Raw genomic sequence first — 72,089 nt, 5'->3', positions numbered from 1 at the left:
AAGAGAACATATTTCGATTTGTAAATAGTCTGTCTTCCAGACATATGGACACTTAATCATAGTCAACCAAAACCGAGTTCCAAGGGCATCTCTCCTGATGGGAAACAGAATCTTGGCTAGCTCAGTACTCCATCCAGAGTTTCTTGGACTCTAAAAATACTATGCCATTTTTATAGCAAATAAGTCTATTACTGAAGTTTGGAAACTTATAATATATCAGTTCTTCTTCAACATACCTGGGCTCTACCATAATAAGACCAATAGTCATAGAAACATGATGAATTGACCTTCATTGTTTTATATGAATCTTAAAATAAATGTTACTTTAGGTATGTAATCTCATATTTCTAAATATCTTATAAGTTTCTTAAGGAAAAACTATTCTTTGTACTATAAGCTAGACTGCTAATAGTTATCAATTAGTGCTTATGATTTCTATATTTTATTTTTTATTATTTTATCCTTTGAGCATATGAAGTGAAGAAGTGAAGTCTTAGTCATTCAGTCATGTCTGACTCTTTGCGACCTCATGCAATATAACTTGTCAAGCTCCTCTGGCCATAGAATTCTCCAGACAAGAATACTAGAGTGGGTTGTCATTTCCTTCTCCAGGGGATTTTCCCAATCCAGGAACCAAACCCAGGTCTCCTGCATTGCAGGCAGATTCTTTACTGTCTGGACCTCCAGGGAAGCAAGTGGACAATATATAATAATTTAATACCATGTAGTGAGTATTAAATATAATAACTGTGCCTAATTTAATTTTCAGAAAAGTCCTTTGATATGCCCATCAGTACCTCAAGTATTTAGATGAAGATACTGTGGTTATAGCAAAGTGATAAGCTCAAGTCCATTCCAAGAGTACTTGGAGGCAAATGAACCTATTCACAAAACAGAAGCAGAATCATAGATGTAGGAAACAAATGTACAGATACCAAGAGGGAAAGGAAGGGGAGGGATAAATTGGGAGATTGGGATTGACGTGCACACTACTATGTATAAAGCTAATAAGGCCCTACTGCACTGAACAGGGAATTAAATTCAGTACTCTGTAATGACCTACATGAGAAAAAAATCTAAGGAAGAGTGGATGTGTGTATATGTATAACTGATTCACTTTGCTGTATAGCAGAAGCTAACACAATATTGTAAATCAACTATACTCCAATAAAAATTAATTTTAAAAAAGAGTACTTGGAAGAATCTTCAAATTAAGGTCTGAATGTAAAGTTCATGTTTGCTATCACTGCACTACTCTGCCACTTTAGTAAATTGTAATGGAGTTCCTTATTAGTTCTTCTAATGTGTATTTTATATTTATTGTCTATAAATATGTACAGTTCATCAATGTATCTGAGGTCAATACAATAAATAAATATTTTTCATTATACTCAAATACTCCATTATTGCACTAAAATGAATAAATGTTTGCTTAGCTTTTCATATTATTTGAGATATCTTTGAACAGAAGTTGTATAAAGATATATGGCGCTTGAAAAATACAGAGAATTGGTGTTATGGGGGGGAAGAACAAGAGTCTTTTTGAAAATCACATGAATTATCAAGTGGTTGTGTCTATTTATCTACCTATTCATTAGTTCTGTGAGCACTGGATTTGCAAAATTTCAAAATTTGAGTTTATAGTTTACAGTCTACACAGCTGTCTTTTTGCTGTGTCCCTACGTAGTAGAAGGGGCAGCATTCTCCAACCCTTTTGTAAGGCACTAGTTACACGCAAGAGCACTTTTCCATCATGACCTAATGAACTTCCAATCTTCTCACTTTGGAGATTAGGTGTCAAACATTTTAATTTTGTGGGACAAAAGTATATTCAGTCTATAGCAATTTGTTAAAAGTTTTATATAAAACAGACAATTTCAAAGTATTTTCTATATACAATTGTCTTCAGATATCACAACAGCCTCTGAAATAAATATTATTATCCCATTTTTACAAAGCTTCCAAATAATTAATTGGCTTAAAACGCTCATCTGATAAGTAATGAAGCCAGATTTCTACCCAGGAAAGAGTATCTGGCAAATCTCTGGTCTCACCACTTGCATGCTAAGTGAATTTTTTCAACTGCTTACGATTTAAGAGTTTGTTTCTTTATGTATTTCATTGGTAAAAGAATAAAAATATGTTTCATAGTATTGTTATAAGGCAGTATATATTTGTAAACTGAAAAGCAGAGCTCTGGGAACAACCGGACATTGAAGGGTGCGCTCATACTGTGATAAGCAGTATGAAGGACTTCGATGATAATGCTTGGTACTGAAGAGAAATGGGATGTGAGATTCTGTAAAGAAATGTACACTGAGGAAGACTTCAAGATTTCATGATGTGTCTTTATCAGAGAGGGTGTGGAAATGCACATAACAGGCAGAAGTCAGAGTGATTAATTGAGAAGAATGCTGGACATACCTGACACTGAATCATGTCATTGAAAGAGTGGGCTGAGGACAGAAGATCTAGACAACCAACATAGAGCTGTGAAGGCCAAATTATATTAAATTTCAAAAGGGTTACTAAGGATTTCCTGGAATTTTTAAATTATTTTAATAAAATTTTATATGGCATTTTATAGATTTATTCATTAGTCCTTATGACAAGAATGAGAGGAAGGTATTGTAAATATCACCATTTTAGAGGAAGGAAACTGAAGCATAGAGAAGATGTGGGACATATATACAATGGAATATTACTGAGCCATAAAAGGGAATGAAACTGGGTCATTTGTAGGGACAAGGATGAACCTAGATAGAGTCTGTCATACAGAGTGAGCAATTTAGAAGGAGGAAAGTAAACATCATATATTAAAGCATGCTGCTGCTGCTAAGTCACTCCAGTCGTGTCCGACTCTGTGCGACCCCATAGACGACAGTCCACCAGGCTCCCCCATCTCTGGGATTCTCCAGGCAAGAACACTGGAGTAGGTTGCCATTTTCTTTTCCAATGCATGAAAGTGAAAAGTGAAAGTGAAGTTCCCCAGTTGAGTTTGACTCTTGGCGACCCCATGGACTGCAGACTACCAGGTTCCTCCATCCATGGGATTTTCCAGGCAAGAGTACCGGAGTGGGATGCCATTGCCTTCTCCATATTAAAGCATACATGTTGACTATAGAAACGTGGTATAGTTAAACTTACTTGCAGGGAAGAGACAGAGAAACAGATGTAGAAAATAGACATGTGGGAGGGAGGGGAGGGGGAGGTGAATTTGCAGATCAGGACTGACATATATATATATTACCATTTATAATATAGATAGCTGGGAAGTTTCAAGATGGTGGAGAGGTAAGACAGGGACATCACTTTCCTCCTCACAATTACATAAAAAATGCATCTGCATGTGTAACAACTCCTGTAGAACTCTTTCTGAACATTGGCAGAAGTCCCCATACTTCCAAAAAAGGCAAGCTAATCTCTACAGAACAAGATAGGGCCAAAGATATAGGAAAATAGAGACAAAGACCTCGGGGCAGGGACCTGTACCCCAGGGAAGAAGCTGAGAAGGAGGAAAAGTTTCTGTAGTCTCGGAAACTCCCTCAGGGGCTGAGGCAAGGGGAAGCTTGGGGACTTCAGAGAGAAATGCAGCAGCAGATGCTTGGAAGGCAAACAGAGAGTTCACCAGAGAATGTTGCACACCAACACTTCCCAGCCCAAAATGCTTGTTTGCATGCTCACCACGGGAGATGTGACTGGGTGCTGAGGCTCAGGATTTGGGGGTAGGCTCCATGAAGTTGGCTGGGGTTGACTGTCATGAAGATATTCTGAAGGGGCTGGGGTGATGCAGCTGAGGGAGTCTAGGGAGCAGCCTGGGCCTGCCAGAGAGGCAAGAGATCGCTGGATCCAGGAGCCTTTCACTCCACAAACTCACATATTGCAGGACCCCACTTTTGCAGGTGCAACAGGTGTGATGAGCTGACTGTGGTCTGTGACGCTAGAGACAGATATGCCAGAGCTGGCACAGGTACCAGAGGCGGGACAATTCATGACTGCAGGTTGCAAACCCAGAGAGGGCAATGTGAACTGCTTGGCTGTCTGCAGGGCTGGTGTTGGTGCCAGAGATGGAGGGCCAGAGGTCACTGGGGTCTCAACATCAGGGGTCGCAGCTGCCACCAAAGTGTGAGCAGGCCCAGGTCACTGCCCACACCTTCCTAGGAGCATGTGCAGCTTGGCTCTGCTGAAGCACCCATGACTAGGGCCCAGCTCCCCTGGGGAAGCACACGACCTGCTTCAGACAGTGGAGCCTCCCCATAGGTCTCAGCAGGCACTCCCTACACCCCCAGACGGCGTATCCCAAACCACTCGCTCTCCCTGGCTTGACTGAGCAGTGAGCCCTAATAAGCTGTTTCTTTCACCCCTTGTGTCTGTGTAGGGAAAGACTCTGGAGGGTGGCCTACAAGCAGAGGCCGAGCCGAAACCAAGCTGAGCTCCACAGACTGTGTGACCAAAGAAGAAAAAGAGAATTCACTCCTGCAACCAAAGGTGAAGCAGACTAAATCCCCATAATTAGCCTGAGACTGTGGACTTTGGAAGCAAGTACACGCTGGTATAAGACCAGATCTGAGTCTCCGCTGACCCCACAGGGCCCACAGCAGGTCCAGAGATCTTCCTAGAAATAGTGGAGGACTTCTTGAGTAGGCAGATTTGCTGGTAATCCCTGTGTGGTGAGGAAAATGGAAGAATCAGGAAGACACTCTTCTTAATACTTCTCTCTCTATATATATAGATAGATAGATAGATAGATATGTCTTTTTATTTTTTCTGTCTTGTTCTTTTAAATAATTCCTTTAATTTTTATTTTTTTCAAATTACTATTTCATATTTTAAAAGGTTTATTTTTAACTATGTTTCTTTTACTCTATTTTTCCTACTTTTATAGTTCTCTTTAGTTATATTGTATTTTTCCCCATGTTTTCAATTTTGTATATTTGCTAGACTAGTTTTTGGAATTTGTTTTCACATATGGGTTTGTTTGTTTCACATATGCCTGTCTCCTGAGAAAACTGTATGCAGGTCAAGAAGCAACAGTTAGAACTGGACATGGAAAAACAGACCGGTACAAAATCAGGAAAGGAATACACCAAGGCTTCATATTGTCACTTTGCTTATTTAACTTATGTAGAGAGTACATCTTCTGAAATGCCAGGCTGGATGAATCACAAGCTGGAATCAAGATTGTTGGGAGAAATATCAATAGCCTCAGATATGCAGATGATACCACTCTAATGGCATAAAGTAAAGAGGAACTAAAGACCCTCTTGAGGAGGGTGAAAAATGGAGTGAAAACATTGGCTTAAAACTCAGCATTCAAAAAATTAAGATCATGACATCCCATCATTTCATGGCAAATAGGTGTGGAAAAACAAGCAGTGACAGATTTTATTTTCTTGCACTCCAAAATCACTGCAGACAGTGACTGCAGCCATGAAATTAAAAGATAATTGCTTCTTGGAAGGAGAGTTATGACAAACATAGACAGGGTATTAAAAAGCAGAGACATCACTTTGCCAACAAAAATCTGTATTGTCAAAGCTATGTTTTCTCTAGTAGTCTTGTACGGATTTGAGGGTTGGACCACAAAGAAGAGAGAGCATCAAAGAACTGATGCTTTCAAATCGTGGTGCTGGAGAAGACTCTGGAGAATAGCCTGGACTGCAAGGAGATCAAATCAGTCAATCCTAAAAGAAATCAACCCTGAATACTTATTGAAGGACTGATGTTAAAGTTGAAGGGCCAATACTATGGTCACTTGATACAAAGATTCAACTCATTAGACATGACCTTGATGCTGGGAAAGATTGAAGGCAAGAGAAGAAGTGGGTGATACAGCATGAGATGGCTGGATGGCATCACTTACTCAATGGGCATGAGTTTGAGCAAACTCTAGGAGATAGTTAAGGACAGGGAAGCCTGGCATGCTCTGTTCATAGGGTTGCAAAGAATTGGACATGACTTAGGGACTGAACAACAACGACATGTGCTGAAGGAACCTCTGTAGCCAGGAAACACAAGAGAAAGAAAAGTCCTGTAAAATAAACCCAAACTATAAAGTAAATGATAATAGGATCATGCATGTCAATAATTAAATGTAAAGGGACTAAATACTCCAAATAAAAGACCCAGACTAGTTGAATGGATACAAAATAAGATCTCTATATATGCTGTCTACAAGAGACCTAGGGACACATACAGAATGAAAGTGAGGGAAGGGATAAGTGCATTTCACATAATGGATATCAAAAGAAAGCAGGAATAATAATACTCAGAGCAGATAAACAATACTCATATCAGATTGAAGAAAAAAGGAGAAAGGAATGATAGAGGATGAGATGGTTGGATGGCATCACCAACTCAATGGACATGAATTTCAGCAAGTTCTGGGAGATGATAAAGGATGAGAGGTCTGACATGCTATAGTCCATGGGATTGCAAAGAGTCAGACACAAATGAGCATCTGAACAACATCATATAGGATAATATACACTTTAAAATAAAGTGTTTCCAAAGACAAGGAAGGACAGTACATAATGATAACAGGATCTATCTGAGAAGATATAACAATTATAAACATATATGCACCTAATATAGGAGCATCTCAACACACAAGGCAAATGCTGACAACTACAAAAGAGGAAAATGTCAGCAACACAATAATAGGGAGGGACTTTAACATTCCACTTATACCAATGGGTAGATCATCCAGACGGAAGATTAATAAGGGAGCACAAATTTTAAATAATATATTGGCCCATATAGATCTAATTGATATCTATAGGATTTTTCACCAAAAAAAAAAAAAAAAAAGAAATCACTTTTTTTTTTTTTTTTTTTTTTTCAAGTACACATGGAACATTTTCCAGGATAGATCACATCTTAGGTCACAAAGCAAGTTTTGATAATTTTTTTTTTAAATGAAATTGTATCAAACATTTTTTTTCTGACTACAATGTTTTAAAATTATATATTACCTATAGAAAAAATAACTGCAAACGCAAGCACATGGCGTCTAAGCAATACTCTTCTGAAGAACCAAGAAGTCACTGAATAAATCAAAGAGGAAATAAAAAATATCTAGAAACAAAAGCCAATAAAACATGACAAGTCAAAACCTATGGGATGCAGCAAAAGCGGTGCTGAGAGAAAAGATTATAGCAATACAAGCAGACCTCAATAAACAAGAAAAACATCAAATTAACAACCTAAACTTATACCTAAAACAACTAGAAAAGGAAGAACAAAAATCTCAAAGTAAGAAAGAAAGAAATAATAAAGTTCAGAGCAGAAATAAGTGAAAAGAAATGAAGGAAACAATAGCAAACATCAATAAAACTCAAAGCTGGTTCTTAGAGAAGGTAAACAAAATTGACATTAGCCAGACTCACTAAGGAAATAAAGGGAGAAGTCTCAAATCAATGAAATTAGAAATGAAAAATAAGACATAACAGGCAATGAAGAAATAACAAGAGATCATAAGAGACTACTAGGAGCAACTATATGCTAATATGATGGAAACTTTGGAAGAAATGGACAAATTCTTAGAAAAGTAAAACCTACCAAGACAGAACCAGGAAGAAACAGAAAGTCTGTTTCTTCGATCACAAGCACTGAAATTGAAACTGTGATAAAAAAAATTTTCTAACAAACAAAAGCCCTGATTCAGATGGCTTCACAGGCAAATTCTACCAAATGTTTACAGAAGAGCTAACACCTCTTAGAGGTGGTCAACTCTTCCAGAAAACTGCAGAGGAAGGAAAAACTCCCTAACTCATTCAAACAGTCCACCATCATCCTGACACCAAGACAGGACAAAGATTCCACAAAAAAAGAAAATTACAGGCCAATATCACTGATAAACAAGGATGCAAAAATCCTCAACAAAATTCTAGCAAACAGGATCCAACAACACTTTAAAACAATCATATATGCTGACCATACAACCTGGATGCAAGAATTATTCTACATATGCAAATAAATAAATGTGATATACTATATTAACAAATTGAAAGATAAAAAACATGTGATTGTTTCAATAGATGAAGGGAAAGCTTTCAACAAAAATCAACATACATTGATGGTAAAAACTCTCCATAAAATAGGCATAGGAGGAAACTACCTCAACAGTATTGTTGTTGTCCTGTTGCTAAGTCACGTTAGACTCTTTGCAGACTCATGGACTGCAGCACACCAGGCTTTCCTGACCTTCACTATCTCCTGGATTTTGTTCAAACTCATGTCCACTCAGTCAGTGATACCATCCAACCATCTCATCCTCTGCCATAAGAAAGGCCATATATAACAAACTACAGTGAACATTATTCTCAAGGGTAGAAATCTGAAAGCATTTCCTCTAAGATCAGGAACAAGACAAGATGTCCATTCTCACCACTATTACTCAACATAGTTTTGGATGTCCTAACCATGGCAATTAGAGAGGAAACAGAAATAAAAGGAATTCAGAATGGAAAAGAAGAATTAAAACTCTCACTGTTTGCAGATGACATAGTATTGTATATAGTAAACCCTAACGATGTCATCAGAAAATTACTAGAGCTAATCAATGAATATAATAAATTTGTAGGATATAAAACTAATACACAGAAATCCCTTGCATTCCTACATATTAACAATGAAAATTCAAAATGAAAAATTAAGGAAATAATACCATACACCATTGCAAAAAAAAAAAAAAAAATGAATAAGATACCTAGAAATGAATCTATCTAGAGACAAAAGGCAAGTGTGCAGGAAACTCTAAGACAATTTCTTTCATCTTTGATTAAAGAAATCAAAGATAACATAAATAGATGAAAAGATATACCATGTTCTTGTGTTGGAAGAATCAATATTGTGAAAATGACTATACTATCCAGATATACCAAAAACTGCACTACTCACATATTCAATGAAATCCCTATAAAACTACCAATAGCATTTTTCACAGAACTAGCACAAAAATTTTCACAATCTGTATCAGTTCAGTTCAGTCACGTCTGACTCCTTGCGACCCCATGAACCACAGCACGCCAGGCCTCCTGGTACATCACCAACTCCCAGAGTCCACCCAAATCCATGTCCATTGAGTCAGTGATGCCATCCAACCATCTCATCCTCTTTCGTCCCCTCTCCTCCTGACCTCAATCTATCCCAGCATCAGGGTCTTTACGAATGAGTCGCTCTTCGTATCAAGTGGCCAAAGTATTGGAGTTTCAGCTTCAGCATCAGTCCTTCCAATGAACACCCAGGACTGGTCTCCTTTAGGATGGACTGGTTGGATCTCCTTGCAGTCCAAGCGACTCTCAAGAGTCCTCTCCAACACCACAGTTCAAAAGCATCAATTCTTTGGTGCTCAGCTTTCTTTATATTCAACTCTCACATCCATACATGACTACTGGAGAAACCTTAGCCTTGACTAGATGGACATTTGTTGACAAAGTAATGCCTCTGCTTTTTAATATGCTGTCTAGATTGGTCATAACTTTCCTTCCCAGGAGTAAGCATCTTTTAACTTCATGGCTGCAAACACTATCTGCAGGGATTTTGGAGCCCAAAACAATAAAGTCAGCCACTGTTTCCATTGTTTCCCCATCTATTTCCCATGAAGTGATGGGACTGGATGCCATGATGTTAGTTTTCTGAATGTTGAGCTTTAAGCCAAATTTTTCACTCTCCTGTTTCACTTTCATCAAGACAATCTGTATGGAAGCACACAAAAAGAAACCCAAATAGCTAAAGGAATCTTGAGAAAGAAAAGTGAAACTAGAGGAATCAACTTTCCTGACTTCAGACTATACTACAAACTTATAGTCATCAAGACAGGATAGTACTGACACAAAAAACAGAAATATAGACTAATGGAATAGGACAGAAAGCCCAGAGATAAATCCATACACCTATGGACACCTTATCTTTGACAAAGGAGGCAAGAATATACAATGGAGAGAAGGTAGCCCCTTCAATAAGTGGTGCAGGGAAAACTGGACAACTATTTGCAAAACAATGAAGTTAAAATACTTCCTATCACCATACACAAAAATAAATTTAAAATGGATTAAAGACTTAAGTGTAAGGCCAGAAATAATAAACCTCTCAGAAGAAAGCATAGGCAGTATATATTCTTTGACATAAATCACAGCAAGACCCTCTTTGACCTACTTCTTAATAGAAATGAAAACAAAAATAAACAAAAGGACCTAAATAAATTTAAAATAATTTGAAAAGCAAAAGAAACATTCAGTTCAGTTCAGTTCAGTCTCTCAAATATGTGCAGTTCTTTGCAACCGCGTGGACTGTAACATGCCAGCTTTTCCTGTCCATCACCAATTCGTGGCAATTACTCAAACTCATGTCCATTGAGTTGGTGATGCCATCCTACTATCTTATCCTCTGTGGTCCCCTACTCCTCCTGTCTTCAATCTGTCACAGCATCAGGTTCTTTTCCAATGAGTCAGTTCTTCTCATCAGCTGGCCCAAGTATTGGAGTTTCAGCTTCAGCATCAGCTCTTCCAGTGAATATTCAAGACAAATTTCCTTTAAGATGGATTGGTTGGATCTCCTTGCAGTCCAAGGACTCTCAAGAGTCTTCTCCAACACCACAGTTCAAAAGCATAAATTTGTCAGCATTCAACTTTCTTTAGGGTCCAACTCTCACTTCCATACATGACCACAGGGAAAAACATAGCTTTAACTAGATGGACCTTTGTTTGCAAAGTAACATCTCTCCTTTTAAATATGCTATCTAAGTTGGTCTTAGCTTTTCTTCCAAGGAACAAGCATCTTTTGATTTCATGGCTGCAGTCATCATCTGCAGTGAATTTGGAGCCCAAGAAAATAAATTCTGTCACTGTTTCCATTGTTTCCCCATCTATTTATGAAGTAATGGAACCAGATGCCATGATTTCTGAAAGTTGAGTTTTAAGCCAGCTTTTTCACTCTTCTCTTTCACTTTCATCAATAGCCTTTTTAGCTCTTCTTTGCTTTTTGCCATAAGGGTGGTGTTATCTGCATATCTGAGGTTATTGATATTTCCCTTGGCAATCTTGATTCCAGTTTGTGTTTCATCCAGTCCAGCATTTCTCATGATGTACTCTGCATATAAGTTAAATCAGCAGGGTGACAATATACAGCCTTTCTGGACAATATACTCCTTTCCAAATTTGGAATCAGACTATTGCTGACTGATTCTAACTGTCAGAATCAGAATTTTAACTGTTAGATTCTGTTAGACAGAATTCTAACTAACTGTCAATTCTAACTGTTGCTTCTTGACCTGCATACAGATTTCTCAGAAGGCAGGTCAGGTGGTCTAGTATTCCCATCTCTTTCAGAATTTTCCACAGTTTGTTGTGATCCACACAGTCAAAGGCTTTGGCATAGTCAACAAAGCATAAGTAGATGTTTTTCTGGAGCTCTCTCTCTCTATTTTGATGATCCAGTGGATGTTGGCAACTTGATTTCTGTTTACTCTGCCTTTCCTAAAACCAGCCTGAACATCTGGAAGTTCATGGTTCAAGTACTGTTGAAGCCTGGCTTGGAGAATTTTGAGCATTAGTTTACTAGCATGTGAGATGAGTGCAATTGTGTGGTAGTGTGAGCATTCTTTGGCATTGCCTTTCTTTGGGGTCAGAATGAAAACTAACCTTTTCCAGTCCCATGGCCACTGCTGAGTTTTCCAAATTTCTGGCATATTGAGTGTAGCACTTTCACAGCATCATCTTTTTGGACTTGAAATAGCTCAACTGGAATTCCATCACCTACACTAGCTTTGTTTGTAGTGATGCTTCCTAAGGCTCACCTGACTTCACATTCCAGGATATTTGGCTCTTGGTGAGTGATCACATCATCATGGTTATATGGGTCATGAAGATCTTTTTTGTACAGTTCTTTTGTGTATTCTTGCCACCTCTTCTTAATATCTTCTGCTTCTGTTAGGTCCATACAATTTCTGTCCTTTATTGTTCCCATCTTTGCATGAAATTTTCCCTTGATATCTCAATTTTCGTGAAGGATCTTTCCCATTCTATTGTTTTCCTCTATTTCTTCGCATTGATCACTGTGGAAGGCTTTCTTTTCTCTCTTTGCTATTCTTTGGAAATCTGCATTCAGATGAGTATATCTTTCCTTTTCTCCTTTGCCTTTCACTTCTCTTCTTTTCTCAGCTATTTGTAAGCCCTCCTCAGACAACCATTTCTGCCTTTTTACATTTCTTTTTCTTGGGGCCATCACAACCTTCTGTAGAATGTCATGAACCTCCGCCCATTGTTCTTCTTGCACCCTATCTATCAGATCTAATCCCTTGAATCTGTCACTTCTGCTGTATAATCATAAGGGATTTGATTTAGGTCATACCTGAATGGTCTAGTGGTTGTCCCTACTTTCTTCAATTTAAGTCTGAATTTGCCAATAAGGAGTTCATGATCTTAGCCTCAGTCAGCTCCTGTTCTTGAAACATTAAACAAGATTAAAACACACCCCTCAGAGTGGGAGAAAATAATTACAAACAAGACAACTGACAAGAGATTAATTGGCAGAATATATAAGCAGCTCATACAGCTCAATATCAGAAAAACAAATAGCTTAATCAAAAAACAGGTAGAAGACCAAAACAGATATTTCTCCAAATACATACAGATGACCCATACACATAGGAAAAGATGCTCAACATCACTAATTATTAGAGAGCTGGAAGTCAAAACTTCAGTGAGGTATCACCTCACCCCACTCAGAATGATCATCATCAAAAAATATACAAAAATAATTACTGGAGAGGGTGTGGAGAAAAGGAAATCTTCTTACACTGTTGGTGTGAAAATAAACTGAAACAGCCATTATGGGAAACAGTATGGAGATTCTGTAAAGATCTAGGAATAAATCTATGATATAACCCAGCAATCCCACTACTTTGGCATATATCCTGAGAAAATCACAATCCTAATACACACATGTAACCCAGTGTTCAATGTAGCGCTATTTACAGTAGCCAGGACATGGAAGCAACCCAGATTTCCGCTGACAGATGAATGGATAAAGAAGTTGTGGTACATATATACAGTGGAATACTACTCAAACCTAAAAAAGAGTAAATCTGAGTCAATTCTAGTGAGGCGGATGAAACTAGAGCCTGCTATACAGAGTAAAATGTCAGAAATAGAAAAACAAGTATTGTATATTAATGCACATGCATAGAATATAGAAAAATAGTATTGATGAAAAACCTATTTGCAGGGAAAGAATGGAGATACAAATGTAATGAACAGACTTGGGGACACAGTGGCTGAAGGAGAGAATGGGACTGATAGAGAAGATAGCATTGGCCTGTGTAGAATTAGACACAGCTGGAGGTGGTGAGACGCTGCCGTGAAACAGGGAACCCAGCCTGGTTCTCCGTGATGACCCAGAGGGGTCGGCTGCGGGGAGCGGAGGGAAGTTCAAGGAGGAGGATATACACGTATGATTATGACTGATTTGCTTTTTTGTTTGGCAGAAAAAATACAACACTGTAAATTAATTTTTCTCCAATGGAAAAAATTAATAAAAAACAAACAAAAAATGGAATAGGTAATGTGAACCTGCTGTATATCACAGGGTGGTCAGCTCGTTGCTCTGGGATGACCCAAAGTGATGGGATGGGGTGTTGGTAGGCTGCTCAACAGGAAAGGGATGTATATATATTAATATCCTTTTAGCTGATCCACGTTGTTGTTCAGCAGAGACTAACACAACATTTTAAAACAATTATACTCCAATTAGGAAAAAGAAAATAAAGCTATCAAACAGAAAAGCACCAGATGCTTATTAAGGACAGCAAGATGGATTTTTACTAGGCTACTGCAATTAGGAAGAGACTCCAGTATAAACTGAGCTCAACTCCAACTAAGATGAAGGATGAATCAGAAATGGGGTATTGGTAAAATGGAAAATTACAGAAGGGAGGTGAGTGGAAAGTTAATTCAATCGTGTAGCAATGTGGATTGGGAAAAAAACACATTTTGCAGTTGGGCAGCATGGCATTATCTTGAGCAAAGGCTCAGAGTGAGGCCTGGGGTCAACTTTAGGGACACTGCCTAGGACAGGTGGAAGCCAAGGGAGTGGTTGGTTAAGTATTTTAGCACAGCCTTCAGGGAAGCGCTTTGTGCCATGCTAGAGGTCACAGCTCAGTGAACCACATCCTCACAGCCAGTACCTGGCAAAACCAGGATTCCAACACCACCATCCTGACTCCTGAGGGAGAACTGCATCTGGGTGTCAGACTTACCACCTGCTAATTTCAATACTTTACATTTATCTCTTTGTGGCATTTAAGGCCCGATTTATGCACATTATGTTTGGAGCCTCTGGTGGTTAAAAAATTTCAGAAAATCTCAGCTGTATCTATATTATGTTTTGGAACTTTGACTAATTTCTGTGGATTTTTGACATGAAATTATTTAAGCCACTAAACATGTTGTCTCATTTATTCTCATGGATCTGTGATGGAAGTGGCTCTTATCTATTTTGTTCTGCACTTCCTCAATTGTTCCTACTGAAAAACATGAATGTGATGAAACTAAATTGTTTAAACTTCTTTACCCTAAAACAAAACAAACTAAAATTCTACAACCAGCAGCAGCCCCAAGACTCAATTCTCCACTGAACTTATTTCTCAGTAATTTTTGAAACGTCTTGACTCAACATTTGGTTTAAAATGATCTTTAATTTGAGCATTTTTCTCTCAGTTCTATCAGATTGCTAGATTGGGCTTTTCCTGATTTCTTGCCACCCACATTCTCAGCGCATGCATTTTGTTTACTAGGAAAAAGCATTGGCATCATATACCTGCCCCCATCCTGAACGTTTTCATGTAAAAGACAGGAAAGCAGTATGAACATAAGGTGGCTGGTGGGGCATGCTTCATGCTCAATGTCTTCCTCAGCCTCGGGATAGCTGCTTCAACTCAACTTACCTCCATCAGAAGCGCTCCACGTGTTTGGTTGAGATTAACTGATAGATGAGTTTTCTGATATGAAGCCTTAATGGCCCCAGCAGAAGCAGTTCTTATTTCTAATAATCAAAAGACACTTAGAAATACTGTGTGATATAGTAACATTTTTTAAAGAAGGTAGAGAATAAATTTAAGAAGGAAGTTTCTAAAAGTGAAATGTATGGCTCCTAAGAATCCACGGAGGTGGGGGCACACAATAAAACACCTACTCCAAAGCCACTTTGAAATATTCTTAGATGAATAATTGAGCAAAATAGAAAAAAATGGAATAAAATGTATGGCTGTTAGCCAGAAATATCCAGTTATGGTTGATCTTTGTCAACAGCCAGTTTAGTAGCTTCAACTTTGCATACCTTTGTCCTCCGCATTTATCATCTACAGGCCAAAGAAAAGGAGGAGGAGTTTTCTGTGCAGAAATTAAACCAAAAGGAAGGGGGGGAAAATCTATATTAAACATTTAAAACACACACACAATCAAAACACTCATGTTTCTGCACTTCACGACATCACCTTAATTTCTATCAGCCAGTGCAGCTGTGTACTTCCAACAGCGCAAAGTCTCATGAAGGGTATATTAATTAAGTCATTATGCTCTGAGAGATAGGTATAATTATGAATCTTTTCACCATACTATTTTGAGTTTCTAAAATTCAAAAAGTTCGACACTGTTTTGTTTTTTTTTTTTTCCAAGGTGACACAGAAGGGGAAAAAAAGCCAACAACAACAAAAAAATCCAGAGGAGAAAATTATCACACTCCCCATTTCAAAAGACTATCCGAGAGCAGTTCCTTCGAAGAGGAATATTGGCCCCTCTCAGCCCTGGTCAGCCCTGTTTGAGAAGTTCCAGCAAGAATCTCCTACATACTGTCAGGGACATGCAGATGTGAAAGGAGATTGCCCTAAAAGAAAGTGGTCAGAAGGCAGGAGAATGTCCCCTTCTAGCTCCAGGTGAGGGTGATGCTGCTTTTTTAAGTTAATTCCCACTGGAGCAGTTGTTTTATAATGCTGTGCTCATTTCTTCTGTACAGCAAAGGGAATCAGTTAGACACACACCTGGATTTCCTCTTTTTCGGATTTCCTTCCAATTTAGATCCCAGTCAATCCCAACCCCTGCCTTCCTCCCTTGGTGTCCATCCATTTGTTCTCTATGTCTGAGCCTCTATTTCTGTTTTCCAAATAAGATCGTGGATGCCATTGTTCTAGATTCCACATCTATGCATTAACATACAATATTAGTTTTTCTCTTTCTGACTGACTTCACTCTGTATGACAGTCTTGAGGTCCATACATTTCTCTACAAATGATCCAATTTTGGCAGAATGCATGCTTCTAGACTGGAAAGGCAGTATTAGAATAAGAGGGTCTGCCATCCTTTCTAATCTCCTTATGAGCAGCACAATAAGTGTTATCTTTAGTATGGCTGCATAGAAAACTCCAGTTACTGAGAACCATATTCTATAAGGTAATCCAAAGAGTTTGTTTGCATTTAAAATCAGAAATATTGAACATCGAGAAAACAGATGGCATTTTTCTTATAGCAGACAATTATTTTCCATAGTTGTATATACATCTAGATTCTTCCAACAAATTAAGAAAAAACAATTTAATATCAGAAAGGGGATATACTAGTTATGGGGGAAACACACTCTTAAAACATCCTATCTAAACCAATTAGTGGATAATGAAAAAGTAACATCTTAATCCTGCTAGAGACAACTTGATGCAATTTCCTTGCATTTGGAAATAAGATCCCCCAGGGATTCATAACCAATTCAGAGGATAGAATCATCTATTTCAAAATTTAAGGACTTCTAAGTTTGGGGTAAGAGGTCTTTAACTCAATTTCAGTTTGATTAACCTCAACATGCATTGCCAGTGCTAGGTCTGTATATCTATGCTTGTATGCAAAATGTCTTTTGCTATAAGCTATCTTTTTTAGTTTTTGTTAACACCTTCCCCTCTCAATAAGAACAGGTTATCTTGAAGCAAATTTAATATCTTTTGAATTTGCCCAAACTCTTCAGGCTGGCATTTGAGGTTTTCCTATCAGCTGACTTCACTATCACTTTCCATCATTATATTCAGTTGTCCCTTAGAAGAAACTCCCTTTGAGTTTGTCAAATGAAATATAACACAGTAGCTAAATTAGGGATTCCAGTTACAACTCTACCTTTGCACAAGTAACTTAACCTCACTTTTTCTTAAATTTCACACCTATAAAATGGGAGTAGAGAACCTACCTCATTGAGTTTAGAAACTTAAGAGGATTAATCCATGCAAAATGTGTACTTCATTGCTTCATAGACAGGAAGCACTCAATCAATTAGCATTAACATTTTAACTACAAAAACATTTTGGGCTTTTTAACTACTACAATTCTACTTCTTGATTCTTCACTTGTATTAGGCTTCCTATCTTTCAAGGAGGAAATAGATTTCCTCTCTTTTGGGAAGACACTCTTGAACTTTGTGGCCCAATCACCTATATTTTATTTTAGAATCAGAAAGCTTAGTAAACACCTTGTTATTCCTTTCTCATAAAAAATAAAAGTAATGAATCTTGCATGACATATATTGATATATGCTACAAGCCACTTTGCAATTCTCTGTAATGACTGTCATGTTCAAGTATTCACACTTTATTTTTTTTCACATAGTGCATCCTTGGGCAATTAAATCCCCTCATTACCTGACTTCCTATGCTGTACTCCACCTGTGCCGTTTCCTGCCTACTATTTATAATTATTTTGTGACCTGACATGTCTACATTTCAATTTGTTCTGTCCTGGACCAAGTGCATACATTTTCCTCTGTACCCCATTTGATGACTTTATTTCTCTTGCTTCTCAAAATGGCCATAAAGACTCAAATTGAAATCACAGCTATTTCTCTGTAGTCAATCACATGCTAAGTCACAGGACACCAGTGTTTTGGGATATGCTTAAAACTTTGACTGTGGTGACTGCCTTTTACCTTTACCAGCAGAGCTTGATGTAAAACCAACTGAAGTGTTCCCTGATTCTCTAACACCCCAGAGACGGGGCAGTGAGAGAGACTGGCAATGGGTATAAATAAAGAAATCCTTGATTGGGCTGAAATCTCTTCTAGAGATTTGTGAGGGAAAGGAAGCTAAAGTCATGGTCCTTTTGTCTGTGGAAATAGTGTGGGAAAAAAGTAAAAGCTTCTTGCAGAGCATGAACAGAGTCTTTTAAGCATTGGGTATCAAAGAATCATGTGCCTTGGCTTCTCCTATCTTACTGATCAAAGAAAGTCATGATAGGCTTGCTAATTTTAAATGCATAAGAAATGCAATCCTGAGACTTCCCTGGTGGTCCAGTGGTTAAGAATCTGCCTGCCAATGCAGGGGACATAAGTTCTATCCCTGGTGTGGGAAGATCTTACATGCTGTGGGACACCTAAGCCGATGTGCCACAACTGCCAAGCACACATATTGCAACTACTGAAGCCTGCACGCCTAGAGCCCTTGTCTGCAACAAGAGAAGCCGTGGCAATGAGAGGCCCACACCTGCAACTAGAGAGTAGCCCCTATTCACTGAAATCGGAGAAAGCCCATGCACAGCAATGAAGACCCAGCACAACCAAAAACAATTAAAAAAAAAAAAAAAAAAAAAGAATTGCAATCCTGCCGTGTGTCTTAAAGGGGAAGATATATAAGTATTTAATATAGTGGCACTAAACATAGCCCTGTGCACATTTTACCACTGACGAAAATCAGTAACAGAATACGACTTAGTACAGAAAATTCTTTGCTAGTGAATTACCTTTTTCTCTGAACTTAATTCCTGCAGTTATACCATTAACTGATCTCAAGCTAAAAGCTTCCTAAATGCGTGCACACACACACACACACACACACACAATCAGATGAAGGCCAGTGGGTCATGCCTATAGTGACAGGTTTCTTTTCCACCCTGCCTTCCTCTTCCCTTTCATATGATGTTTTCCTACTTCCACCTCAAGTTTTCTCTGGAGCAAACAAATAATCACAAAGCATCCAGACAAAGGAGACTTCACAGAAACAATGATGCTTTGCTTGCCCAGCTGTCCTTTCTAAAGCTGTCATTTCCCTGGCATAGTAGACCGACTCATCAGCTGAACGGGACAGTGGGTCCATGGAAGAGAAGGCCGACCAGGGATGTTTATGGAGGGAGGATTTATAAGCTTGACTTGGCAGCAGGACTATAAGATAAAGCTGGCTTAGGTATCTGACACAGGTATTTTATCTTTATTTCTTCTGGTTACCCAGGGACCATAAGAAAAAGACTGGCAAGCAGTCAAGAGATTTTTCTGACAGATGAGAAGACATATGTGAGCACAGAGAGACTGGTTGAAGAATTCTTCACAAGATATTTAATATACTGTGTATCCTTGCACAGAACTCAATGGAGGCTCAGTAATGTTGCTTTGGCTTTTCAAGTAATCTATGCAGGAAATCTCTCTGTTCTTCAGGGAAGCCTTTAGCTTGGGTGAAATACAGCTGCTGTATAGGTGATATTCATATAGGGCATATGCACACACTCTCCACTTAGACCCATTAGTTATTTTTATTATGGAAAAACTATTCAAGGCTATAAGACAAAATGAAAAAAAATATCTTGTTAATACTAAAACGTCCAAGAGAGTACTTAGGGAAATTAAATAGACTGGAAAACATATGCTAGATGTCTTCCAAATTAGAATTTGTAAATAAATGATTCTGGTTTAATCACATGGCAATTTACAGGGGCATTTTTGGTAAAAAATTGATCACATCACAACCTCTGACAAGAATTTAATACAGATCAAGTTATTTTGCTTGCCACTTGAGTAGTTTTAGTGATTTTTTTGGTCATTAATCATTTTAAACACTTGGTTTATTATTTTATTCAAGAATTCTGATTTTTAAATCAATTATATTATGAATTTTGAAATACATCTCAGTGTCTGAAGCCTGAAAATCTGTTACGAGCCTTCAACCCCACTGCTTTCCATGTTCCTGACAGTGTTACACACCCCACTGTTTGGATAGCAAGACAAACTCATACTTTATAAAGATTGTGTCCAGTCTGTGTTACAATGTTGTGAGCTAGTTTGTAGACTTTTTGACTTTGATGAGAGAAGAGGAGTCATAGCTCTGATTCTAGACACTGACACATACAGAGGCAGATAGGAATTCTTTGACCTACAGTTAGATTGTCAGTTACTCCATTCAAGGGAAACCATCAGCGCTCCCTGTGTGTTCTCAAATGGTGATAGACATTTAACTGGGATGGAAGAGGTTGGTGATAGGGAAGTAATATACAGATGTGCTGTGGCAAAAGGCAACTATCCCTCAAAAATTGTTCCTTCTTCTAAGTCAGATCACTATCTTTCCTCCATTGAACTTGCAGCTAGATAGGATGAAGCAACTAGGCTTGGAACAATGAAAAGTGTGTGGAAAAGACATGAGCAACATAGTAATCTCAGACTCTAAAAGAAGCCTCTCCTTGAACTTTGACGTTTTCCCCTCCCATGGTCTGAAGCATAAGTGTTGCAGTAGCACACTTTGAACTGCACAGATAAGAACAACAATCTAGGGGATTTTGCAGTAATAATATGGAAGGAACTTGGGACCCTTAACAAACTTGTGGGGCAAACTGCCCAGCTCTTTCTGATGGACTAGGCAGACATTTCTGAGAAACAAACTTCTATTTTAACTACTTTATTATGGGGCCTTATATCTTTTTTTATTATGTTAATCTTTAAAAAAAATTTTACAGTGGATTCTTACATAATTAATAAAAGTCAGTTGACTCAAGGTATTTACAATTTCCTTCAACCTCATAAGGAGCACTTAGCTTGGGCATCATATAAAGCCACTTGAGGGCATAATTTCTTTTAATATTAAGGAAGATATCCTGGGCATTGCATCTTAGCACCCAGAGGTTGTTTATGGAGCAGGCTTGGCCTCTTCTGTCGATGGAGAAAAAGCAGTTGTGAGTCCTGGGTTTGCTTATACAGAATTTAGTCCAAGTTACACAAATCCAACTTTTCCCTGGCTTGTTTTCCCTTCTGACTCCCTAGAAAAAAGGACTGAATACCTCTTCCTCCTTTCATGTTCTTAATTTGATGAGCGTTAATGGATTTTACAAAAGTGGTATCAAGAACAGAAAAACAGGACCTTTGGTGAGGCTGCCCTTCAAATACAGGTTCTGGGGACAGATGCTGTCAGAACCAGCTGACTGGTATTCTTGACTAACCTATCTTTCAAACTAACTTCCTGAAACAGATTGCACCAAATGTTCTTTCTAATATAGTTGTTGAAACATACCACAAAGATATGATAGTAAATATACTCTTGCCATCAAGAGAAATGTCAACTCGTTTTTTGTCATTATGTAATTCATGATATATATAATAAGTGAGATAAAATTGCATGCAATTTTGTTAAATTGCATCAAAACTGTAATGGACTTTCGTAAACTTTAGTGAGGAAAAAACACACACAGTGCAGGCTACCAAATAATAACAACAGAGAAATAACAGATAGAAAAAAAAAAAAAATAGCCAAAGAAAATGGTTCTTTCTCTCCTTTTGTTTCTTATTTTTCTCAGCCATACATGTAAGCAACAAGTACCCAAATGAGAGCGTGGGTCTCTTAAGTTTTATATATTTTCACACTCACTATTGGAGGTTTTTAACTTTTCTATAGATTCCTTATTATTCATCTACACTTAAATTAAGCCCTGATACCCCTTATGCTCCTCACTCAATATAATATGAATAAAGATACTCAGATAAGTCAGTTTCTGCCATTTCTATAGTACATCACTCATTCGAAGTCCAGATTCCTTTTTCCCCCTCCACAGTTTTATCAGGGTTCATCATTATCTGTGACCATGTTATACTGACTCCAAACTAAAATAAAAGGAAAAACCCATGAGAGTAAAATGTTATTAATTCCTTCCTGTTCAATTTATAACATCATATGGGTTTATCTGCATGTATATGTAAAATATGTATATGTATACACATATGTGTATTCACACGCATATGTACATGCACACACATACATAGATGGCTTGAGTCAAGTGCTTATGTTCTTGAGGATAAAGAACTATGACTAAGATTCAACATGCATGTGCCCATGAGGCAATCTATATAATATAATATATAATTCAATGATAAATTTAATCATTGACATAGACATGCTCCAAACAAGAAGCAGTAAGGAATTAAACTAATACTTTCAGGTTGAGTAGAAATAAAAGGAAGGAAAGGGGGACACAAGGGGGAAAAAAGACAGAATAAATGTGCGCGAAATAGAATATTGAGTTAATCTCCCAACTATGCCCTCTAGTTAGAAATGCGGCATAATGTTAAGTACATATGAAAACTGGACTTTGACATGTAAGAATCTGCGGCCAAAACAGGCATGAAGGTCAGCCCTAAATTCATAGGCTGAATGTCAAGTCGCTGAAGGGTACTCTGTCACTACAACTCCACTGAGGGCAAATTGGCCTCCAGTCATTTATTTTACATAATTAACCATGTGGTCAAAATATAATATTAATCCACACCCATTTTTTTCAACACTTACCAATTATATTATAGAATAAATAGATTCTAGTCTCATTTCTGAATCCTTAAACATATTCATCAAATACATAGACATTTTAAGAATTTTTTTTTTTTTACTTTAACTTACTGATAATTATTCAAGCTTTGATTAGTCTATTGAAAAATCTGAGGAAATTAAGTGTTTAATTATAGGGAATGCCTCAGAAAAATTTAAATATTTTGTATTAATATACACCAAAATATACAGAGAGTTTAGTCATCTATCATTTGTTGGAAATTTAGATTTCTCCCAGTAACACAGACTCTTTCTCTTGGACTTGATACCTTTTAGTAAAACTGCATGCTAACAGGAACACAAAAGTGAGTGAGAAGGCAACACTGAAAAGTCAGATGATATTTTTAAGCCTTCTCTCTGTTTTAATGCCCTCTCCAGATAAAGTTAAAGCTCCTTCCAGCTGTCACATTCATGGATTTATTTAGAACATGGCCTGTGATACAGAATGTTTACTTGCTTATTTCCTAAGCCTCATACATTGAGAGCCCTATGATTAATAATCATAATTTAAAAAGAGGAGTTTCATAAATCACTTTCAGGGCTAGCTTTACCAAAAAAAAAAAAAAAAAAAAAAGCATGGATTCCTGTAGCCCTGACTTTTCCGGCCAAAACATGGAAGGTGTAGATGACAGATGATATGAGCAGGAGGGAAGTGACTAGATCCATGAGTCACAGTCAGAGGGGAACTGCCATGGGGAGTTTCCAAGTCCCATGCAAATGAGATGTGAGTAAGAATTTACCTCCTAAGGTGTTAACCTTCTGGAGATTCAAGGTCTGCCTGTTGTAGTAGCTCCTGCTACCTACTATGATATCTACAAAACTGGCCCTGTAAATGAAATGCTGTCAAAAACGTCACCTTAAAACAAGTTGGCTTCATGATCAGGTGAAGAACAGTGAAAAAATGATCTTAAAGGCTTGGAAAGGTGGCAAACATTTGGATAAGACAACTCCGGGACAGCCATCACGATGAGGTGTATGGTTTTCCCATTCAAGTTTCCCTGTTGCAGCATTAAATTGAAAGAGGGAGGATTGAGTGAGTAGATAGAAAGCAAAGACTAAAGGAGATCCAAAGACTGTGACTAAAAGAACTTTATATACAAGATAGGATTTGAACCAAGAGATGAGAAGTTTATTAGGTAGTAGGAGAAAACACAGTGCTATAATAAATAAATACTGATGCAAGTATATTTTAAAACATCTTTTTAGGCATCTGCAAGCTACCAAAGTTACAGAGGATTTAGAAATAAGGACACCAGGAAAAGGAAACTAACCAATAGTACTTTGTCCCGTTTTTCCTCCTAGAAATCTTTGCAGATTCAGAGGTTCCAGAGGCTCAGAAGGTGACTGCTGCTGCTGCTAAGTCACTTCAGTCATGTCTGACTCTGTGCGCCCCCATAGACGGCAGCCCACCAGGCTCCCCCATCCCTGGGATTCTCCAGGCAAGAACACTGGAGTGGGTTGCCGTTTCCTTCTCCAATGCATGAAAGCGAAAAGTGAAAGTGAGGTCGCTCATTCATGTCCTTAGCGACCCCATGGACTGCAGCCTATGAGGCTCCTCCGTCCATGGGATTTTCCAGGCAGGAGTACTGGAGTGGGGTGCCATTGCCTTCTCCCAGAAGGCTACAGAAAGTGTCATTTAAGAGGCTGAGAAGATGAGAAAAGCTGGCAGCAATGATAAAGGGATGGAGGGGCAAAGAACTGGGATTCAAAGCAGTTGAGGTAGCCAAGACAAGGGGCAGGATACCAGCGAATAGAAGCATGAGGAAGGGAGCTCCATATTTGCATAATGTTTCTTCTTAGGAAGAAGCCAATTTGCAGTAATTGGCCCACCATCTGAAAAGTCAGGAAGGAGGTGGTGACCAGTAGACTAAGCAGCTGACCAGACTGTGGCAGGCTGAAGGAACCGAGGGGTTGTGGCCTGGGGAGACACAATGTAATCTGATCTCTGCCAAGGAAGGCTGGCCTTGGTAAACCACCGTGCAGACTCGAGTCCTACGGAGTGAGCGCTTCTAAATAGCAGCCAAGCTGTCAGCAATAAATATACTGTGAAAATTTTACTTTGAAACGATGTTATTCTCATGAATTTTTAATTTGAGGAGATTTGCAACATTTCAGATCTTGGACATAAATAATACATCAACTTTTATATGGTACCATTTGAAGTCTTCATAACTGAAATTGTCATAACATATGACTTTATTTAATTGATTATTTGTGGTTTATTTTCCTAGCTGTTACTAAATCCCAAGACGAGTGCCAGATAACAGTTTTACAAGGTAACTAAGATACCATTCATTTTCTGTGGAGGTTTATAATCTAGCAAATCTAGTAGACATGGAAGTGATGTGCTAGAATATAAACTCTGATAATCATGGGAAGTCTGTGAAGACACGTAAGGGGATCAATATCTGAAGTGTGTCTGCAAGTCATTGCTACCTTATTCTTCCCTCACAAAGGAAAATAGTAACCTTGAACATCATGCTCCTTAAAGGATTGAATAATCAAATTATTGACATTTATACTTAAAAACTTTTCTGACATACACAAGTATAAGTGGTGCTTTGTTTTATGTCTGGTTTAAATACAGAAAAGTTTGTTCTGCATTTTTTGATAATGGTTTGGAACATAATCTACAATTTTACTCTAAAATAGTAGAAATTTTAAAAAAACTCTCAATTTCTAATACCTGTTGTAAACATTAAGCATGTAGTTTGGCAATGAAAGACTCATAGGCAAAACACTCTCCGACATAAATCACAGCAGGATCCTCTATGACCCACCTCCCAGAATATTGGAAATAAAAGCAAAAATAAACAAATGGGACCTAATGAAACTTAAAAGCTTTTGCACAACAAAGGAAACTATAAGCAAGGTGAAAAGACAGCCCTCACATTGGGAGAAAATAATAGCAAATGAAGCAATAGACAAAGGATTAATCTCAAAAATATACAAGCAACTCCTGAAGCTCAATTCCAGAAAAATAAATGACCCAATCAAAAAATGGGCCAAAGAACTAAACAGACATTTCTCCAAAGAAGACATACAGATGGCTAACAAACACATGAAAAGATGCTCAACATCACTCATTATCAGAGAAATGCAAATCAAAAATGCAAATCAAAATGAGGTACCATTACACGCCAGTCAGGATGGTTGCTATCCAAAAGTCTACAAGCAATAAATGCTGGAGAGGGTGTGGAGAAAAGGGAACCCTCTTACACTTTTGGTGGGAATGCAAACTAATACAGCCGCTATGGAAAACAGTGTGGAGATTTCTTAAAAAACTGGAAATAGAACTGTCATATGACCCAGCAATCCCACTTCTGGGCATACACACTGAGGAAACCAGATCTGAAAGAGACATGTGCACCCCAATGTTCATCACAGCACTGTTTATAATAGCCAGGACATGGAAGCAACCTAGATGCCCATCAGCAGATGAATGGATAAGGAAGCTGTGGTACATATACACCATGGAATATTACTCAGCCATTAAAAAGAATTCATTTGAATCAGTTCTAATGAGATGGATGAAACTGGAGCCCATTATACAGAGTGAAGTAAGCCAGAAAGATAAAGACCATTACAGTATACTAACACATATATATGGAATTTAGAAAGATGGTAATGATAACCCTATATGCAAAACAGAAAAAGAGACACAGATGTACATAAGAGAATTTTGGACTCTGTGGGAGAAGGCGAGGGAGGGATGTTTCGAGAGAACAGCATCGAAACATGTATATTATCTAGGGTGGAACAGATCACCAGCCCAGGCTGGATGCATGAGACAAGTGCTCGGGCCTGGTGCACTGGGAAGACCCAGAGGGATCGGGTAGAGAGGAAGGTGGGAAGGGGGATCGGATGGGAAATACATGTAAATCCATGGCTGATTCATGTCAATGTATGACAAAAACCACTACAATATTGTAAAGTAATTAGCCCCCAACTAATAAAAATAAATGAAAAAAAAAAAAAAAGCTCCAGAATAAATATTAAAAATTATTTATGTGTACATATCTCTGTATATCCACATATACATATGGGCTTCCCAGGTGGCTCAGTGGTAAAGTATCTTCCTGCCACTGCAGGGGACTCAGGCTGGGGAAGATCCCCTGGAGGAAGAAACGGCAACCCACTCCAATATTCTTGCATGAAAAATCCCATGGAAAGAGGAACCGGGCAGACTGCAGTCCAGAGGGCCACAAAGTGTCAGACACAATCAAGTGATGGTGCATGCACACATATACACATATGTCTCTATAAGCAAATATACCATCAGTATGCTTTCTTGTATATAGATATACATATCTAGATCTATATAAAATTGTTTTATATACCTACAATATAGATAATGTTATGTGGATAAAAATATATAATACCTATGTATAATTCTATCTATGTATATATCTAGATATATCAGTATCTATATATATTGCATCATATATTGTCCTCACTTTACAGATCAGAAAATTGAAATGTAAAAGCTAAGTAAGCTTGACAAGGATGTAGAGGCAATAAGGGAAAGAAGCAGAATTCCAAGCCTGGCCCATGTAGCACACACTCCATAATTCAATGACCTACAATAAGCATGTAATAAAAATTTAAGTCTAGGACTTTGGCTTTATTTGCATGTCTCAGCAATGCCTAGCTCAGAATTAGTGCATGCAAACACAGTGTCCAAGTCTTTACCACCCTATGGACTGCAGCCTGTCAGTCTCTGCTGTCTATGGAATTCTCCAGGCAAGAATACTGGAGTGGGTTGTTGTGTCTTCCTCCAGGGAATCTTCCTGACCCAGAGTTTGAACTTGTATCTCCTGCATTGCAGGCTGAATCTATAGCTCTGAACCACTGGGGAAGCCCCTAGCTCAGGATAACCACGTATTCCTATTAATTCTCCAGTTGTTTAAATAATCCACATTTCTTCTGCTCTCACCAATCTGTGGCATAAAGTAAAACTGTAATAGTGTTAACAAATGATAATTAGTCTGGGTTGGTTCTCAGTTACAAAATGGTAGAACCCTCAACCAGCCTGACAGTCCAGTTCCATCAATGGCACAGCTGACTCTTGGGTATTTGTGAGCACCACAAAGGATTCTCCTCTGCTGCTACTAGACACAGCTCTAGGGTCTCTGCCCTAAAGCTTGTCACTGCAACCAACATCCAGGCAGAAGGTCCAGTACCAAATTCCTGCGGTTACTGCCGGCTCCCGGCGTGCACTCTACCCCTGGGATCTCTCAATTTCAGATGTGCCCTGTTACACTGCTGAACGAGGAAAATTCTCTCCATCCCTTTTGGGTAATGACATAGCAAATACTCTCAGTTTCCCACATAGGCACTTTAGTGACAGCTTGCTTAGCATTTTTAGTTTTAATATATGGTCCTATCTTACAGGTACCTGGATGTTAGCCATGGAAACTCATTGTGAAAAACACAATGAATGACTTACACCAGGTTCTGTTTACAATCACTGTACCCTCCCCTCTCTAAGACAGCTAGTATTTGAATTTGCATCACCTATGCATGCCTCCGCCTCTTCTACTTAGGAAGAATTTCTTCCTTCACATTTCTTGAAAAATACAGACTCCCTTCTCCCTGAGAGCTCTTCATATGTATTTTATCCAAAAGTTGGTCCTGGGCTTCATTGTTGTCCCTGGGGTCACCTGTTACATTTATTTTTGTTGAGTGGTTTACAGAGAGTCTAGTTAGAGAAAATTTTCTGTAGACCTCTTGAGCCTATCTTTCCCATAGCAATTCGTCATGCATTGTGGTTCCTTTTATATAGGTAAGATAATGGTGTTATGATAAGGCAGCTTTAAGCCTGCAATTGGGTATCTCCACTGAATTGGATAGGACTTCCCTGGTGGCTCAGACGGTAAAGCGTCTGCCTACAATGCGGGAGACCCCAGTTCAATCCCTGGGTGGGGAAGATCCTCTGGAGAAGGAAATGGCAACCCACTCCAGTACTCTTGCCTGGAAAATCCCATGGGAGAAGCCTGGTAGGCTACAGTCCATGGGGTCGCAAAGAGTCAGACACAACTAAGCGACTTGACGTCACTTCACTCCACTGAATTGGATATTGTAACGACAAACACCTCGGGCAAACAAGACTCTCCTAGAGAAGATGGCAAACTCACCCATTCAGCTCTATAATCCAGTGTCCTTTCAGCTTGTGTTTTCATGCAAATGGATGTAACCAGGGCAAACTCTGCCACCTTGACTGACTACATTTCTAACCTGTTGTCAGAAATGTGGTCTCTGGCTGACTGAACAAGAATGTCCAGTGCTCTGTACCACAGGATGCTGCGCATCTCCATTTGCTTTCCTCCTGTGAGCAGGCATCAGCAGCAACAGTTTGGATGAGGTTGTGGAAAATCTTCCAGCTGGACTTCTTGCTTTTCCTCTCTATTTGAGCCCAGGTAAGTCAGAAAGCATCCCTACAAAGCTGAGACATTAAGTGAAACAAGGAGACAGAGAACAACAAATACTGTAGTTTGACTCATAGGTGGAATCTTATACAAAATAGTCAGGGACCATGCTGTTGGGTAGAGAGTATCTGGTAAAATGTTAAAAAAAAAAAAAAAAAATTCCTTCTATCATATGCATAAGATCTGAGGATCAGATGTAAACCACACAGAGGAAGAAGATGGCAGAGGAGTGGGTGGACGTGGAGTGCATCTCTCTCCACGGATACATCAGGAATACACCTTCAGACACACAAGTGCATGCAGAACACCAGCTGAGTGTGTACAGGAGGACCTGACCAGTGGGAAAGAATCCATAGAACCACGCAAAACTCAGTAGGATGAAGAATGGTGGCATTTTTAGTTTAGTCACTAACTCATGTCCAACTCTTGTGACCCCATGGACTGTAGCTAGCCAGGCTCCTCTGCCCCTGGGATTCTCCAGGAATAATACTGGACTGGGTTACCATTTCCTTCTCCAAGGATGAAGGAACTGGGGGGGGGAATAGGAGTCTTAGTAGAGCTGTCATGCCCTCAGTGGGTGGGGGGAACTGAAGCAGGGGTCCGATCCCCACATCCTGGCAATTGTCTGAATCAGAGGAGAAACATTTAAGGCTGAGAGTGAAACAGATGATCTGTTGCAGACTGAATGGAATGAGAATTAAATAGTCCTTGCTGCAGCCATACATACCCTGGACAGGAACACTGGTCTCCTGGAAGGTGCAGCAGCTGGGAGCTAGAGTTTGGGGATTGTGGAGCAATCCCAGGGTGAGGGATGCTGCTGACCGCAGAGAGGCGGATTGAGGGGATGTGAGGGAGGAGATCGTGGTGGGAAATGCCTGTGGAGGAAAGCCAGGCAGCCATGGGATCAAAGTGATACTGCTGAGTCACGGTAAGGGGTAGAGTCATCACTATAGCCTCTGTCTCCCCACACGCTAGCATCAGTGGCTGAACAATAGAGAGGCTGGCCCATCAAATGCCTGACACGCTGAACTACAGAGTAAGACCCCACCCAGGGCGCGCCTTTAAGTGCCTGATGGAACAATCTACAGAGTAGGACCCCAGGCAAGGGAGCCTTCCAAGTGCCTGAATGGGCGGAGCAGGAGAAAGACTGGCCACAGAGGCCTCTGATTGCCAACTAAAGAGGTTTGGAAATAGACTCTGGTAGGGCCGTAACTCCTGTGGCAGAGGCCGTCCGTGTCCCTGCACCGTAGGCGCCGCCAGGGTCCCCGAAATCCACGCAGCTGCACCATCTTCTTAGTCAACTCTCACCAGGGCAGAGTTGCCACGGGCAAAAAAATATCTTTTGTCTGTGCACGCAGGGATGCTTTGGTCACGTCCGACTCTTTGCGACCTTGTAGACTGTGGTCTGCCAGTCTTCTCTGTCAGGGAGAGGAGGGGTCTCCAGGCAAGAATACTGGAGCGTATTGGCCAATACTGGTTGCCATAGCCTTCTAGAGTTTCTATTTCCTGCTTCCTTAGCCATCAGCTCCCCTGAGCACCTGGAGCATCCAGAACCCCTGCGACCCTAGCAGCTGCACCGCCTCCACACCCGGCACTCACAGGGGCAAACCCCAGTCCTCCAGGGCAGCCTCAGGAGCAACCCCAATGGACGACCCACACACAGAGGTGGAAATAAAACCACAGTTGAAACCCAGGGGCAGTGTGCCCAAGGAACGGGACCCAAAACCTTCCCAGAAGCTGTGCAAGCTGCAGGTTAAATCCACACGATCAACTAGGCAGATGGTGTCTATGGAATCTATAAAAGGCCATTGACAGGGCCCACAAAAGAAAGCGCACTCGTTCTGATAGCCATGGGCAGTGGAGGCGAGGACACACAGGCGTGGGACCAGATGAGACTCTGAGCTGCGCCCACAGCAGGTCCAGAGACCAGCACAGGGTTGGAGGGCATCCTAGGGAGGCGAGCTGGACTGGGACTCCCAGCGAGGAAAGGACTCTGAGAGTAGTGACTCAAGAAAAGCATTTATTATTCTTATGTTTTGAATTGTTCTGTAGATTCTTTTGGATTTTTTTTCCTCCTTCTGCTGTGGTTGTCAATTTAATTGGCACTGTGAAATCCAATTAAGCTTTTGAGCTTTTTAGCTTTTTTTTTTTTTTTTTTCTCAGACACATTTTTTTATTGTTATAAACCTCTGCCTCTATGTTGGGCTTTTGCAGTTCTGTGGCGTTTTCCTTTTTCCTTTCTTCTATTTTTTTTTTCTTTTCTCTTTTTTATAATTTTAATTTTTTTAAACCTATCATATTTTCCTACATTTATTCTTTTATTTGCCTTTCCTATTGTTTTTTCCCCCTTGCAGTTAATCTTTAATGTATATAAATCTTCTTCATCTACCTCTATTTAACTTTACACATCTGTTCTTTCTTTCTTTCCTTTCTTCTAAACATATTTTTTAGTTTTGTTTTCATTGCTTTATTCCCTACTTGACATTTTGCTCTAGTTTTGTTTCCCAGTTTGTGCTTTAATTAGTTTTGTTCTTAACTGGTAAATATATTTTTTGATTTCCTTTGTTTGCTGGGTCAGTCTACTGTACTTTAACTTTGTCAGACTGTTTTTACTTTGCTCATGGGTGTACATGTGTATGTATATGAATATATTCCATTATTTTATTATTTTCCTGGTTTTGTAACTGCCATTTTTCTGGGGTTCATCTTGGTTTCTTGTTTTTGGGTATTTGTTTTAATCTCACTTAATGCCATAACAAACCACTTGTGGAAACTTCATTCCTGACCAGAGCTTAAGTTCTGAGCCTTTGAAGTGGGAGAACTGGCTCTAAGACCCTAGACTACCAGAGAACTAACCCTAGAGAGAATCAAATAGTGAAAACTTACATGTGAAACCCCTTGAATACAAGACCCAGCATCACCCAACCACCAGTAGCACCCCGTGCAGGACGCCCCATCTAAACAACAAACAAAACCAAAATAGGAGCCCAGTCATCAGCAGACAGGATCACCACCTCACTCAGCCTTACCCATCAGAGGAAAAGCAAACAAATAAACAAAAACTCAGCACAAATCCCACCCTATACCACTGGACCAAACTCAGGAAGGTAGAAACCAAAAGGAAGAAAGAATTCAACCTTCTTTAAGGAAAGAATTCAGCTTTCCTTGAAGCCTGGGAAAAGGAGACATCAAACACTGTAACTTAAAAAAAGAAAAGAATGAAAAGGCAGAGACATACTACACAAATGAGGGAATAACCTAGAAACACAAAAGTCCAAGTAAAAGAAGAGGAAATAGGCAAACTACCTGGAAGTTCAGAATAATGATAGTGAGATGATCAAAAACCTTTAAAACAAAATGGAAAAAGGGAAGAGTCAATTAACAAATACCTCGAAGAATTATAGAATAAACATACAAGCAACACAATTACTGAAATTAAAAATGCTCTAGAAGAAATCAATAGCAGAATATCTGAAGCAGAAGAACAAATTAGTGAGCTGGAAGATAAAGTGGTAGAAATAACTTCTGCAGAGCAGAAGAGAATAAAAAGGATGAAAAGAACTGAGGATAGTCTCAGAAACCTCTAAGACAATATCAAACGTGCCAACATTTGAATCATAGGGGCCTCAGAAGAAGAAGAGAAAAAGAAAGGGTGTGAGAAATTTTTTGAAGAGATTATAGTTGAAAATTTCGCCAACATGAAAAAAGAAATATTCAATCAAGTCCAAGAGGCATAAAGAGTCCCATACAGGATAAACCCAAGGAGAAACATGCCAAGACACATATTAATCAAACTAACAAAGACTAAACACAAAGAAAGAATATTGAAAGCAGCAAGGGAGAAGCAACAAGTAACATAGAAGGGAAACCCCATACGCTTAACAGCTGATCTTTCAGCAGAAACCTGCAGGCCAGACGGGAATGGCAGGGTATATTTAAAGTACTGAAAGGGGAAAATCTACAGCCAAGATTACTGTACCTGAGAAGGATCTCATTCAAAATTGATGGAGAAATAAAAAGATTTTCAGACAAGTAAAAGTTAAGAGAATTCAGTACCACCAAACCAGCTTTACAACACATTAAAGGGACTTAAATAGTCAAGAAATACAAGAGAAAAAAGATCTACAAAATCAACCCTAAACAATTAAGAAAATGGCAATAGGAACATATATATCAATAATTACTGTAAATGGATTAAATGTTCCAACCAAAAGACATAGATTGGCTGAATGGATACAAAAATAAGACCCATATCTATACTGTCTATGAGAAACCCACTTCAGACCTAAAGACACATGCAGATTTTAAGTGAGAGGATGGAAAAATACATTCCATGCAAATGGAAAACAAAAGAAAGCTGGAATAGCAATTCTCATATCAGACAAAATAGATAGAGATAGAGACAAGATAGAAAGAGATAAAGAAGGACTCTGCATAATGATCAAGGGATCAATCCAAGAGGAAGCCATAACAGTTGTAAATATCTATGTACTCAACACAGGAGCAACTCAGTACATAAGACAAACACTAACAGACATAAAAGGAGAAATTGACAGTAACACAATAACAGTAGGAGACTTTAACACCCCTCACACCAATGGACAGATCATCAAAACAGAAAATTAATAAGGACTCACAAGTCTTAAATGATACATTAGATGAGATGGATCTCATTGATATTTTCAGGACATCCCATCCAAATGCAGAAGAATACATCTTCTTCTCAAGTGCACATGGAACATTCTCTGGGATAGACCACATTTTTGGGTCACAAATCAAACCTCAGTAAATTTAAGAAAATTGAAATTGTATCAAGCATCTTCTCCAACCACAATACTGAGACTAGATATCAATTACAACAACAACAACAACAACAAAAAAAAAAACTCTAAGAAACAAACATATGGAGATTAAACAACACATTTCTAAATAACCAACAGGTTACTGAAGAACTCAAAAGAGAAATCAAAAAATTTCTAGAAACAAATGACAATGAAAGCATGACAATTCAAAACCTATAGGATGCAGTAAAAGCAGTTCTAAGAGGGAACTTTATAGCAATACAATCCTACCTCAATAAACAAGAAAAACATCAAATAGGCAACATAACTTTACACCTAAAACAACTGGAAAAAGAATAGCAACAACAACAAAAATTAGTGAAGGACAGAAATCATAAAGATCTGAGCAGAAATAAATGAAAACAGAAATTAAAGAAACAGTAGTAAAGATTAATAAAACTGAAAGCTGGCTCTTTGAGAACATAAACAAAATTGACAAACATTTACCCAGACTCATAAAGAAAAAAAGAGAGACAACTCAAATCAACAAAATGAGAAATGAAAAAAGAGAGGTTACAGCAGACAATGTGCAAATACAAAGGATTATAACAACTATATGGCAATAAGATAACCTGGAAGAAATGGACAGATTCTTAGAAAAGTACAATCTCCCAAGAATGAACCAGGAAGAGATAGAAATTATAAACAACCCAATCACAAACACTGAAACTGAAGCTGTGATCAAAAATCTCCCAAAAAACAAAAGCCCAGGACCAGATGGCTTCACAGAAGATTTCTATCAAACATTTAGAGAACAGCAAATGCCTATCCCTCTAAAACCCTTTCAAAAAATTGCAGAGGAAAGAACACTTCCAAACTCATTCAATGAGGCCACCATCACCCTGATATCAAAACCAGATAAAAACAACACAAAAAAAGAAAACTACAGGCCAATATCACTGATGAACATAGATGAAAAAATTCTAAACAAAATTTTAGCAAACAGAATTCGGCAACACATCAAAAAGCTCATACACCTTGATCAAGTTGGGTTTCTTCCAGGGATGCAAGGATTCTTCAATATATGCAAATCAATTAATGTAAAACATCATATTTACAAATTGAAATATAAAAACTATATGATAATCTCAATAGATGCAGAATTAGCCTTTGACAAATTCAGCACCCATATTTGACTACAACTCTTCAAAAAAGGGGCATAGAAGGAACCTACCTCAACATAGGAAAGGCCATATATGATAAGCCTACAGCAAACATTATTCTCGATGATTAAAAACTGAAAGCATTCCCCCTCAGGTCAGGAACAAGACAAGGGTGCCCACTTTCACTACTATTATTCAACATAGTGCTTGAAGTCCTAGCTATGGCAATTGAAGAAGAAAAAGAAATAAAAGGAATCTAGATTGGAAAAGAAGAAATAAGGTTTTCACTGTTTGCAGATGACATACTACTGTACATAGAAAACCCTAAAGATAGTATCAGAAAATTACTAGAGCTAATCAGTGAATTTAGCAAAGTTGCAGGATACAAAGTCAATAGACAGAAATCACTTGCATTTTTATATTCTAACAATGAAAAATCAGAAAGAGAAATTAAGGAATAAATCCCATTCATTGTTTAACAAAAAGATTAAATATCTAGGAATAAACTTACCTAAGGAAACAAAAGACCTGTACACAGAAAATTATAAGACATTAATGAAAGAAATCAAAGACAACATAAACAGATGGAGAGATATTCCATGTTCCTGGGTAGCAAGAATCAATATTGTGAAAATGACTATAGTACCAAGTGCAATCACAGATTCAATGAGATCCCTATCAAATTACCAATGGCATTTTTTACAGAACAAGAATAAAAAATTTCACAATTCATATGGAAACACAAAAGACCCCAAATAGCCAAAGAAGTCTTAAGAAAGAAGAATGGAGCAGGAGGAATCAACTTTCCTGACTTCAGATTATACAACAAAGCTACAGTCATAAAGACAGTATGGTACTGGCATGAAAACAGAAATATAGACCAAAAGAATAAGATAGAACACTCAGAAATAAACCCATGCACCTATGGGTAACTTATTTTTGACAAAGAAGGCAAGAAAATACAATGGGGGCAAAGCCAGCCTCTTCAATAAATGGTGCTGGGACAACTGGATAGCTACATGTAAAAGAATGAAATTAGAACATGTCCTAACACCATTCACAAAGATAAACTCAAATTGGATTAAAGATCTAAATGTAAGGCCAGAAACTATAAACTCTTAGAGGAAAACATAGGCAGAACACTCGATGACATAAATCAAAGCGAGATCCTCTATGACCCACCTCCTAGAGTAATGGAAATAAAAACAAAAGTAAACAAGTAGGACCTGATCAAACTTAAAAACTTCTGAACAGCAAAAGTAACTATAAGCAAGGTGAAAAGACAACCCTCAGAATGGGAGAAAATAATAGCAAATGAAACAACTGGCAAAGGATTAATTTCCAAAATATACAAGCAGCTCATACAACTCAATACAACCTCAAAACAAACAATCCAATAAAAAACTAGGAAAAAGATCTAAGCAGACATTTCTCCAAAGAAGACACACAGATGGTTAGCAAACACATGAAAAGATGATCAACATTGCTCATTATTTGAGAAATACAAATAAAAACTACAATAAGATACCACCTCACACTGGACATGATCCAAAAGTCTACAAACAATAAATGCTGGAGAGGATGTGGAGAAAAGGGAATGCTTATGCACTGTTAGTGGGACTGTAAATAGATACAGCCACTATGGAAGACAGTATGAGGATTCCTTTAAAAACTAGGAATAAAACGACCATATGACATAACAATCCCACTCATAGGCATATATCCTGAGGAAACCAAAATTGAGAAAGACCCATGTATCCCATTGTTCATTGCAGCACTATTTACAATAGTTAGAACATGGGAACAACCTAGATATGCCCATCGACAGATGAATGGATAAAGAAGTTGTGGTACATAAATGCAATGGAATATTACTCAGTCATAAAATGGAACATATTTGAGTCAGTTCTGATGAGGTGGATGAACCTAAAATCTATTATACAGAATGAAGTAAGTCAGAAAGAGAAAGATAAATATCGTATTCTGATGCATATATATATGGAATTGAGAAAAAGGATACTGAAGAATTTACGTACATGCCAGCAATGGAGAAACAGACAAACATAATTGACTTTGGGCATGCGGAGAAGGTAAGAGAGGGTGAGATTTATGGAATAACATGGAGTTATTTATTTATGGAATAATTTATGGAGTAACATGGAAGCTTACATTACCATATGTAAAATAGCCAACGGGAATTTGCTGTGTGTCTCAGGAAACTCAAACACGGGCTCTATCTGTATCAATCTAGAGGGGTGGGGTGGGAAGGGAGATGGGAGGGGAGGGTCAAACGGGAGAGGATATATGTATACCTATGGCTGATTCATGTTGAGGTTTGACAGAAAACAAAATTCTATAAAGCAATTATCCTTCAATAAAAATTAAATTAATTAAAAAAACTGTAAACCACATATATTGTTTTGTTTTACACATACATGTTTTACATATTTGTGCATTGTTTTACACATATACATGATGATAGTTGATAACACTGTATTGTGTAATAAAAATTTGCTATGAGTAGAAATTAAATTACAGAAGTCCTTTTACAATGTATGTGTATAAAATAACAGAATGTCAGATTTAAATACCTTACAATTTTATATGTTAAATATCTCACAATTTTATACATACTTCAATACAACTGATTTTTTTTAAAGAAATCTTGCTTATAGAGAGATGCCAGTTCTCATTTGTTAGGTTTAACTGAATGATAAAATCCAGGACTGATCAGTAAGCTAAGGGCATTCTCTGGCCATCATAACCATGATTTGATATTTAGATGAACAGTTAAATCCTTTAGACAAGAGAAAAAAAAAAGGATAAACAGCAACTAGTCTTTCCAATGATTATTTTTACTCACTGAATCATCTACCACCTTACTTGAGCACATGTGTTGGTTAACTGCTTATCCCCATCTACTGGGTGAAATCAGTTGGCAAAAGGAAAAAAAGAAATTAGTTAATGACATATAAAATTGTTAAAGAGAGAATGGAATGGATTTTTTTCCATTCTTATTGACAATTGACAAGAGATTATGGAAACTTGGAGAAGGAAATGGCAACCCACTCAAGTATTCTTGCCTGGAAAATCCCATGGATGGAGGAGCCTGGTAGGCTATAGTCCATGGGGTCACAAAGAGTTGGACATGACTGAGCAACTTCACTTTCTTTCTACAGAAACTTGGAGAATAGAGAATTAGACCTCATAAAATGATTAGCTGTCAATCATTTCATTTTCTAGATACGCCATAGTGGATCTAAGAGAGAAACTGACTAATCCATGAACATGGGTAAGAATTGATAAGGATATGATATGTGTGCATGCCTCTGTGTTTGTAGTGTATTTACTTCAGTGTTGACTGAAGAAAATATGAATGGGAATGAGTGACCTTAGAGTTTATATCTACTCTTACGAGTCAAAGGAATTATTTAGAATATTATGAAGGAGTTATCTTTTTTAAAAGCAGCTAATGTGTCTTTTGAAGCACTGTGACTGCAGATAGTGGAGAGTTGCATCTCCTATTTGCAATAATAGCAGGGAAAGTGATGCTATTCATCATAGATATTTCAGGAGACATGAAAAAGTGCTGACTGCAGCCAAATGGAACCAGGAGATAAAGGACTGCAGTGCAGCATGGGAAAGTTTTCCCAGGAAAAACTAATGGGTCCCCAAAGGGCTATTTGATCCTCAATATCAAGCATGATTTGAGAAAAAATGAAAGCAAATAGATGTGAATGCGGGCAAAAGTTAATCAAAACAACTCTACTCAATGGCCAAAGGTATAGACGAAAGAGCAAGGAAATATGTAGAATTAAAACGTGGATATTACAAAAGAGAGAATTAAGTCTCTTTCAATGGAGGATTTTAGCCTCTCTACATTTGCAAATCTTGCCCTGCCCTTAAAGACTTCCTCATACTCCACTTTTCCCAGGAAGCATTTCAAGAAAATTCAAACCCATTTTAACTCAGCCTGTGTTGCCCAGGTCACTCATATTAATCCCGTGTCTGTGTATCCTAATGATAGAGTGAAGACTGTCATTAAAGAAGAGAAAAGTAGCTCATACTGAATTCACAAGACCTCATATCTCCTCTCACATAAATGGTAACTGCCTTTTTCCAGTTGTTCAGGACATAAAAATTGATGTCATCCTTGACTCTCCTTTTTTATTTTTAATAGCACTTACTTTTTAGAGTGTTTTAATTTACAAAAATGTGAAGATGGTACAGAAAGTATTCATACACTCTGCACTCAGTTTTCCCTATTACTAACATCTTAATTTAATATGGTAAATTTGTGACAATCCATGAACCAATATTAATGTTTTTATTATTTCAAGTCCACACTTTAATCAATTTTCTTCAGCTATTAACTAGTGCCCTTTTCTCTGTTACAGGATCTACCCAGAATATCACTTTGCACTCCCTTCTCATGTCTCCTTAGACTCATCAGCTGTACCTCCTTCTCAGACTCGCTTTGTTTTTTATGACTTTGACACTTTTGAGAAGCCAGGGTCAGGGTATTCTGTAGTATGTCCCACTATTATAAGTTTTCTGATGTGTTTTTTTTTTTTTTTTTTCCTGATTACACGGTCTGTATTGATTTTGGGAAAGAAGACACGGAGGTGAGCTGTTTTCATCACCATCACCTTGACTCTCCTTTTTGTCTCACAGAGCACAGCCAACCCACCAGAAATCCCGTTGGTTTTTTCACTGGTATATTTCCAGACTCTAATCAATCCACAACACCCCACAACTACCCTGGTCCATGTTGTCATCATCTTTCTCTTGGATGATTTTAGTAGCTTTTTAATGATCTTTTCTTTCACTTCTCTACTCACAAAGAAGCCAGAGTGAATTTTTTTTTTTTTTTTTCAATGCAAGTTAAGTCATTTCACTCCTCAACTCAAAGTCTCCAGTGAATTCCTATTTCACTCAAGAGAAAGGTCCTAAATTCTTTACAGTGGCCTGTGGGGCCCTACATGGCCTCACATTTGCCATGTCTCAGACCCCATCTGCACGAGGTTTATGCTCACAATCCAGTTTTCTTTTCTCATTCACTTTTGTGTGGCTAATCTTGGTTCCCTGTTAAAAAGGGTTTAGAGGTATCTCTTCTTGTCATTTCCCAAGGGCATAACGGAATTCCAGTGAGATAAAGACTACAATATCACTGTTCCTGGGCTTCCCTTGTAGCTCAGTTGGTAAAGAATCTGCCTGCAGTACAGGAGACCCGGGTTTGATCCCTGGGTTGGAAGATCCCCTGGAGAAGGAAATGGCAACCCACTCCAGTATCCTTGCCTCGAAAATCTCAAGGACAGAGAAGCCTGGTGGTCTGCAGTCCATGGGGTCACAAAGAGTTGGGCATGACTGAGTGACTAACACTTAACACACTATATGCTTTACTGGGACATCTCACCTGCTGAGGTTAGAATAATATATAACAACTGCAAACCATGAAGCTAATCAGATTCCAAACTTGGTTTGAGTCCTGTATACCATATGAATAATTTTTATAATCCATGTTTACTTATCAAGATCCCATGAAAATTATTCACTATAAAGACTTTCAGGACAACTCTATCATCTAGGGCAAATAAGAATAATAGTTATCATTTTTTACACTAACCATGAGCCAGACACCGTGCTAACCCCTTTATATGCATTCCATTTACTCAAAGACATTCCAGTGCTTTTCCATCACAGGTACTATTAAATAGGCTCAGTCCTAATGGACACAGTTTACATGAGCCGGCCCCTCTTTTTCTCTCCAGCACTCCTTCTTTCCATTTTTCTTCATGTTCTCTGTGTTTCAGCTGCCCTGGCATTTTTTTTCCATCTCACCACATTTGCTACACTCTACCTGGAAAGTTCTTCCTTAGGACTTGACGTTAGTTGTATTATCACACCCATCAGTCACCTTCTCAGGCTTTGCTTGTCCACCTGGAGCATGAACTCTCATATTCTCTAGATCATCTGGTGATAAGGTAGTAGGGGGAGAGTCACAATTTTACATTGCTCTCTTTTAACTTCACGCTCCTTCACATGGCGATCACTGCCTCGTCAATACCTTATCTCTTCATTGGCCACCTTTGTTCTATTTTGTTTTATGTTATTACTCTCCCCCGAGCCAGGATTTCTGACCGTGGGGTTTCTCCTGCCCTTGATGTCTCTCTAGAATACTTGTGTTTTCTTCAGCACCATAAATGACTTGCTTCAATTATGAACTCACAAGAAAACCTCCTATTTGGAAATGACCTTTCACTCTTAAGATCTATGTTGTTTACTGTCTACAGTTACCTTATGGGGCCTTTTCAGAACTATGTTACTCAGTAAATCTGTGCATAGTGACTATACCACCTTGCCAGAAGAGATGATTCTTGATAAAAGAGACTATGTTTTATGTACACTGGTAACTGTCTCTGTGCTCAAAAATTATTCTAAATGTAATGATTATTCAGTTATATTGCTTTAATTAGAGGCTTTATGTAATGATATGAATACACACACATATATATACATATATATATACACATACACACACACACACACACACACACATATATATATATATATATATGAATTAGTCTTTCAGTCATGTCTGACTCTTTGAGACCCCTGGACTATGGACTGCTATGGACTGTAACTTACCAGGCTCCTCTGTCCATGGGATTCTCCAGGCAAGAATACTGGAGTGGGTTGCCATTCCCTTCTCCAGGGGTATATATATATATACATATATGTGTGTATATATATAATGTGAAAAAAGTATAGATTGATGAGCATAATGTTAAAAATGTGACTTAAAAGGAGGTTAAGACATATTAGTATTTGCATAGATATATTTGCATAAAATCTCTAAATGGACACATATGAATACAAAAGTATGATTACCTGTTTGGGCTGGGAAAGATCTGCTCACATAGGAATAACAGAGGGAGACTTTTTTTAAACTATGATAATATAATATCTATTCAAATGAATAAATAGGGAATTCCCTGGTGGTCTAGTGGTTAGGACTCAATGCTTCCACTGCAGTGGTCTGAGGTTCAGTTTTTAGCTGGTGAATTAATATTCCCTAAGCCATGCAGCACAACCAAAAAAGGATAAAAAGAGCAAATAAAAGAAGCAGTAAACTGCAAGGAGATCCAACCAGTCCATCCTAAAGGAGATCAGTCCTCGGTGTTCATTGGAAGGACTGATGCTAAAGCTGAAACTCCAATACTTTGGCCACCTGATGTGAAGAGCTGACTCACTGGAAAAGACCCTGATGCTGGGAAAGATAGAAGGCAGGAGGAGAAGGGGATGACAGAGATGACAACCATGAGATGGTCGGATGGCATCACCGACTCAATGGACATGAATTTGAGTAAACTCCAGAAGCTGGTGATGGACAGGGAGGCCTGGCGAGCTGTGGTTCATAGGGTTGCAAAGAGTCAGACATGACTGAGCGACTGAACTGAACTGAACTGAAATATAAATATATAGAAATATATCTGGTATAAATTGCCTTGCTTACTCTCGTAAATCAGGCATGTAGATGATAAAAAAAAAGTCTAAGTTTGCACACATTTTTATAGTCAGATCTTTTTTTAAAGTGTGTAATACTTTTGCCATTAATATGTCCAATTTTTAAAATGTATAGAAGTCCAACATTTATAAATGACCAGACTAAAAAGCTGAATGTGAACAATTTTGAACATTATCTAACTTCAAGGGAAAAATCATTCTATTGAGGCCTGATTGATTTCTAGCCTATATACGTGTGACTAGTTGATAATTTTTCTGTGTCTAAACTTCCATTTATCATCCTGTTTTTTTTTGTTTGTTTGTTTGCTTCAAGGTATCAGTTGCCCACCATTGCTGTAACAATTTATCACAAATTTAATGACTGAAAATAGCATCCTTTTACGTATCCCAGTTACATAGATTCTAAGTCCATATACAGCCCAGTTTGACTGCCTCTTTCTTTTTTTTTTTTTTTTTATTATTATTATTATTTTTTTCCAGTAGGTTTTGTCATACATTGATATGAATCAGCCATGGATTTACATGTATTCCCAATCCCGATCCCCCCTCCCACCTCCCTCTCCACCCGATTCCTCTGGGTCTTCCCAGTGCACCAGGCCGGAGCACTTGTCTCATGCATCCCACCTGGGCTGGTGATCTGTTTCACCATAGATAGCATACATGCTGTTCTTTTGAAATATCCCACCCTCACATTCTCCCACAGAGTTCAAAAGTCTGTTCTGTATTTCTGTGTCTCTTTTTCTGTTCTGCATATAGGGTTATCGTTATCACCTTTCTAAATTCCATATACATGTGTCAGTATGCTGTAATGTTCTTTATCTTTCTGGCTTACTTCACTCTGTATAATGGGCTCCAGCTTCATCCATCTCATTAGGACTGGTTCAAATGAATTCTTTTTAATGGCTGAGTAATATTCCATGGTGTATATGTACCACAGCTTCCTTATCCATTCATCTGCTGATGGGCATCTAGGTTGCTTCCATGTCCTGGCTGTTATAAACAGTGCTGCGATGAACATTGGGGTGCCTCTTTCATACAGAACATCACAGGCCAAAATCACGGTGTAGGCAGCACTGCATTCCTTACTACAGACCATGGGAGAGAGTCCACTTCTAGATTCATGCAGGTTGTTGGCAGAATTCAGTCTGCTTTGCCAAACTGGCTGTCACCTGGGCATCACAATCAACTTCTAGAAGCCACCCAGTTTCCTTGGCTTGTGGCCCCAACAACACTGGTGGAATATTTCTCCCCCACTTTTTCCCCTTCATCTGTGTGACTGCAGACTGAGAAACTTCTCTGCTTTTAAGGACTCATGCGATTTTATTGTACCTACCTAAATAATTCAAGATAATCTTCCCATCTCAAAGTCTGTAACCTTAATCACATCTACAAAGTCCCTATTGCTATGTGACCTAACATATTGACAGGTTCTGGGAATCAGGTGGGCATTTTCAGGGGTGGCACTAATCTTCCTGCTGCATGTCCATAAGGTTGACGCTCCTGTGATGATCAGGCAACTCAGTGCATCTGAGTAGTCCAAGAAAATGGATTTCACCTGGAATATGAAATGTACAGAACTCAGTAAAGTACTGTATGTAAAAGACAATTTAAAAATGGGGCAAAGATAACTGTAAATATTGATCTTTGGTTTTCTAAGCTGTTTCCTCCAGATTTGTTATTATGTGCAATAATTCTAGAGCATTAATTAAGCAATCAATATTATAATACCACCTCTGCCACTGAATAGCTATGACTTTAATTCAATTTCCTGAGCCATGGTTATTTTAATTTTTATTTGTTCTGAAAAAAATGTAGATAGTCTGATGATTAGTTGAAAAATCAGACAAAATTAAAGAATTCATACTTGTTCTTATAAGTGTCTCATTTGGGGATCTGCTTTACATAATGTTATTCTATTGTCTGCCTCTCAGAGCTGTATTCCATTGCAAATGCAAGAGTTGAGTCATTTTCTAAAATTTTGTCTAATTATGTAAATCCCTTTTAAATTTTAGACTCATAACAGCACGTCCAATACTTCTCAATTTGTTATCATCAGTAAATTGCTAGATGCATTGTTTTCTTCCACTTTCAGATCATTAAGATGTTTCTGGTGAGTAAACATCACCCATCCCTACTCACCTCATTAAGAACCTTCTGAAACGAGAGCCTTCGGGTCATTTATCAGGTCTGATTGGCCTAAGTCTCTCAGCTCACTTACATATGAGAGCCTCATCAAATCTGACTGCAATCAGAGCTGTAGGTCAGACTCTGAGATGTTGTAGCAGACCATCACAGGCATTCAGAAGAACTACAGTGAAATCAGTGCCTTCTAAGCAAAATTAGATCTGCTGATGAGAACTTTGCCCATAACTAACTCTATAGTCCACAGAACAGTGAGTTGGAGGTAGGAATGGAAAAAGAGAGAGTGGTCGTGTTTGAGAAATACTTAAGAATAACATGGTATGACTGTGTAATGGCTGTAAGAAATGAAACATGATCAAATTATAACTATACTGTGTGGATTGTGATACCACACCCTTTGAGCATATAGAAGAATAATAGGTCATGTGTGTGTGTGTGTGTGTGTGTGTGTGCATATGAGTCTCTGGGTGTATGTATGTGTGTATGTGTGTGTGTGGTGGTAGCTGTGATAGTAGTGAGATGTAGTAACAGAATTATTTTTATAAAATGTGTTTTATATGTCTCAGGAACATCTAAATATAGATATCTAGCAGTCTTGTCAATACATGTGTTTGATATCCAGAAGAGTAGTCAGAGCTTAGAGAACGGAGCAATCACAGTTCAGGTGTACAAAACAGAGTTGGAGTAGCCTTGAAGATCTGGCCTCAGAAATGTCCTTATACCATGGAGAACTGGCATTTTCTGTGAACTATACCAAACCCAAGGGTCAGTTCAGTTCAGTCACTCAGTTGTGTCAAACTATTTGCAACCCCAGGGACTGCAGCATGCCAGGCCTCCCTGTCCATCATCAACTCCGGGAGTTCACTCAGCCTCATGTCCATTGAGTCAGTGATGCCATCCAACCGTCTCATCCTCTCTTGTCCCTTTCTCATCCTGCCTTCAATCTTTCCCAGCATCAGGGTCTTTTCCAACGAGTCAGCTCTTTGCATCAGGTGGCCAAAGTATTGGAGTTTCAGCTTCAACATCAGTTCTTCCAATGAACATTCAGGACTGATTTTCTTTAGGATGGATTGGTTGGATCTCCTGGCAGTCCAAGGGACTCTCAAGAGTTTTCTCCAATGACACAGTTCAAAAGAATCAATTCTTCAGCACTCAGCTTTCTTCATAGTCCAATTCTCACATCCATACATAACTACTGGAAAAACCAGTTTTGACTCGATGGACCTCTGTGGGCAAAGTAATGGCTCTGCTTTTTAATATGCTGTCTAGGTTGGTCATAACCTTTCTTCCAAGGAGCAAACGTCTTTTTATTTCATGGCGGCATTCACCATCTGCAGTGATTTTTGAGACCCCCAAAAAAAGTCTGTCACTGATTCCATTGTTTCCCCCTCTATTTCCCATGAAGTGATGGGACCAGATGTCATGATCTTAGTCTTCTGAATGTTAAGCTTTAAGCCAACTTTTTCACTCTCCTCTTTCACTTTCATCAAGAGGCTCTTTGGTTCTTCTTCACTTTCTGCCATAAGAGTGGTGTCATCTTCATATCTGAGATTATTGATATTTCTCCCAGAAATCTTGATTCCAGCCTGTGTTTCATCCAGTCCAGCATTTCTCATGATGTACTCTGAATATAAGTTAAATAAGCAGGGTGACAATATACAGCCTTGACGTACTCCTTTTCCTATTTGAAACCAATCTGTTGTTCCATGTCCAGTTGTAATTGTTGCTTCCTGAACTGCATACACATTTCTCAAGAGGCAGGTCACATGGTCTGGTATTTCCATCTCTTTAAGAATGTTCCATAGTTTGTTGTGATCTACACAGTCAATGGTTTTGGCATAGTCAATAAAGCAGAAATAGATGTTTTTCTGGAACTCTTTTTTGATGATCCAACAGATGTTGGCAATTTGATCTCTGGTTCCTTTGCCTTTTCTAAATCCAACTTGAACATATGGAAGTTCACAGTTCACGTACTGTTGAAGCCTGCCTTGGAGAATTTTTAGCATTACTTTAGTAACCTGTGAGATGAGTGCAATTTCCAGTAGGCTAGAGTCCAGCCTCAGCAGGGTCCAGGGGTACCTTCAGGATGAATGGCGTCGGCGAAAGAGAGAGAGAGAGAGAAAGAGAGAGAGAGAGACCAGACTGGGGGTGTGCAGCAGAGTCTGGCAATGCTTTATTTTTTTACCGTAGCTTTTATATTCTAAGTTAGTACATTTTTAAGGGAAGATAATATAATATTACATCAGCTTATCCTTCACTAAACCAGGGTGTTTTCTGCATACTTCTTTGTGAGAGTCTTGTACATTATCTTCTGGCCTTGGGGCCTATTAACATTTTATGACCTAGGTGAATGCAAAGCTGTTTTCTGTAATGTATTCTTTGTTGAACACAAAGGTCAGTCCTTTTGCAGAAGTTATCAGTTAAATTTATCTAAAAGGTTTATCACACAAAGACTCTGCAGCTCCGGTGAGGCAGCCCCTGTTTAGCATTCCTGGTTAAAATGAACAATTCTAAACTCTTATTTTTCTAAGTCTTTAACTATAACTGCTTTTAGAATAATATTTTTGTGTTCTCTAATAGGGCTTCCTTACCCCACAAAGGGCTCTGTACCTATTAGGGCCTTTATGTGATCAGGTTCTTTATGCTGTTTATGATTAAGGTGTTGTGAGCAACCATGTGCATTAGTACGCATTTGCCAAGCAGGCTAGAATGCCAGCAAAGGGGTCTAAATTGAAACACTCCTTTCATCCTTGAAAATCTTATAGGATACCACTGTCCAGGGGACATATTGATTAAAGTTCTAAGTTGATTCTGTTTGGAGAGAGATGGGGGAAGACCTTCTACATGTGTCACAGAAATTAGGGAGTAGTCTAATATAGCAAGCATCAGAAAGACAGAGATCATCTTTAAGGTGAGCACTGGGGCAGCTTTTCAAAATCCCTGAGGTCCTGATCTGCCTTGCTTGTCAGGTCTTCTCCTCACGACCTTGTCACGGGTGGAATCTCATGTGCTGGCTCCCGGCACCAGTATTTTGAGCATTCTTTGGGATTGCCTTTCTTTGAGATTGGATTGAAAACTGACCTTTTCCAGTTCCGTGGCCACTGCTGAGTTTTCCAAATTTGCTGGCGTATTGAGTGCAGCATTTTCATAGCATCATCTTTTAGCATTTGAAGTAGCTCAACTGGAATTCCATCACCTCCACTAGCCTTGTTTGTAGTGATGCTTCCTACGGCCCACTTAACTTCACATTTTAGGATGTCTGGCTCTTGGTTGAGTGATTACACCATCGTGATTACCTGGGTCCTGAAGATCTTTTTTTGTATAGTTCTTCTGTGTATTCTTGCCACCTCTTCTTAATATCTTATGCTTTTATTAGGTCCACAAGGATACCAGCAGCTTATAAAACAACACCTTGCCACAACCTAGTGGTCTCAAGTCTGTTCCTTTTGTAACCAATGCCAGATGGCGTTAGTAGTAGAGAACCCGTCTGCCAATGCAGGAGACATAAGAGATATGGTTTCAACCCCTGGGTTGGTAAGACCCCCTGGAGAAGGGCATGGCACCAATTCCAGTATTCTTAAGCCTGGTAGGCTTCACTCCATGGGGTTGAAAAGATACAGACACTACTGAAGCAACTTAGCACACACTCTTACTTCTTTCCAGGTCCATTTATAATTCTTGATACATAGCTCATGTAACTAACTGTGGTCTTGAGGTTTTGCCTTTTTAAGTTTTCTCCATTTTGTGTTCCAACAGAACACAATTCAAGTGCTTCTTGAATCTGTGTCTTGGGCTTCAGTTCTAAAAAGCAAAGATTTCTTTTTTTCAATGAAGTCTTTGTTTCTAAAATGTTGGCTAATAGATTTGGGCTCCATCTTTATATGCATAATACTTAAAAATACACAAGTAGATGAACTCCACCAGGAAGAACTTATATACTAGGAAAAAGAAAGAATGTATTGTGAAGAACCTTGACAACCAAAAATAGAGGCAGTTAAATGCAGCCAGGAATACAAACCTATAAATCTATTAAACAAGGAAACAATAGTTTCAAGGGGATGAGAGCATTCATCAGCAGCAAATGTTCCCAACTAATCTGGAGTATAATGAAGTATGTTATTACTAAAGTCTTCTTTATAATGTTCAATCATCCCTGTAAGTTGACAATGAGCACAATACAAAAAGATTTGGCTTTGAAACTAAGGTGTGCCTAGACAGAATCACAGATCTGTCACTTAGAGAACGGCATGGAGCAAGTTATGTCACTTCTGTAAGACTCAACATATCCACTGTCACATCCAGAGAATGCTGTCTCCCCACAGAAGGTTACTAGCAAGGACATCTTTTAAGAAGCACATTTAAGTGAAGCAAAGAGTAGGGCAAGACTTGGGCCCTTTTTGTTCATTGTTACATTTCCAGTTTCTGTAAAAGTGTTTTTTATATAGTAGGTATTCTATAAACCTTATTTAATGACTAAGTTGGGCTTCCCAGGTGGTTCAGTGGTAAAGAATCTGATTGCCAAGCCAGAGACCTGGGTTCAATCCCTGAGTCTGGAAAATCCTCTGGAGAAGGAAATGGCAACCCACTCCAGTACTCTTGCCTGGAAAATCCTGTGGACAGAAGAACCTGGCAGGCTACAATCCATGGGTTCACAAAGAGTCTGACACAACTTAGTGACTTAAACGACAGCAACAACAAGCAATGAATAAGTAGAAGATGCTTTTTTTCTATAATCACTGATATTATATGGACCTGTACACTTTATTGTTGATAGATCCTGGCAACTGGTATAATACCTGTTGAAATGTTTGAAGACATAAGTGGGACTTTTGGGATTTAATCTTTGAACTGGAAAAAAAAATGATAATTTAATTATGAGGTGATTTATTAGCAATTGAAAAATGGTCTTGAGTTTTAGATAGGCTTCAATTCAAGTTATTTGGACAAAACATATGAAAGAAATCATGTGTTTGCATAAGTGAGCCAGATTTTGAAGGAGATACAAAGAATAATAAAAGAGATACTGCTACCAATAAATCTGCAATTTATTTCAATAAAAAAAATGGCTTGTTGTTCCTAAAACTTATGAAAAGAGAAAATGGAAACATGACATAAAAAGTAAAGGCCGCAACTACCCCATCACACATACTCCTTTCAGAATGGCCTTACCACTCAGGAGGACTGGCCGTTACTGGGAGGCGGAAGTGCAGCGGCCCCAACTTATACCGCAAACCCTGTACTGATTTTTCATTTTAAAACAAAGTCTTTCTCTTACAATATTTTTCATTAATGTCTGTAATCATCATGAAAAGTAAAATATTCTCCACTTTGATTGGGGTCACTGATGGTATAAATCACACACCATCCTAGAGAGAGGAATGTGAGAAATCAAATAAAATTTCCTTTTTAATACATGAAGAATGAAGAAATGAGAACTTAATAACATGAAATAACTTCTCCCTGTGAACTTCTTTTCAGATTTTATAATCTATTGTTCCTTGTTATACATGCTTACTACAGACATTTTAAAGAGTAAAGAAAAACTAAAGATGGGGGGGGAGACACTATAAAATATTTTATAAAAATGTACCTGATGAAAATAGATAAATTTCCATGCCCAAATGAGTAACAGAATAGAAGTTTATATCTCCCAAAGTGACATTCCTAACTGGGCTTTTGAATCTAGGTGTTGATTCAAGTATCCAAATGGACTTCTCTTGCACAGTGGTTTCACTGTAACAGAGAAAAGGCAAAAGCCAGAAAACGCAAGAGTGTGGAAGGACATGCCTGGGAGCATTCATGAGCCAAGTTCATAAGCAGTGCTTCACTTTAGTTCATGTCCTACTACTGGTTAGAACCAAAAACATGCTTATCTTTCCAGCTAATCCCCAGTCTCCTTAAGGACCACCATGACAGTTTGCCTGCAAAAGAGCAACACATAGATCTTTACTCTGTTCAGGAAATGATCATCCACAGACAGCTCTCTGCCTCTTCTGAAATCCCCCAAATTGCTTGCTAACACCTTGCAACAAAGCAAGGAGTCTCAAATGTACTGGATGGCAAAGTAGAAACTCTTCCTGGATTCCAAATTCCACACTATATTAAGCCCCCTACATACAAATGAGATCTGTTCTGAGGGCATATCCATAAGTCAATTTGCTCATAAGCCCAACAAAGTCAGCCTAGGTACCCAACTAGCACAAATGGCTAGATAGTACTTTACTGTAATAGGTTTATAATATTTTTCACACAAATAATACTTAAAAAACAGACACAAAAAAATAAAGGATGCATTTTTAATCTTACAGTACAGTCCCTTGAGAAGTACAACAGTGGGCATACAGCGGCTGGCTGGTATTAAACAAGCAAGAGTTACTGACGGGGAGGGGAAGAGGTGGCAGACGGGAGAGCTAACGGATCCTCAGCAATGGGATATACAGCTACTAACATAGCAACTGCTTTTATGCTTGCTTTCAGATACATTGTGGGCTTGAAAGATACTATAGCATCACACTCTATACAGTACTGCACAGTGAAGTCCCCAAAGCACCACCAGCCGTAGCAGAGGCATGCATGTGACAATGCACCCCAGGCCCGTGAGCTAACTCACATGACTGTGGGCAACTTGAGGGTTCATACGTAGGGGGGTCACTGCAATAAGATTCTTGCCAAGCAGAAGCTGCCTCAGAAGTTTTCTCTTTTTACTGTATATTATGAACTGAATGCATTTTTCCCTTGCAATATTCCTAGGTGAAAGTCCTAACCCCTGTAAGGAGGTAGGGATATCAGGAGGTAATTAGATTTGTTATTTATTAATACTTGAAATGGGTGTCTTTTATTGTTATTTATATTTATATGTTTGGATGCACTGTGTGGCCTGTGGGATCTTAGTTCCCCAACCAGGGATTCAACCTGGGCCCCCTGCCTTACGAACACAGTGTCTTAAGCAGCAGACCGTCAGGAAGTCCTGGTAATTTGGCTTAGATGAGGTCATGAGGGTGGAGCCTCCGCCATGGATTGGTGCATTTGTAAGAAAACACACACACAAAGAAGAGAGCTTGCGTGCTCTTCCTCTCTCCATGGACACACACCTAAGTGAGCCCATGTGAGCACAGAGAGAAGGCAGCAGCCTACAAGGCAGGAGCTGGGCCGTCGTCAGCAACCACATCTGCCAGCGCCTTGACTTTGGGCTTCCCAGCTTTAGAACTGTGAGAAATAAACATCTGTTCTTTGTCAGTTCAGTTCAGCTCAGCCGCTATAAACCTCATACTCCTTTCAAACACTTTTTAAACTTCGTTGAAACTAAAATGATGGCAGATGGATTCTCCTACAATGCAAAATCATGAATATGTGGCTTTTGCTAATTTTCTTGGTGACTTGATTTTATTTTTGTTACAACTTGTCCACAGCTTTGCCCAACTGGAAGAGAAATTTGAATGTGTTGTCTAGTTATGTTCACAAACTAGAGAGAAACAATTTTGTCAGAAGCTAAACAGCTCTGCCCCATAAATTATAGATGTACTGTTAAGAGATAATGTTTATTTATTTCAACACTTTATAACAGGAAGATTTTCAAATAAGTCAAAGGCCAAATGCAACAATATTCCTGTCTTTACTGTCTTTCAGCAGCATTTGAAACTGTCAGATGTCTTTTTCCCTTGAAACTGTCCTTTATCTTGGCTTCTGTGAAAAAGCATTGTCTTTATTTTCCTACTCAGGTCCTTAGCAGTCTCCTCCTTTGCCCATTTGTCAAAGTTGGATACTGGCCTCAGCATTCTTTTCATATGATTTATTCTTCATGCACAATCCAATCAACTCTTTTGATTTTAATCATTGTCCAAATCCTGAAGATTTTCAGATAGTTTTTTCAACTCAGATATATTTCCTGAGTATCGGATGTGCATGCATGCATGCTAAGCCACTTCAGTCATGGAGAGTTATTTGCAACCCTTTGGACTGTAGCCCGCCAGGTTTCTCTGTTTATGAGATTCTCCAGGCAAGAATACTGGGGTGGGTTGCCATGCCCTCCTCCAAGGGATTTTCCAGACCTAGATATTGAACCCATCTCCTGCACTGTAGGCAGATTCCTTACTGTTGAACCACCAGGAAAGACCGAGTTTTGGACACACATCTTCAATTCTCTGATAGACAAATGTGGAAGTTCCCAGGCAGTCAGTCTTTTTAACGAAGAAATACAGATGATCGTTTTTCCATGCTACAAATTGGAATCCTTTCCTGACGTCTTTGATCTTTCTTAATTCCTCTCAAGATGGAAACTTAAGCACCACCCTCACTTTTCTTCTCTATTGGTCTTCTTGGTTAATCAAACTCAAATCCAATCAGTCTAACCTCACAGTTGCCTCTGGAGTTATAGACATTTTCCCACTCATAATGCTGTTGGTTTAATTCTGTTTAATTCACCACTATCTTTATTAAGGCCTATAGACAACTCAATTGGTCTTCATCTTGGATTTTCCACCTCCTATTTTTAACGTTCACGCTACAATCAGAATATTATCACTAAAGGAATTGTGACCAAGATGGTGGAGCAGAAAGACTCCAAGCTTCTGAACTATGAACAGACTGACTCTGGTAAATTGAATCAGTAATAATAATAACTCCTAAGTAATAAAAATCCAAGACCAGATGACTTTATGGATGAATTCTACCAAACATTAAAGAAGAATTAAAACCTATCCTTCCCAAACTTCCAAAATCTTAAATAGAATGGACAGCTTCTGAACTCATTTCACAAGACCAGCATTACCTTGATATCAAAATGTAATAAAGACATCACACACAAAAAATATGTATGGCCCAATATCACTGATAAACATGAATATGAAGATATTAAAAAATATTAGCAAATCAAATTCAATAGTACGTCAAGAGGATCATACACCATGTGAGTGAAGTGAAGTCACTCAGTTGTGTCTGACTCTTTGTGACCCCATGGACTGTAGCCTTCCAGGCTCCTCTATCCATGGAATTTTCCAGGCAAGAATACTGGAGTGGGTTGCTGTTTCCTTCTCCAGGGGATCTTCCTGACCCAGGCATCGAACTTAGGTCTCCCACATTGCAGGCAGACTTTTTACCTCTGAGCCCCCAGAGAAGCCTTATACACCATGATAAAATGATATTTATTGCAGGAAATGCAAGGATGGTTTGAGAAATACAGATCAATCAGCATGACACACAGTAACAAATTAAGGAATAAAATGTATATAATATCTCAGTAGATGCAGAAAAAGATTTTGACAAAATTCAGCATATATTTATGACAAAACTCTCAAGATAGTTAAGTATAGAAAGACCATGCGTGCTCAGTCATCTTAGTCATGTCTCTTTGCGACCCCATGGACCGGAACCCCCCAGGCCCCTCTGCCCATGGGACTCTTCAGGCAAGCATACTGGAGTGGGTTGCCATTTCCTCCTCTAGGGAATCTTCCTGATGCAGGGATTGAACCTGCATCTCCTGCTTCTCCTGCACTGCAGGCAGACCCTTTACAACTGAGCCACCAGGGAAACCCCACAGAGCAAACACACCTCAACATATTAAAGGCTGTATGTGGGAAAGCCAGAGCTAACATAATACTCACTGATGAAAAGCTGAAATCATTTCCTCTAAGATCAGAAACAAGACTAGGATACTCACTCTTGCCTTCCTTATGCTTCATAATGTAGAAAGCCCTAACTACAGAAATCAGACAAGAAAAACTAACAAAAAGAACTCAAATTGGCAAAGAAAAAGTAAAACTGTCACTGTTTGAAGATCTCATGATACTATGTATACAAATTCCTAATGGTAAAACAAAAAAAAACTAGTAGAAGTAATAAATGAATTTAATAAAGTTGCACAATACAAAACTAATATACAGAAATCTGTTGTATATCCATACAATAATAGTAAATGGTCAGAAAGAGAAATTAAGAAAATAATCTCAATTAATCTCAGTTCAGTAAACAATTAAGATTACAGTCACAGCCAAACAAATAAAATACCTAAGAATAAATCTAACCACAGAGGTAAAAGACGTACTTTGAAAAGTGTAAAACTGATAAAGAAATTGAAGACAGCACAAACAAATGGAAAATATATATTATGCTCATGGATTGAAAGAATTAACATTTTTTAAATGATCATATTACACAAGGTGATCTTAAGATTCAATGGAATTCCTAACCAAATAGTAATGATTTTTTTCCACAGAAGAAGAAAAAAATTGTATAGAATTTATATAAAAATTAATAGACTGTATAAAAAAATCTATAAAATTGTTTAGAAAATAGTCAAAGCAGTCTTGAGAAAAGAAAAAACCTGCAGGTATCATGTTTTCTGATTTTAAACTAAACTACAAAGCTACAGTGATCAACAAGGGACTGGCACGTGAAACAGACACAAAGATCAGTGGGAACGAATAGCCCAGAAATAAACTCCTGTTTCTGTGGTCAATTATTCTGTGAAAAGGGAGGCAACAATATGCAATGGGGAAAAGATAGTCCTTTTGGTAAGTGTGTTGGGGAAAGCGGACTGGTGCATGCAAAGACTCAAACTGGACTACTTTCACAGATAAAATACAAAGTAAACTCAACACTAATTAAAGACTTAAATGTAAGACCCGAAGCTATAAAACTCCTAGAAAAAATAGGCAATGTGCTCTTTGACATAGATTCTTAGCAATATTTTTTTGGACCTGTCTCCCCAACTACGAGAAGCAAACAAACAAACACGCAATAAACAAATGGGTCTATATCAAACTGAAAAGCTTCAAACAAGGAAGATAAATATCAACAAGAGAAAAAGGCAGCCTACTGAAAGGGGGACGATATTTGCAAATAATATATATGATAAATGGTTACTGTTCAAAATAAAAAATAAGCTCATACAATTTGGTGTCCGAAATACTGTATGCACGCTAAGTCACTTCAGTTGTGTCTGACTCTTTGTGACTCTATGGACTAAACCCAGCCAGGCTCTTCTGTCCATAGGATTCTCCAGGCAGGAATACTGGAGTGGGTTGCCATGGTCTCCTCCAGGGGATCTTTCTGACCCAAGGATCAAACCCACATCTCTTATATCTCTTGCATTGGCAGACGGGCTCTTTACCACTAACTCTCCGATTTCAAAATGAGCAGAGGACATGAACAGACACTTTTCTAAGAAAGCATACAGTTGGCCAATAGACAAAAAAAAAAAAAAATCCATCATTACCAATTTTCATGGAAATGTATATCAAAACCATAATGAGATACTACTTCACACCAGTCAGAATGGCTATCACCAAAAAGACAACAAATTACAAGTGTTGTAGAGAATACGAAGAAAAGGGAACTCCCATACTCTACTGTTGGGACTGTAAATTGGTACAGTCATAATGGGAAAATATTACAGATATTTATCAGAAAATTTAAAACATAACTGTCATAGAATTCAGCAATTCAACTTCTGTATATTTACCTAAATAAAGTAAAACATTGATTTGAAAAGATATATTCATCCCAGTGTTTATTGCAGCTTATATACAGTAGCCAAAATATGGAAACAACATAAATGTGCATCATTAGATGAAAGAATAAATAAAATGTTACATGTGCGCACACTTGCATGCACGCGCACACAAAACACACACGAGAATATTACTTAGCCATAAAAAATAAAAAAATTTTTCCCTTTGTTACAACATTGATGAATCTAGAAGGTGTTATGCCAAGTGAAATAAGTGATCAGAGAAATACCATGTAATCCCTGGAGACGGCAATGGCACCCACTCCAGAACTCCTGCCTGGACAGTCCCAGGGACGGAGGAGCCTGGTGGGCTGCAGTCCATGGGGTCGCTAAGAGTCGGACACGACTGAGCGACTTCACTCACTCACTCACTATATATGGAATCTACACAAAATAAACAAATTAAAGAAAAAAACAGATGCATGGGTGCAGAGATTAAAAAGGTGATTGCTGGAGGGGTTATGGAGTCAGGAAAGGGGCAAAATAGGCCAAGGGGATTAAGAGGTATGAATCTCTATATATAAAATAAATAAGCCACTGGATGTAATGCACAGTGTAAAGAAAATGGTAAATAACTTTATAATAACTTTGGCAACCAATGGTTACTAAAGTTATTGTGGTGATCATTTCTTAAAGAGAGTAAATGTTCAAGCTTATATAGTATTGGACTGAAGCTAACATCATATTATAAACACATCACCTATAAGCTAAGCTAAACTAAGTCACCTCAGTCGTGTCTGACTCCGTGCGACCGCATAGACGGCAGCCCACCAGGCTCCCCCTTCCCTGGGATTCTCCAGGCAAGAACACTGGAGTGGGTTGCCATTTCCTCCTCCAATGCATGAAAGTGAAAAGAGAAAGTGAAGTCGCTCAGTCTTGTCAGACTCCGACTCTTCGTGACCCCATGGACTGGAGCCTACCAGGCTCCTCCATCTATGGGATTTTCCAGGCAAGAGTACTGGAGTGGGTTGCCATTCTCTTCTCCGATACATCACCTATAAGTCAATAATAACAGTAAAAGGGAAAAATATCACATAAATTAGCATATATTAATAAACCAATACATTATTTTTGATGTAAGTACCAGTAAATCTGTGTTTTTGCACTGTCAATATTGATATTGTCACAGTATAATTGTGCTAAAAGGGTCACTTCTCTTCTTGTGACAAAGGCTTATTACCAAATGCCCAATTTAGCTATTTGAAGCTTTTGTATTGGGTTGGCCAGAAAGCTCATTTGGGTCTTTCCATTAAAATGTTATGGAAAAACTGAATGAACATTTTGGCTAACCCAATGTGTTTCACAATCCAGGAAAAGAAGGAAATCAAGGGAGAATAGAAATAATTTTATCCCAACCCTATGACAAACAGTAATTTAATTAGTTAAGTATAGCAACTTTATGTTATACTTATGTTCTATTCTTGAATGATAGTTCTTGGAATTAGTGTAATTTTCCCTAGGTATTTTGAGAATATTACTCATTTTAAAGTGCAATTCTTATTTTTGTAGATGAGAAGAGTTAAGCTCAGAGCATGGCAAAGATATGCTCAAAGTGCTATAGTAAAAACAAATATAGACCACTGCAACTCTGCAAGTTACCTAATGATTGCATTACTATCTTTATTAAGAATATATTCATTTTCTATTATGCATAATAGAAGAGTGCCAATATTTTAGCCATCTGATGCAGAGAACTGACTCACTGGAAAAGACTCTGATGCTGGGAAAGATTGAGAGCATGAGGCAAAGGGGGAAATAGCACATGATATGGTTGGATGGCATCATCGACTCAATGGGCAAAAGTTTGAGCAAACTCTAGGAGATAGTGAAGGACAGGAAGCCTGGCATGCAGCAGTCCATGGGACCACAGAGTTGGGCTGAGCTACTGAAAAGGAACACCACTAACTGCACATAACAAATTACCTCAAACCAAGAGCTTAAAATCACACACATGTCTATTGTCTCCCAGTTTCTGTGAGTCAGGTGTCTGTGTTCAGTTTAACTGAGTCCTCTCTTCAGAGTCTTACAAAATTTGTGATCAAAGTGGTTGTCTGGGCTGTGGGGTCATCTGAGGTTTAGAATTTTCCTCCAAGATCCCATGGTTTTGGGCAAACTAATTTCTTTGTAACTGTAGAAATTAATGTGACTAGCTTCTTCCAGGACCCCCAGAAAACATTTTAGTCTTTTATATCCTTTTACTTAGGACTTATACAACTAGGCCAAGCTTATATCCAGGATACCTTTCTTTTGCTTACTTCAAAGTTAACTGCTTGGAGAACTTAAATGCATTTGCAACATCCTTCCTCAACTGCAGTATAATGCTAACAAAGGGATTGATACCCTTCATATCCAAAGGTTTTAGATCTTCTTGGGTAGAGTTTACTAGCATGAATAGAAAAAAGTTAAGATTAGATGTCTCAAATCAGACATCATGACTTCAGGTAGTATTTGGCACTTACTGACCACCTATTTGTGCAACTTAGCCCTTACCAAGGCTTTAAAAGCTTTGTTTTCTTCTTCACAAAATTAGAATTAAAATACATTCATAAACAAGGTATATTTTTGAATTGTGTGTTCAGAATAGAAGGCAGAAGCTACTTATTATTTGCTCAAATTCACCATGTCTTAGATGATTTATTTAAAGTCAATGTTGCTTTGTTTCACTGGGAAATATATAATATGGTGTTCATCTTTTTCCTTGGACAGAAACTTGGATTACTTTTACCTAAAATTTCAAAAATTTAAAAACCTTGTCTTCATTGGTTTATTTTACATGAAGAAGATTGTAAAAACTAACGTGCGTTTAAGAGGTTGGCTTATGTAAGCATGCCGAATTGCTTCAGTCATGCCTGATTCTTTGCAACCCTACATACTACAGTCTTCCAGGCTCCTCTGGCCACAGGATTCTTCAGGCAAGAATACTGGAACGGGTTGCCATGCCCTCCTCCAGGAGATCTTCCTGACCCGGGAATTGACCTGACATTTCTTATGTCTCCTACATTGGCAGGGAATTCTTTACCACTGAGCCACCTGGGAAACCCTGGCATATGCAAGGGAATGAATATCAAGAGGAGGCAGGGATCAAGACCATCCCCAAAGAAAAGAAATGCAAAAAGGCAAAATGGTGGTCTGACAAGGCCTTACAAATAGCTATGGATAGAAGAGAAGTGAAAGGCAAAGGGGAAAAGGAAAGATATACCCATTTGAATGCAGAGTTCCAAAGAATAGCAAGGAGAGATAAGAAAGACTTCCTCAGTGATCAATGCAAAGAAATAGAGGAAAACAATAGAATGGAAAAGTCTAGAAATCTCTTCAAGAAAATTAGAGATGCCAAGGGAATATTTCATGCAATGATGGGCACAATAAAGGACAGAAATGGTATCGACCTAACAAAAGCAGAAGATATTAAGAAGGGGAGATAAGAATATACAGAAGAACTATAAAAACAAGATCTTAATGACTCAGATAACCATAATGGTGTGGTCACTCACTCTTAGAGCCAGACGTCCTGGAATGTGAAGTCAAGTGGACCTAAGAAAGCATCATTATGAACAAATCTAGTGAAGGTGATGGAATTCTAGTTGAGCTATTACAAATCCTAAAAGATGATGCCCTGAAACTGCTGCACACAATATGCCAGGAAATTTCGAAAAATCAGCAGTGGCCACTTGACTGGAAAAGGTCAGTTTTCATTCATTCCAATCCCAAAGAAAGACATTGCCAAAGAATAGTCAAACTATCGCACAATTGAACTCATTTCACACACTATTAAAGTAATGCTCAAAATTCTCCAAGCTAGGCTTCAACAGTACATGAACAGTGAACTTCCAGATGTTCAAGCTGGATTTAGAAGAGGCAGAGGAACCAGAGATCAAATTGCCAACATCTACTGGATCATCAAAAAAGCAAGAGAGTTCCAGAAAAACATCTATTTCTGCTTTATTGACTATGCCAAAGCCTTTGACTGTGTGGATCACAACAAACTGTGGAACATTCTTGAAGAAAAGGGAATCCAAGATCACCTGAGCTGCCTCCTGAGAAATCTGTATGCAGGTCAGGAAGCAACAGTTAGAACTAGATATGGAGCAACAGACTGGTTCCAAATAGGAAAAGGAGTACGTCAAGGCTGTATATTGTCACCCTGCTTATTTAACTTATATGCAGAGTACATCATGAGAAATGCTGGGCTGGAAGAAGCACAAGCTGGAATCAAGATTGCTGGGAGAAATATCAATAACCTCAGATATGAAGATGACACCATGCTTATGGCAGAACGTGAAGATGAACTAAAAAGCCACTTGATGAAAGTGAAAGAGAAGAGTGAAAAAGTTGGCTTAAAGCTTAACATTCAGAAAACTAAGATCATGGCATCCGGTCCCATCACTTCAAGGCAAATAGATGGGGAAACAGTGGAAACAGTGGCTGGCTTTATTTTGGGGGGCTCCAAAATCACTGCAGATGGTGACTGCAGCCATGAAATTAAAAGATGCTTACTTCTGGGAAGGAAAATTCTGACCAACCTAGACAGCATTTTAAAAAGCAGAGACGTTATTTTGCCAACAAAGGTCCGTCCAGTCAAAGCTATGGTTTTTCCAGTAGTCATGTATGGATGTGAGAGTTGGACTATAAAGAAAGCTGAGAGCTGAATAATTGATGCTTTTGAACTGTGGTGTTGGAGAAGACTCTTGAGAGTCCCTTGGACTGTAAGGAGATCCAACCAGACCATTCTAAAGGAAATCAGTCCTGAATATTCATTGGAAGGACTGATGCTGAAGCTGAAACTCCAATACTTTGGCCACCTGATGTGAAGAACTGACTCATTTGAAAAGACCCTGATGGTGGGAAAGGTTGAAGAGAGGAGAAGTGGACGACAGAGGATGAGATGGTTGGATGGCATCACCAACTCAATGGACATGAGTTTGAGTAAGCTCCGAGAGTTGGCGATGGACATGGAGGCCTGGTGTGCTGCAGTGCATGGGGTCACAAAGAGTCAGACATGACTGAGCAACTGAAGTGAAGTGAACTGAACTGAACTGAATATCAACAAAAGGGTGCTATAATCCTTGGCCACATTTTCTTACCTCTAAAATATATTTTGCAAAAAGTAGCAAAATGGAAACTGCTAAAGACTGATCTCATACCAAAAATGAGACTGTTTTACATTTCTGGATTTAAGTTAAAAGTTGGCTAACATTCCTGGGAGCAAGACAGGAATTAAGACTTACAAAACAGCCCTTGATTGGCAATTAGCAATTAGACAATTTCAGAATGTTCAGAAGGTAATTTTGGATAAGTATCTAAACCCATGGCTGCATGTCTGATCCTTTGCCGAAGTTTTCACCTATCAGATTTGCAAAGTTGAGAATAAATTTTTTCAGATACAAATTGCCTATGGAGATATTTCCAATCTTTGTTCTATTAATGCAAAATGGATTTTGGGGATTTTTTTCAAACTGTGATCCATTTTGAAGCAAGAGCGTAGAAGTAAGTGAAAGGGAAATGAATAAATAATAATGAATTATTTCATACCTGCTTTGTACCTAGTGTCTTTCTCAATGTTAGAAATAAAGAATTACTACTTTATGAAAAAACAAAAAGATATGAAACCTGAGGATGAGCCCACCAGGTTGGTAGACATCCAATATGCTACTGGGGAAGAGTGGATAAAAAGCTCCTGAAATACTGAAGAAGCTGGGCCAAAGCAGAAGTGATTCACAGTTGTGGATGTATCTGGTGGTGAAAGTACAGTCAGATGCTATAAAAAAACAATATTGAACAGGAACCTGAAATGTTAGGTCCAAGAATCAAGGTAAATTGGACTTGGTCAAGCAGGAGATGTCAAGACTGAACATCAACATTTTAAGAATCAGTGAATTCAAATGGACAGGAATGGATGAATTCAATTCAGGTGACAATTATATCTACTAATGTGGGCAAGAATCCCTTATGAATAGCCCTCATAGTCAACAAATGAGTACAAAATGCAGTACTTTGGTGCAATCTCAAAAATGACAGAATGATCTCTGTTCATTTCCAAGGCAAACCATTCAACACCACAGTAATCCACGTCAAGGCCCCTACCACTAATGCCAAAGAAGCTGAAGTCTAATAGTTCAATGAAAACCCACAAGACCTTCTAGAACTAACATCAAAACAATGTCCTTTTCATTATAAGGGATTGAAATGCAAAATAGCAAGTCAAGAGATACCTGGAATAACAGACGTGTTTGGCCTTGGAGTACAAAATGAAGCAAGGCAAAAGCTAACAGAGTTTTGCCATGAGAACACACTGGTCATAGCAAACACCCTCTTCCAGCAGCACACGAGACAATTCTACACAAAGACATTGCTAAATGGTCAACACTGAAATCAGACATATTATATTCTTTGCAGCTGAAGATGGAGAAGCTATATGCAGTCAGCAAAAACAAGAGCTGGACCTGACTGTAGCTTAGATCATGAGCTCCTTACTGCAAAATTCAGCTTAAATTGAAATAAGCAGGAAAAATCACTAGACCTTTCAGATATAACCTAAATCAAACCCTTTATGATTACACAGTGGAAGTGACAAATAGATTCAAGGGATCAGATCTGATAGACAAAGTGCCTAAAGAACTATGGACAGACATTCATAACATTGTACAGGAAGTGGTGACTGAAACCATCCCAATGAAAATGAGATGCAGGATGCAAAATGGCTGTCTGAGGAGGCCTTACAAAATAGCTGAGAAAAAAAGAGCAACAAAAAGCAAAGGGAAAGTTGTACTAAACTGGATGCAGAGCTCCAGAGAAGAGCAAGGTGAGGTGAGAAAGCCTTCCTAAGTTATCAATGCAAACAGAGGAAAACAATAGAATGGGAAAGACTAGTGATCTTTCCTAGAAAGTTAGAGATACTGAGGGAACATTTCATGCAAAGATGGCCGCAATGAAGGACTGAAACGGCAAGGACCTAACAGGAGCAGATGGGGTCAAGAAGAGGTGGCTTACAATACACACAATAACTGTACAAAAATGATCTTAGTAACCACGGCAGAGCCGGGCATTTTGGAGTGTGAAGTCAAGTGAGCCTTCGGATGCATTATTACCAACAAATCTAGTGGAGGTGATGGGATTCCAGCTGAGCTATTTCAAATCCTAAAAGATGGGGCTGTTAAAGTGCTGAACGTAATACATCAACGAATTTGGAAAACTAAGTCGTGGCCACAGGACTGGAAAAGGTTAGTTTTCATTCCAGTCCCAAAGAAGAGCAGTGCCAAAGAATGTTCAAACTACTGTACAACCGCACTCATTTTACATTCTAGCACGGTACCGCTTTAAATCCTTCAAGTTAGACTTCCACAGTATGTGAACTAAAAAATAAGAACTTCCAGATGCACAAGCTGGATTTAGAAAAGGCAGAGGAAACAGAGCTCAAACTGCCAGCATTTGTTGGATCATCAAAGAAGCAAGAGAATTCCAGAAAAAACATCTGCTTCTTTGATTATGCTACAGCCTTTGACTGTGTGGATCACAACAAACTGTGGAAAATTCAAGAGATGGGAATATCAGACCACCTTACCTGCTTCCTGATAAACATGTATGCAGGTCAAGAAGCAACAGTTACAACCAGACATGGAATAGCTGAATGGTTCAAAGTTCGGAAAGAAGTCATCAAAACTGCATATTGTCACCATGGTTATTTAAATTGTATGCAGAGTACATATTGCAAAATGTTGGGCTGGTTGAATCAGAAGCTGGAAGCAAGATTGCCAGGACAAATATCAACAACCTCAGACATGTGGATGATACCACTCTAATGGCAGAAATCAAAGAGAAACTAAAGAGCTTCTTGATGAGGGTGAAAGATGAGAGTAAAAATGCTGGCTTAAAACTCAACACTCAGAAAAATAAGATCATTCATCAGGTCCCATCACTTCATGGCAAATAGTTGGGGGAAAAGTGGAAACAGTGACAGATTTTATCTTCTTGGGCTTCAAAATCACTGCGAACAGTGACTGCAGCCACAAAATTAAGACACATGCTCCTTAGAAGAAAAGCTATCATAAACCTAGAGAACATATTAAAAGGCAGAGACATCACTTTGCTGACAAAGACCCCTATAGCTATAGTTTTTCCACTAGCAATGTTCAGATGTGAGAGTGGACCATAAAGAAGGCTGAGCACCAAAGAATTGATGCTTTTGAATTGTCATGATGGAGAAGACTCTTAAAAGTTCCTCGGACAGCAAGGAGATCAAGCCAGTCCATCCTAAAAGAAATCAACCCTGAATATTCACTGGAAGGACTGATGTTGAAGCTGAAGCTCCAATACTTTGGCCACCTGATGTGAAGAGCTGTCTCCTTGGGAAAGACCCTGATGCTGGGAAAGATTAGGGCAGGAGGAGAAGGGGCCAATGTAGAATGAGATTGTTGTATAGCATCACTGACCCAATGGATAAGAGTTTGAGCAAACTCTGGGGTCCCCTGAAGAGCAGGGGTGCCTTGAATCCTTCAGTCCATGGGATCGCAAAGAGTTGGACACAACTTCATGACTGAACAACAACAAGTAATGCACTCTGTTCCCCCGGGCAAGGGTAGCAATGACTGACTTTATGCAGTCAAGTCACCTTTTCTAATGGGTTTTCATACCCTTAGGAAATAGCAACCCATTCCAGTAACATTGCCTGTGGAATCCCATGGACAGAGGAGCCTGGTGGGTTACAGTCCACAGGGTCTCAAAGAGCAGGACATGACTGAGGCAACTTAACACACACACATGCACATATTAATGAATAATCCTTTCATTAAACCCTTCTCGAATGTCTGTTTTAAGTGAGGCATCTCTTTCTCCCTGGGGCCTTGACCTATAGGATCCTCATCCCTCTCAGCCTATCATTCCATAGCAGGCTCAACCACTATCAGAAATGAATAAAGTGTGAATGACACTGCAGGTGGAATATTTCCATTAAGCTCAAACTCAGCTGGACTTTTTAACACTACAGTTTGCCTTGTACCAAGGTGGCTCAGACGGTAAAGTGTCTGTCTGCATTTCAGGAGACCTGGATTCAATCCCTGGGTCAGGAAGATCTGCTGGAGAAGGAAATGACAACTCACTCCAGTACTTCTGCCTGGAAAATTACATGGATGGAGGAGTCTGGTGGGCTATAGTCGATGGGGCCACAAAGAGTAGGACATGACTGAGCAACTTCACTTTTCTTTCACTTTCAACTACACTAGACAATTTGAAATGATTTATGTGGAGTAATATAAGTTGTATACCATTTCTTATTACACTATTTATCTATGTCCTAACACTCTGACTCCATTCCAATAGAATCTGAAGTAACTTCTAATAAAGCATGTCTAAAGTAATAGGATTGGACTAATGTTAAACATCAAAAAAATATAATAAAAAATTTGATGCTATCAAAGTAAGAAAAAGAGAAAAAAGCAACACGTGAGGACTAAAATAATATTTCTTAATTGAAAATAACTACTTCTGAGTTTTTTGTCAACTTGTCTGAACAAAAAAAGAAAAAACAATAACTCATAACTAACTGCTTTATATTCATTATCTCTTACATTCATACAACAGCCCTGTGAATGAAACTTTTCCCATTTCTGAGTTGATGATATGCATGTGTGCATGCTCAGTTATTCAATAATGTTTGACTCTTTGCAACCTCATGGACTGCAAGCCACCAGGTTCTTCTATCCATGGAGTTTTCCAGACAAGAGTACTGGAGTGGGTTGCCATTTCCTTTTCCAGGGGATCTTCCTGCCCAGGGATTGAACCAGTTTCTCCTGCATCTCTTGCATTGGCAGGCAGATTTTTTCTACCACTGAGCCACCTGCAAAGCCCAAAATGAGGACAACGAGGTTTAAAAAGAATGTTAACTCTGTCCATAGTAACAGATCTAGCTAAATTCATGGAAACAGAATACTAACTTGGGTATCTATAACCTCAAAGTTCATTACTCCATCTACATGCATGTTTGGAGAGAACTTCACCAAGTGTATTTAATTTAAAATAAATAGATCTCTTAAATGGCCCTTAATATATTGCAAATATCTTTGAGATATTTAGTGGAGAATTAAATAATCCTGAGACCAAAAAACTAAAGAGAAAATAAAGTTCCAACAAAAAGGCAAAAATCAGGAGACAGACTGAAAGACACACTTTTGAGAACAGCCCTGTATTGAGTTATTTAATATTATCAGTCAGCTTAAACTCCAAAGATGAGCTTACAGTGTGTGCATCCTAATTCCTTTAGGAGCTGGAAATATAAAAGAAGCATGCTATGTAAGGTATTTTTAAAGTTCTTAAAGCTTGCTCAATGACAATGATGTTAATGAGTCATGATAAGCACACTGGCTGTGGTTAAAAATTTTAGGAAAGCTGTGATCAAAGCCAAGTTCTGCCAATTTTACTGGCTGTTTGATCTTGAGCAACTCACTTGACCTGAGTTTCTTTGCTTAACATGAAACATGGATATAACAATCTCATAGGGATTTAAGTATGTTAATTTAAAAAACACCTGAATGAAAACAATTTAAACATCATAAAATATCATAGGAAATACAGAATGATTTTGCTGAAGTTTCAATATCCATTATTGGAAGGCTAAGAGAATTCTTGGAAGTAGAGAATACCACATTTTTGGAATTCTAAAAAGTGACTTTCGCTCACAAAATATTATGCTCTTTATTTTTCTGTCATTTCATATTTGGGAAACTTCTTCTCTGAGCACTAATGCATTGCTAGTAAACTCCAACTTGACTGTGTCAGAGAGTACATTTTTCTCTGAGCTTTCTGGCTAACATGACCCTCCCTTTTTTTTTTTTTTTTTTTTTTTTGTGGGTGGAGTTATAAAGAAGGTGAAACTCAAATTTGAAATGATTTATGTGGAGTAATATAAGTTGTATACCATTTCTTATTACACTATTTATCTATGTCCTAACACTCTGACTCCATTCCAATAGAATCTGAAGTAACTTCTAATAAAGCATGTCTAAAGTAATAGGATTGGATTAATGTTAAACATCAAAAAAATATAATAAAAAATTTGATGCTATCAAAGTAAGAAAAAGAGAAAAAAGCAACACGTGAGGACTAAAATAATATTTCTTAATTGAAAATAACTACTTCTGAGTTTTTTGTCAACTTGTCTGAACAAAAAAAGAAAAAAACAATAACTCATAATATGAATGAAAAAAGCATGAAAAAATATCTTGGAAATGAACACATTATATATTCTTATAAAGGCTTACAAAAATAGCTCTTTTTCTTAATAGAAAAACAATTATAATTATTGTTGTTGTTCAGTTGCTCTTTGCGACCCCATGGACTGCAGCACACCAGGCTTCTCTGTCCTTCACCATCTCCTGGAACTTGCTCAAACTAATGTCCATTAAGTCAGTGATGCCATCCAACCATCTTGTCCTCTGTGGTCCCCTTCTCCTCCTGCCTTAAATCTTTCCCAGCATCAGGGTCTTTCCCAATGAGACAGCTCTTCATATTAGGTGGCCAAAGTATTGGAGTTCCAGCTTCAGCATCAGTCCTTCCAATGGATATGCAGGACTGATTTCCTTTAGGATTGGCTAGTTTGATCTATTATTATTACTATCATTATTATCGTTACTATTATTCTCTGATTAGAAATTCTGTGTGCTTAGTCACTTCAGTCATGTCCAACTCTTTGAGACCACGTGGACTGTAGCCCTCCAGGCTCCTCTGTCCATAGGAATTCTCCAGGCAAGAATCCTGGAGTGGGCTGTCATGCTGTCTTTCATGGGATCTTCCCAACTCGGAGATAGAATCCAGGTCTCCCGCGTTGCAGGCAGATTCTTTGCTGTCTAAGCCAACAGGGAAGAAATTCCCTAGGTATGTGCATATTTGTAACCAGAACTAGGCCAGTCTCCTGGCCAGGGTATGGCCAGGAACCCAGGGGATGTTACCTGGATGCCTTTAAATTAACATATTTTCATCTCAAAGACATAGCATGGAATATATTAAAAGGAAAATTGAAAACTTGAATAATATCAAATACAGAGATACTAGGTATTAATATGGGGTATGTGTTGTATTTTCAATATTATTTCCATATATATGGTGTTATAAAAATTGGGTGTAATTATATTCATAGTTTGGTAAGTACCTTTTGTTCATAGCAATATGCATGGACATGTATAGCATCAGTAAATAAAGATATTCAATTATCACTGTAATTACGCTACAGAGCTTCCCTCATAGCTCAGTTGGTAAAGAATCTGCCTGCAATGCAGAAGACCTGTGTTCAATCCCTGGGATGGGAAGATCCGCTGGAGAAGGAAATGGCAGCCCACTCCAGTATTCTTGCCTGGAGAATCCCATGGACAAAGGAGTCTGGTAGGCTAAAATCCATAGGGTTGTAAGAGTCAGACACAACTTGGCAACTAAACCACCACCATTTTTGTATAGATAATTGATTAAACAGTTGGGGATGTTTGTGTGTGTGCATGGGGGCATGTGTGAGTACAGAGAGAATGAGAAAGACAGCATATTCTTATTTTAAAACAAATTTCAGTAGGCAACGTTATGCAAATAATTTATTTGCTTCTTCTAGTATTTACTTAGAGTACTTTACCAGAGATAAATGTTTTAGACAAAGGCATGCAGTTTACATCTTCACAAAAAAGAAATATATGATGTCTGTTTTCATTTTATATATACTGGTTGTGTCTCTCTATGTCTCGGTCATCAATTTGTTTAACTAGCATCTGTCTGTCTGTCTATTCTGATAAACAAAGCATATCATTGTGAGGATAAATGTCTTTTCACATAAACCTTTGAAAATTTTTCACTTTTGTGATAAGTCCTTTTATACTTTCAGCTCAATTTTTACTAGTTATTATATTTTGTATTGATTAATCACATGTTCTAATTAGATATATTAATCACTTGCTTTCATATGTGAATCAGTTATCTAATATTATTTACTTTTATTAGTTGAATATTTGGTCTTTAATTTTTAATATTTGTTTAAATTTAAGTTTAAATTTAGGTTTAATATTTGGCTTTAAGTTTAATATTTGTCTGTATTTACTGTTTTAAAACTATCACCTTTATAGGTAGTTACATCTGTCAGTCTTTTTTTTTTTCTCATTTGTGCTTTTACTTGGCTGTCAATCTGGAAAGCTTTTCTAACACCCTAAATTTGTGTGTATTTATTTCTACCCTAAATTTTACCCTATTAGATTTGGGTTGTTATTTACTACTTTTAAATATATAGTCCTCTAAAATCTATTTTGGCAAAGATTATACTATTACTATAGGACATTTTTTTTTCAGAATATTGACCTAAATATTTCTAACAACATAATTTTCCTAACCTAAAGTGACCCTCTCTCATATTCTAAAGTCTTTTTTGCAGTTGAATCTGTTTGTGAATCTTATAATCTGTTCTTTCCTCTGGGATAATATAGAACTGATTTACCTATATACATTTATTACATAATTTAGAATTTTCTAGGGTGAACACTGCCTAATTATTCTTATTTGGGGCTCAAAAATCACAGCAGATTGTGACTGCAGCCATGAAATTAAAAGATGCTTGCTCCTTGGAAGAAAAGTTATGACCAACCTAGACAACATATTAAAAAACAGAGACATTACTTTGCCAACAAAGGTCCGTCTAGTCAAAGCTGTGGTTTTTCCAGTAGTCATATATGGATGTGAGAGTTGGACTACAAAGAAAGCTGAGCGCCAAAGAATTGATGCTTTTGAACTGTGGTGTTGGAAAAGACTCTTGAGAGTGCCTTGGACAGCAAAGAGATCCAACCAGTCCATCCTAAAGGAAATCAGTCCTGAATATTCATTGGAAGGACTGATGCTGAAGCTGAAACTCCAATGCTTTGGCCACCTCATGCAAAGAACTGACTCATTGGAAAAGATCCTGATGCTGGGAGGGATTGGGGGCAGGAGGAGAAGGGGACGACAGAGGATGAGATGGTTGGATGGTATCACCAACTCAATGGACATGAATTTGGGTAGACTCCCAGAGTTGGTGATGGACAGGGAGGCCTGGCGTGCTACAGTCCATGGGGGTCACAAAGAGCTGGACATTAACTGAACTGAACTGAACTAAAACTATCCACTTTGCAGAATTTGTTCTTCCTGATAAATTTTAGAATTATTTTGTCAAAATATCAAGAAAATATCAAAATTCCACTGAGAAGCTAACCTAAAAGCATTGACTTAATTATAGGTCCTTTGATCACTGAAGTACCAGTTTTAGTATATACTAAATTCCCATCTACAGTGTGTCTGCTTAAAATATTTATATTTGGGAGAGAATCCAAGGGCATAGATATTCCAATGTTCTTTATGTTCCTGAACAAAGTTTAATATTTTCTTTACACAGGTCTTCAAAATTATTGTTCCTTTTCTTATATTAAGCTTTTCTTCATATGGCAGTTGGGATTTTCCTTTTCATTGCATTTAAAAATATTTACTGCTGATATATACACAACAATTATATACTTATGCAATTGTATTTATGTGTCCAAATTCCAACATTTAACCTTCAAGAAAGTCTTTTCTCTTGCTATTTCTAAAGGCAATCTTCACTATTCCCACTGTATGAGGACTTTAGGGTAAACAAAAGAATGGATTTTAAGTGTTTTATTTTTAAATTAATTTTTATTGGAGTATAATTCTTTTGGGCTTCTCAGGTGGTGCTAGTTTTAAAGAACCTGCCTGCCATTGCAGGAGACCTAAAAGACCTAAAAGTAATGCTTCCTAAGGCCCACTTGACTTCACGCTCCAGGATGTCTGGCTCTAGGGGAGTGAACATACCATCGTAGTTACATGGGTCATTGAGGCCTTTTGTGTACACAGTTCTGTGTATTCTTGCCACTTCTTCTTAATATCTTCTGCTTCTGTTAGGTCCAGAATGTTTAAAGAAACATTTGAATGTGGTGCAAAGAGTCAATACTGTTTCCCCAGGGGCTGTGGTAAAGCATCTGCCTGCAATGCAGGAGACGCAGGAGACTTGGGTTCATTCCCTGAGTGGGGAGGATCCCTTGGAGAAGGCCACGGCAACACACCCCAGTATCCTTGCCTAGAGAATCCCATGGACAGAGGAGCCTGGTGGGCTGCAGTCCATGGAGTCTCAGAGTTAACCTGAGTGAAGGGACTGAGTTAACACCTGGGGAAGGCTATGAGCCTTTACTGAGCAGAGACCACAGAAACGCCAAATTTCTGCTGTGCATGGTAATACTTTCCTCAAATGCAATCTATTTCCCTGGTAAGAAACACTGATGCAGCTTAATTTTTTCTTCTTTAACATATTAGCATTAAGGGTTAAATTAATAAATGTCATGCTTCTCAGAAGGAAATTACATTCCCCTATGATACCAGGGTAGTTCATGACATGCTGGATTAGTTGGTAATATTTCAGAATTTTTCATCTACATTCATTAAAAAGATCTAGTTATGCTTTTTAAATAAAATCATATATATACTTGAAAACACTCATTTTTCATGTGATTTTTCTGTCTTTTTCTATATTCTGTGTTTACCGTGTCACTATCTGTCATGTCTTCCTTTAGTTCCTGGTTTGTATGAAAGATATGAACCCTATAGTTATTCCGCTAACGGCTTAACTAGATGTTCGAATCTAAATTTTTGGCTTAAGATCAACAACAGTAAAAACTTTATGGAGTCAAAACTTCAGGAATTCCTTTCATCTGACACAAAAGTCTCACTCAGAAAGTGTTAACTGGAAAGCAGAAACGGACCTCTGTGAGGGGAGAGAAAGGGCTGGAGAGAAACCCCGACGGCTCCCACGTCGGCTTGGTTCCTCCTGACTGTTGGGGAAGTAAGCCTCTAGTTCCCCTTCTCGGCTCTCATCTCCGTCACATCCTGATAAATCTCTCCAGGAGGTTCTCTTGTTTCCAGCAGTCGTAGAAAGAGTTCTCTTTCATG

The sequence above is a fragment of the Dama dama genome, chromosome 33 (assembly GCF_033118175.1).
Source record: "Dama dama isolate Ldn47 chromosome 33, ASM3311817v1, whole genome shotgun sequence".
Lineage (NCBI taxonomy): Eukaryota > Metazoa > Chordata > Mammalia > Artiodactyla > Cervidae > Dama > Dama dama.
Note: the sequence above shows the minus strand (reverse complement) of the source record.